The sequence below is a fragment of the Fundulus heteroclitus genome, chromosome 2 (genome assembly GCF_011125445.2).
Source record: "Fundulus heteroclitus isolate FHET01 chromosome 2, MU-UCD_Fhet_4.1, whole genome shotgun sequence".
NCBI classification, from domain to species: domain Eukaryota; kingdom Metazoa; phylum Chordata; class Actinopteri; order Cyprinodontiformes; family Fundulidae; genus Fundulus; species Fundulus heteroclitus.
In genome coordinates, this window is record NC_046362.1 from 34,420,839 (window position 1) to 34,492,927 (window position 72,089).

Consider the following 72,089-nt stretch of genomic DNA (forward strand, 5'->3'; position numbering starts at 1 on the left):
GCAATCATTTCGACACTTATCCAGGAGTCTTTGGAAATTCTGGTGGCTTGCACTTGACGTTAATTATTTATTTATTTTCTCCCACACATGCCCTTACAATTGGCTGATGTGTAAAAATGATGTTTCGTCCATTTACTGCAGTTGCCTCTATAGGCTTATAAGTCAGTTAACGAGAGAACGATTCGGGTCATATTCCCTGGGTGTGTGTATGTGGGTGTGATGCAAGGTGTTCACCTGGCTACTTTGTTGAGTCTCCGCCATTATCGGTGCATTAGCCAGAGAACACGGGCTAATTTCAATATTTACCACTTTCTTACCCAGAAGACATCACAACTCTAAACAAAAGACCTGTGTAGTCGAAGCGGCTGATGCTTTTCCTCTTCTCCCATGCACGTGCACTGCACTGGTGTCATTACAAGTTGTTGCCAGAGGGGGCAGACATCTGCAGAAATCCTGTAATAGTAATATCTTTATTGTCATTGAAACATACATTGCAACGAAATTTGTTCTCTGCTTTTAACCCATCACCCTTGAGGAGCAGTGGGCTGCCATGTGCTGCGCCCGGGGAGCAATCTGGGGTTAAGGGTCTTGCTCAGGGACCCAGAGTGCAGGCACTGGGGATCGAACCAGGTACTTGCATCCTTCTCTGAGTGCAAGCGCGCTGCTCTAACCACTCCCCCCCCCTTTTTTTAACTTACACTATGCTCCTTTAAACAGCCAACTGCTACAACCACCGACCCAGATAAATAAAAGTAATTTTCAAACTTAGTAACCTGAGGAAATAAATAAGAAAAATCATCCCAACTGGCGCTTTGAAAAAAGTCACTGCAGTTCAAAATTATTTAACATAAAAAAAGACAACTGGACTTCTATTCTGAAGCTAAAGAGTTTTTTTTTCTTTTTCTTTTGATCGATCATGACCTGGATGACTGAGAATCTTCACCAACAAGACGGCAATGCCTCCAGTTGGCAAGGACAAAACCAGAATCCCCAATTTCCTCATGTTATATTTGGGTTGTCTGTTGTTAAAATGTTTTTAATAGTTTTTCACAGCATGATAGATGGATAGACTTTTATTTTTATCACTGCATTATTTTGGTTTTGTATTATTGTATAAGTAAGCACATGGTGAGCATTGTACAATCCAGAGTCAAATTCCATATGTGTATACACCTGGTAAAAAAAGCTGATTCTGAGATAGATAGATAGATAGATAGATAGATAGATAGATAGATAGATAGATAGATAGATAGATAGATAGATAGATAGATAGATAGATAGATAGATAGATAGATAGATAGATAGATAGATAGAACTGGGAGTGAGGGATTTAAAGGGGGGTGAAGGGCGTGAAAATGGGCGGTCGGCACGCGGTGATTGGAAAATCTTGCAGACACGCACGCGCCAATCATGTGATGAGTGTCGGTTACCGCGGGGAAGGAGGGGTCTCCTCCTCGCGAGCCTTTTGTGTTTCCAACTCTCACATCTCGCGTATCAATAATTGAGGCGCGCGCCAGAGAGCAGACGGAGCTTCCCCTCCCGCGCGCTGCTATGAGTGCTGCTGTCCGCTCGCTCGGCGCGCGACTCTCCCTCTGTGCGTTGTGGACCAGGAGCCGCTGACAGGTGAGACAGGAGGTGGAGACCAGGTGAGACTGGGACTGGACCGCAGCGTGCACAGACAATCTGTCCGGGTCGGAGTTTACTGTTACACCCAGAAGAACGGAGCGGCTCCTGCAGGTTTAAACTTCTGTTGCTGTTGTGTGTTTTTTTTTTTTTAATTAAAGAGGAACTATTCGGTTCTGTTTCTGGTTCGGCATGTTGGCGCTGTGCCTGCTTAGTGCCGTCTGGCTCGCGGCTGGCCCGGTTCGAGCTCAAAATGAGACCGAGCCCATCGTGCTGGAAGGGAAGTGTCTGGTGGTGTGCGACTCCAACCCGACCTCGGACCCAACGGGAACCGCGCTCGGCATCTCGGTGCGCTCCGGCAGCGCGAAAGTGGCTTTCTCCGCGGTCCGGAACACCAACCACGAACCTTCCGAGATGAGCAACCGGACCATGGTCATCTACTTTGACCGGGTGGGTGTAGAACATCTCCTGTGTTGGGTTTTAAAAGTCCAGGGAGTTGGTGTGAGTTGGTTCTATTCATCTCACAGGTGAATTCTGTATTTAAACAGAAGTTAATGTTTAGTTTTGCTGAAATAACCGTTAAGAACTATTATGATGATGACTATCATGATTATTATTATTACTTCATTTTTTTTGTGGTACATCGATCCGTAAAGCTTTTCCAAAAAATTTGTTTAACTCTAATATTATAGTGCAAGAAGCATTTATTAGTACAACACTGTTCATGCTAAAAAATGCATTATAAATAGGAAATATATAAAAAAATATATTTGATTTGTTTTCACTCTAGCAAAAAACAAAGATTTTGTTCAAATTGAATTAAATCAGACCAGTACTTTCATATAAAGTCTTATTCCCTTAGAGGTTTTGTTAACTTTTCCAGCGGCATGAATTTGGATATTACCATTTAAAATAATCAGCTAACTGCTGAGTTCCCAGGGCGGATCTCTGTGCCATAACAGCTGAAAAACTCCCAACAACAATTTAATTTAATTCCCTTAAAAGCCACTCTGTTACACATCATTCATAAAACCAGACAACCAGCTGCAGAAATCAAGGACATCATATGATTTGTTCTCTCTGAATTTCCCGTTAAATTTAAGGAAAAAAACTAAATGTGAGAATGTGGGGCGTTAAAGTTCTCAGCACACTGTTTTGGGAGTAATTATGGGGAAAATAAATGAAAAATAACACGTTGGGACGTCAGATTATTAAATAAAAAGGTTAATTTCCAAGGATAACTCAACTGTGCCATGATGGGAAATCATTAATGAAGACATTTTGAATTAAAAACACCTGAGTTAATCTAAATTTTGAGATTTTAAGCTAATTGTTTGTAGGATAAAAAAATTGCTTTTTTTCCTTTAATATTTTTATGTATTATTTTATTAAAAAATGTCATTATGATCTCAAAGAAACATTTAGATTTTCATGGAAAGCCAAATAAATCAATTTTATAATGAAATTCTCTTTCTTCTCTTCCAGGTTTTAGTAAACGTTGGGAGGAATTTCGACGAGGAACGAAGTAATTTCATCGCGCCGCGGAAAGGGATTTACAGTTTTAACTTCCACGTAGTCAAAGTCTACAACCGCCAAACCATACAGGTAGCTCTTTAATAAGCCTGTGTTAGTGTGTGTGCTGATGTGTGCGTGCATGCACCTGTTTGCTTTTTAGTCAAAGCGAAGTTTCACTCTGATCTGCAGCCGTTCTGTAGACGCTTTTCCCCGGAGATGAGGTCTGAGGCAGGTGTTAGCAGATGTGGGCCGATCGCCCGTCTCCCGCTGACCCAATCAGGATTGATCAATACATGCACCGAGGGCAAATGAAGCATGTGTTCCCAGCGGGAGGCCGAGGTGGGAATCTAGAAGAAGAACTGTGATGGTTTTTCTTAACAGGCACAAAAGGAAATGCTGTTTTTCCAAATTTCATTTAGTATTTTTCAGTTGAAAACAGAGGATAAACAGACCCAAACAGGAACTTTTATGTCAAAATAACATTTTGGACCACTTAAGGACCACGTTCACAACACCATAACTCTCTCCACTCTTTTGATGTGTCGACTGATTCAAAGCTCAGAAACCCATTTTTACCCTTTTCACGTGCTGGCGATGCTGCGCTACAAGCAAGCAGCAGTAATTACCACGTATCTCTTGCAAATTACACTGTTGTGTAATTATTATTGCCCCCCACCCCTCGAGGGTTTGGCGTCACAATGTTGCTGCTTTTACTTTATTATCGGGGGTCTAAATTAATGAGCCGAGCAGCAGCAGCAATAACTGGAGGAGCGGGCGATAATCAGCTGGAAGTCCACCGGTCATGGCTGCTTGACTCATGACACTGAGGTAATTAAGCCAGTCAGATCATGCAGAAAACGATGATTTCTGTCCTGATGTGTCGGCCATTAGCGCAGATTTGTTCCGAATCTGCAGCTTAAATTCATTTAACACGACTAAAACATCCAATCAGTTTAATTTTTACTCAATCTCCTGCCTGGAGGGCATCTTTTACTCAGGTTTTCTGCTCCTTTGAATATTTAAATGAGCAGAAACAGTTCAGTTCTGGCTTGAGACGGGCACGGGCTCTGCTCTGCTCCCAGCATCCAGCCGACGCGGCTCTCGCCCTGAAACCTGCGCCGCTCGTCCTCATCCGTCCTGCACATCTGCTGCGCTGAAAACTCCCACTGTTTAATTGCCTGAGAGGAGGCCACCGTGGCGCGCTCAGGAGATGAGAGGCAGCGGGAGGAGGAGGGTGAGTGTGGAGAAGCGAGCGGAAAGCAAGGAGAGCAAACCGGGATTGGAAAAGTTGGGGTGGATTTCAGGGATGGGTGGGGGGTGGGAGCAAAGATATTGGATAAACAAATAATTGTAGAAGATGGAAGGAGGAGGAGGAGAAGGTTCAGAGAGCGAAGAAGAAGGCCAGACATCTGTGGAAACGATTGATTAGCGGTTCTTGGATGTGGAGGAGAGAATGAAGAGTTTGCTTTCTTTCCTTACCTGGATATTTGGATATGGATATGTTAGAGGTGGTAGATGCAATCCTTTTTTCCTTCCAATTATACAAAAGTGTTGCAAACGGCAGATATTTGATCTGCCTGCGATGTGACCCCTCAGCTCTGCCTGTCTCCACTGACGGAGAACTAATTTACTGTGTTTCTGCATATCAAACCCACATCTTACTTCAGATACACTGTTTTTATCTCCCTTGCTTACAGCAGCCCCTTAACAAACATGAATGAATAAATTCACTGATTTTGGAGCTTCTTCTGCCCATTCTGCTGGTTGGTCGTCAAAACTCAAGAAAATCTCAGGTTTTTTCTTCTTGCTTGACTTGGAAGATCGGAAGATAAAAGCACTTTCTAAATGCGGATTCCTTTTTGTTGCTGATACTGATTTCCTTTTAAGATCATAACTCGTTCCTAGTCATTAAAAATGCCTGTAAAGTTTCCAAGAAATTCTTACTTTTGAAATATTGGAGATCCAGCAATCCAGCTTTGTTTGAAATTTCTTTTGAGGTCTGATCTGCCGATTCAGATTTTACAGATTAATTTTTGTTTTATTCCAAGGGGTGTCACACATGAAAAAACGAGCATACCATTTATTATTATTGTTATAGGTATTAATTTAAAATCCTGCAGGAAAAGAATAAATTGCAAGAATGACCCTGTTTGTGTATTAAAGCCTTCCTAACCTTTATCTGATTTTTCATGAAACTCAAAACAAGGAAAATCAAAGAGCTTGCTGCTGCTTGATGCATTTATAGACGGAAAATAGTTAAAGTTGGTAGTTTATTTGATTGAATAAGAATTGTCTTTTCTGCATTTGACCCGATAATCACCAAACAACTGACTGCTTGGTGCGTTAGCATTACACTCTACACCGTTCAGCCATTTTTATAGTATGCTGGGGGACGGTGTAATGAACAACCAATGACTGATCCACTTGTAGCTTCAGAATTCTTTAGCTCGGACTACAAAATCGCAGCAAGAAAATAAAAATGGCGGATTTACGAAATTAATAAGCGGGAAGTCCATGACCTTGTTTAGCAGCTCCATAGCAAGAACTATGACGAAATTGTTATAAAAAGAAAAGAAAACGTAATAGAGAATTCAGAAAGATGAACGGCTTGAAAAACTTGACCCAGAAAGAATATAAAAATATCTACAAATCACCTGAATACTTTTAGATTTTCTGCATTCCTATAGACTCCTCACCCTGCCTGCAGGCAGAATTCTCGCAGTATTTGTAGATTCACAAACAGATGAGAATCCGTCTTGTTCTGCTACCACCTCAACAGTTCGAGGAACGACCTGGCACGAGTCAGCCAATCACGTTGCAGTATAATGGTTTAAGGCGGGACAAACAGCTGTGACGAAAGCAAGAGGTGCCGAGCTCACAGCCCAACCAAAATGAAAATGGCAGCACAGTAGGACACACACATAGCTGCTGCTATCACATCTGTTTTTTTTTTTCAGAATCCACAATGTCTTCTTTAAGAGAAGAACAGCTAGAAGCACTTTGCGCATTTTTGAATGGCAGAGACGTTTGTGCCTGCTAATGACATTTTTGATTTGAGACCGTAACTGGCTTAAACCCAACTTTAGTAGGCGGGCTCGGAAAGTGCTGCTGAATGTCCCTCTTGTGCCCGAACGGATTCAATCGGACCAGGCCCAGGCTGGTAATTTGTAGAACTAAACCAAGCGTGCCACACATTATCGATCTGGCTTGCCAGGTTAAGAGGCCCCAAGTACACAACAAAATATGGATTGTGTATGATGCACCTGCTTCCATTGATTGCCTCGTCAAGCGTCTGTGCACCAGCCAATCTGCATCAGCACCTCATCCTTCCATCCCACAACACTTTGCTTCTAAGGCGCTCCCCACTCATGAATGCTCCTGCTCTTCAGCTGAGCTTCGACCCTCCTCCACCACATCTCCTCCTTCACGCCCTCAAGCTTCACCTGATTACTTTACCTCTACGGCTTCCACCACCAGTGTCCGGACCCGGGGGAAGATTTCTCTAATCCTAATCCTAAAATGAAAATCCAAGCTCATAGACATTCGGAGCTTTCATATCTGCAGAATCAAACCAGCAGAAGCTTCTTTCTTGGTTGGCACCCTCAGAGATGCTTCACCGTGGTCAGAGTCACATGTTCCAGCAGCTTCCAGTTCATGTGAGGCTTGACGTTTGGTGGTTACTTGATTGTCTGTCAACATAACCCAATTTTCTTACATCTAGAGCAGTTTGGTTGTTTGGTTGTTTTTCCAGACCTTGATGGAATGGCAAAAATCCAACAAGCTAGTTGGATTGTATGTCTGACTTAATGTTGTTGGTATTGGTGATTGTTTAGAAACCGCCCAAAAATACTTTCCCAGTTTGTGTAAAGCTACAAATCTCCTTACATCTCCACAGAGTTCTTTGGGCTTTTTCATTGTTCTCAGTGTTGCTTGATCCACAAAGTGCTGTCTTGTAAATCCTTTTTATGCTGCAATGAGAAGCCACCTGCCGCCCAGCTTCTTGTGACTTTTAAACACTTTAACCGAGTCTCTGTCACAGGGATCAAGAAAGCACTTTTGGGATTCACCAGTTGAGTCGGTCTAGCTGAAAACTGTCCGGCTAGCTGATTTATTGCGGAACTTACCACATTTATTATTTAGAAAAACCTGACAAAGCTAACTAAACACCAACCAGCAGTGTCCAATACTCAGCATGATAGATTAGAGAGGGTGATCTGAAATGATCTCTCCTAAAATCACATTTAGCATTTTGCTAGCAGTTGAGAAGCAGAAGGTTTTGTGGTGAGAATTGGGGATATTTTTGCAGATGTATTGTGAATGTTGGAACACTCAGCTCAATATTCATAAAGGCCTTGTGTCAAAGCAGGCTTGGACTGGTGGGAGTTGCACAAAGAGCTCCTCTAAAATGCCCTCGCACTGCGTGTGTCATGAGCCTTTGTGTCGCCAGGATTTTCCTAAAGGGGCTGCTTAAGATTGCTGGTCACACACTGCCTTCATTATACGATGTTTACCTTTGAGGTAACACTGCCAGTGACTTGAAACTCATTTTCACTGTGTTGTCCAGATTACACATGCTACTTTATTCTAATGTGGTATCTCAATCCTCGGGCAAAAATAAACATGCTCCATTTCTGAAAAATGTGGAATATTGAGAAATGGATTCTGGTGTTTAAGGTTGTTGAAATGTGTAGTCTAAAAGAAGATTAGGGTGGTCATTGATAAGTGAGATGTCTAAATAAAAATGTTCCTTTAATTTGTTGAGCATTGTATATGAAGCAGGTGAGAAAACACTTGTATGGCTCTGATTTCAATTCAGAGCCATTCAAGTCTTTTGTAAATGACTATAAATCGATTTAAACAATCAATTTGAATTTACAGATTTAATTTTTGGAAAAAAGGTATTTTATTTTGCCAAATGTACTCATTGGGCTTCCATGAGGAGAATAGCATGCAATGCTGAATATATATTTAGGAAAATAAAAAAGTGTCAAGATTTTGTAAAAAGGAAACTTTTTTTTTTACCATAATATGAAACACTTTAGAACGCTGGAGATAGGCACCAGCAACCCCCGCGACCCCATGAGGGACTAAGCGGTTTAGAAAATGGATGGATGGATGAAACACTTTAATTAACTTTTTTAAAGTTAGTTTGAAGTTACAGAAGTGAAATGAAGTCTGTTCTTTGCTCATTGTGTAAAACCACTAGCAGCAAACATTTTGTCATATTTTCATTGTTTACAGTGGCAGGGCCGCCATCTTGTTTTATAAGCATGTTTCACTGCTTGTATTTAAATGCACTTTAAGGTCAACTCCCAGACGAAATGCTAGACATAAAAGCAAGTTTTAAAATAATTGATTTAACTTATTTTTGTGAAAGTAAAAGGAGAAAAAACTCAAGTAATTGGAGTTGGTATAATAAAACCAGGATTAAGCCCAATGAGTGCATTTGTAAAATAAAATCCTGATTTTCCAAAAATAAATCTTAAAAAATTGTAAATTCGAATTAATCGATTAAATAGATTTGTCATCCAGCCCTAATGCTTTAGAGATTCGACCAGCCGAAAATCCGGCTCCTCCTGGGCATTGCTTTAGCAACCCCAAATTTTGTTATTGGGAACTTGCTGTGAAAGCACCAATAGGTCTGTAGTTATTGTCAGGAGGGAGTGGTAAAAGATATTGTCATTTTTAAATCTATATAATTGCAAGTGTCATTACAAAAGTAGAGTGACAGACTAAAATAACATTTTAGATGCAGCTCACTGGGGGGCTGTGCTAGTTTTAAAACGGGCTTGAGGGCACCACATGTGGCCCTAGGGGGCTACCTGGTGCCCGTGGGCACCGTGTTGTTGACCCCTGCTCTAAAGTTACTTTCGAGGGTTTCCTCTTAAAGGCTCAAGTGGATCAGCCCAGTCATCTATGTGCTGTAGTTTGAGAGCTCTATCAAAGTACTCCTCATATCTCAACTAAAACCTAGTGTCACAACTCTGCAACCCCACCACTACCAGACATTAACATTGACAGCAGTCCAACCTTCCATGTAAGACTGATCCTGGGTCTCTGCCATTGAGCCCATCAGCTCCACCACCTTCAATTGGAAAAGGTTACACTAATGAGGATCGCTCTTAGATACCAGCTTACTATATCCTAGACCAGGGGTCGGGAACCTTTTTGACTCAGAGAGCCATGAAAGCAAAAAATCTGGAAATTCATTTCAGTGAGAGCCAATAGGGTAGTTCACGCGTGACGTCACATGTGACGTCACGCGTCACGACGTCCGCGCTACTTCCGGGTCCCGCTTGTAGGCAAACACAGGACTGTTCTCGCATTCTATCATTACAAAACGGGTGAATTAGAGCGTGCTTTTAGTTAGTTTATTTTCTAAATGTAAACAGTGCCTACGACTTGTTGTGCTCCCGGTTGCACACAGAGGCATTCCAATTCGTTGGATGTACGTTTCTTTCGTTTACCGAAGGACAAAGAAAGACAAAAGAAATGGATATTTTCAATGAAGAAAGACCCAGGCACACGATCCCAGTCGACTGGGGGAGCCATCACACCCCGACAGAATGTGCAGTCTACACTTCATCTCCGGTAAATACAACTTAATTTTGCACTGGTCATTGTTCTACTGAAATAGCGGCGGAGGGGAGTTGGCGATCGCTAGACGGGACCGGAAGAAGCAGAGCCGCAGACTGCAGCAGCAGCTGCTGCAGTCTGCGGCTCTGCTTCTTCCGGCGGCTGCATTACGCCCTGGTTTACGCGCGCTAGTACTTCTGTGTTTCCGCTGCAACGTTGCCGACACCTTCACCCATTTTAATAAGACAAAAACACCTAAATAATCATTTGTGAACAATTTTTTTTAACCTACCGGGCGGGTCTTCCTCTCTGCTGATGAGCGGTCTGTGTCCGTGAACATCCATCCATTTTCTGACCCGCTTAATCCCTCATGGGGTTGCGGGGGTTTCTGGTGCCTATGTCGCGATATCAACCATCAACTTACTCTTAAAACGATCTTGTGATACGTTATCTAAAGAAGAAAAATACGTCGAGAACTTGTCGTTTCCTTTGTTTGCGCCCGCCTTCTGTTTTCCAGTCCGGCGCGCATGCGCGAAAAACCCGGATGAAAACAATAGCGGTGATATTTTGTTTTATCTGCGAGCCAGATGAAATTATCAAAAGAGCCATAACTGGCTCGCGAGCCATACGTTCCCGACCCCTGTCCTAGACAGTAACTCATGGCATGTGAGGGGTTGACTGATGGCAAGCAGTGCATCAATCTTAGCAAGTAGATATATAGCACAACCATTCCAAATTAGCTAGCACAGAGACATCATTTGTGGCGCTTCCTAGTGACAGTATCTTAGCTAACACTTATGACTTATGATTGGCTAAAAGTCGCTGACCATTTTCAGTTACTTTGCCATCTGGTGACAAAGACATTTCTAGCCCATCAGTCTTGTTAAATATGGCATTGGGGACAGCAAAAAAGAGATAATACCCCCTTCATTGTTTTTTTATGTTACTTTAGATGGAAGACTGGGGTTTTGTGTAGCACAATGTCAAATTTAGAACTTAATAATGTCATGGCCAAATTAGCATCTTTATAGTTAAGTGATCTGATTTTTGAGACAACACTAGTTCCAATCTCTGCTCAAGGAGACTGGACCAATCTGTCTTCATCCTGATTAACTGGGCCGTTAGATGGCTTTGGTGTGGAAATGTTCTGGAATGATTTGTGGATTGTTTCGATGCGGTAAGAACCTTCCTGGCACAAAAGGAGCAAAACTATCTCAAACTCAAAGACGAGAAGTGGGTTGTGAAACTTTTGTTTCTCACTATGACTGTCCAGATAAGACTGGGCATCTCAACAAGCTTAATCTGCAGCTGCAGGGAGCAGGACAAACTATTTTATACATAGGGATGGGTACCTTTCATGTTTGAACCGATATGGTACAAATACCCAGTACCTGGGAATCAGCATCGGTACTTAATGGTACCTATTTTTGGTACGTTTGTGTGTTTATGTGGGAATAAATGTTATTTTAATAATGAAATCCTAAAATGATTGAATTTAACATATTTATTTCTCAATATATAAAGTTGCTTGGATCTAGAAATGAACTTTATGAAATTATTTATTAATTTTTATATATGGCCTGAATCCACAGCACATAAAATAAATGTTTACCAAAACGACAGTTGTCGAAGGCACACAGAGTGAACGAGGTGATGAGGGATTGAAGCTGTAAACAAATCCAGGGAATATTTTAATGCAGTTTCAGAGAAACAAAAAGACTATATTAAAAATATACTTTATCCCTCTTTGTAATTCAGGGCGGGATACATTTGCAATGTGGAAACAGAGTGGGTCTCCTCTCGGCTCTCTTTGCTCCGACTGCAGGCGGGTTTCAGGACAAAGCAGCAGCTGTCTACCTGTGAGACGGGGCTTGGAGAAGTGGGAAGGAGCTCACCACTCCCTCCTAACAATAACTACAGAACTATTGGTGCTTTCACAGCAAGTCCCCAATAACACTGAAGAAAGTCGCTAAATTTTTCGCTATTCGCTTTAAAAAAAAAGGTTGCTTTTTTTTCGTAATGGGTTTGAAATGTTGCTAAATTGGCAGCCGTGACTAGGTGCTTCTTCAGATTAGAAGTATTCCCCACACTAGTCTTGTTCTTCACGTCACAACCATTGCAGCAAGTTGAGTCTGGAGCGCATGTTGACAATTGGAGCCATACTTTCGAGTGCTTTCTGTCAGCTGTGCTTGCTTTGTTTACTGGACCAGCGGCCTACTGATGTCATCAATCTCTTGGGCGTGCAATGCTGTGTTCATGTCCGGCAATATCGCTCACTCTTGATGCGATGTGCTTAGGTACCAAAATATGGTACCGTTTGATTTTCACCAAATTCGATACCATCCCTATTTTGTCCAAATGCTGAATGAATGCTGGCTGTTTTCTCCAAGCGATGTTGAAGCTTCCACCTTCTGTCATTTCAAACACCTCAGGGAGATCGTCTGCTCAGTGCAGCATCAGCACCAAGGAAATAAGCAGATACATCCGAACACTTGAGACAGAACTCACATTGTATGTTTTAGGACTTTAAGGTGTAGGCCTATAGACTTTTTTTCTATTCTGATCAAACCAGAAAGCTTCATGGACTAGTTGTCTCCCTTTAACATGCAGGACACCGGGGATTGATATCAAATGTATTGTTAATGCTACGGTTGGTATGGCACACCAACCTCGGGGGGGATTTTAGATGGCCTCCCTGTCAGAAAGGTTGCCAACCGCTGTCCTAGATTCATCTCGTACCAAGAATAGGCATCAGAAACACTGTCTTCCAACACGTCAGGCTCTTTACATTTGGGTCAATACCAAACGCTACAAGGTCTCCATTTTTCTGTATTTATCCAAGTGTCATACACGCCTGACACGCATTGATGGAAAACAGCAAACAACAGTTTCTTTCTCCTTTTGAATGGGCCTGTTGGCCTTTAGTTCTGCCTTTTGAAGAAGAAATTCTGCTGTTTTGCCAGTGAGTGCATTTCTTGGTCTGGAGAATTAACTTATGAAACATTTGCTTTTCACTTTTACACCATCAAGCCATATTTTCTCTATAGTTAATATTATTTGTTTTATGCCCAGCAATGCTTCTATGTTTCTCTTTGAGATTCTTGAAAAAAATCAAACCATTTAGATCCAGATTACTGTGTCACAACCATTAGAAATAATTTTAACAAATTATTTTGCCTTTCAAAATCTATGAAATGGATCTATAAATCCATTTTGGGATGGATTTATAGATCTAACATGTTGCCTTTTACCTGTTTGATGCCAAACATAATGTGAAGCCATGCTTTCTGATCTTTGCAGAAAAGGTCATGGTGATCATACATAACATGTAAATTGATATTCATTGATGGCAACACTAATAAGAATCCAGGAGGGCAGAACAGCGCTTCAAAAATTATCCCAAAAGGTCAAATATAAACTCTCACCTTTTGGTCACATTCATTATCTTTTTCTTTTTTTTTTTAATAAATCTATTTGTAAGTAAAACATGGCAGCCGAGTTGTCTGAAATTATCTTGTGATGGGAGATAAAGATTCAAAATGCATAAATGTAAAAGAAGCAGCCTTTTAAATCATGTGTAGCAATTACAGACAAATAACTATGATAATTATCTTATAAAGAAGGATTTCTCTGCACGGTTTGGGATGAGCGATAACAGAGAAGAAGCTCTTTAATTTCCTTTCATCCCATTACTGGAGACAAGCTGTGAACCCAACTCACTGCTGCTTGTCTAAATGGATCCTCTGTCGAACTTTAAACCAGAATCTCTTTTCAGAATTGATTTATTTTCCTTACAGGGACTAGATTTTTGCTGCCAAAAGGGAGACGGGTTCCCACAATGTGGCTAAATAAACAGATTTATGTGAATTATGAGTAATGTAGGCTCACAAACAAAGAGCGTAGAAGCCAGATGCTTAGTTTGATTTTTATCCAATAGATGCGTGTTTAGTCAGAGTTTGGCAGAACATTATAGACGGTGGATTTTTGCTCATATGTGAAAAAAAATTGATGATGATGGGAATGTTTCTGTTTTATATTTAATGTTTAATCATATTAAGTATTATTTTCAAGCATTATTCGACCATTGCCTCAGTCTAAGGTCCATAATTTTGGTTATTTTATAATGGATGGAAGCACATTTATTACTATTTGGTGCATTCTTTAATTATTCTTTCCTTTCCTTCAGGATTCCTGGTTCAGTACTCCCACTGCATTGAAAAAAATCCCTATAAAAAACATGTTTCAACATGCACAGCTCAAACCAGAGCAGTGTGACTTTATGTTGGTATAGATACATGTTGGAGTATACACCCCAGTGGCAAGAAAGTCCCCAAATCTCCCTTTAGATTAATTTTTTTTTGGTGAAAGGACTGAGAAAGGGGCGTCTCTGTCAGTCTGCCCCAGGGCAGCTGTGGCTACTAACACAGCTGACCACACCAGGGTCTGAATGAGTGAATGACTGATTCTAGTGTAAAGTGGACCAGTTAAAGCGCTGTACAAGTACAAGTACAAGCTATTTACCATTTTCTGCAAAGTCTTAAGTAGTACGTTATTTTTAGATTTTGGCCGGAGTTTATGTGAGGATTTTTGATTTGAAGTAGAGAGATGGTTTTGTTCGACTAAAATAAAACATTCAGTGGATATGCTGTGTTTTATTGAATCACACGGTGCGTATTTGAATTATATGGTGCGTTAATTAACGTGTCGGTGGGGGCTGGAGTGACAGAGACAGACTAACGGGAGGTAATGCTCAGAAGTTCAGAGGGAGCAGGATTAAAAATAGTCTCAGACGGGGCTCTAATAGCAGGGGTGTCACAGTCCAGTCCTTGAGGGCTGGTGTCCTGCAACTTTTAGATGATTTTTCTTGTCCCTGGTCCAACACGTCTGCATAAAAAGACTAAATTGCCTCCTCAGCATGCAGTCGAGCTCTAAAGCCCTGCTAGTGACCCAATCATTTGATTCAGGTGTGTTGAAGCAAAGACTTATCTAAACGTTGAAGGACATTTGCCCCCGAGGACTGAGGCAACGTTGAAGCTGTGTACAAGAAGGGACAGAGTAGATGGTATTTGTTAATGAAGCTCAGGTTCTTCACTGTTTAAAGCAAGAAGCTGCATATCTTCTACAAGTCTGTTCTTTTCTGGCATCATCTGTTGGCGTAGCAGCATCAGAGCCAGGGACATATCGCTCCTTTTCTTACCTTTTAGCCTGTTAAATGTTTTGTTATATGTTGTAGTTTACTGTTCTGTCTGTTTGTTTTACGACAAGTGTTGGAAACCAAAGTCAAATTCTGTATTGGTACCCACAAACTTGGTGAAGAAAGTTGACGTTTCATTTCCCTTCAGGATTAAGAAAGTATTTTTAATTGAATTGATTTTCAAGTTTGATGCCTGTTGTTCTGTTGAGATGCACAGGATCTTTTTTTGATTTAACATACAGCTAAACAGTTAAATTAATAATTCAATAGGACTAGACGGTATGGCCAAGACTTATATCACAATATATTTCTTAATTTCTGTTGATACGATATAATTATGATATCAATATAAATAAAATAATAGTCTCAGAAACACTGCAAAAAATGCCCTCAACAGATGCCTGTACAAACTTGTGACAATTATTTGCCATGTTTATAAATCTCGTCCAAGGTAACATTTTAGAAATATTTGCTTTAAAACAATACAACACAAACTTACGTAAAAACCAGAATGTCAGTCAGTGACAAACACTGTAATCATAGACTGTGGTGTATATTGAAATATAGGAAATGTCATATCACCTTTATTGACAAAGGTATAGCACAATATATATTGACATTGAATTATTGTACACCCCTATAATTAAATTTTGATCAGTTTTATCATGAAAAACTATTATTTTCTTAATACTATTGGGGCATTTTCTGCTTTCCAAATACGTATTTATTTTGTAATGTGTTCTGACTGATGCGCACTTCCATCTCTTTCTGAGGCTGAACCCACATGAGGGTGGCTGTGTTGCGAAGAGTCGGAGTAATTACATATGGTAGACTGTGGTGAGGAGGAGTGGTTACATGTTCCCACAGTGGGTAATTAATTGACCTTCTGTCGATACGAAAAGTACCCAGTACATGTTGCTGGAATAAGATTGACATCAGATAACCAAGGAGTGAAATGACCACCGTCAATTTTAGTTCGTTTTTGGCAAAATTGTTGAAAATTCAAAGACGCATCATGTTCAATTTTAAATAAATCTGCAACCACCGCCGGGGCGGTACCCGGAAATCTATATAATTTATATTATGTGTTATTGTAAGACATAAAGGGCTGCACAGTGGCACAGTAGGTAGCACTGTTGCCTTGCAGGAAGAAGGTCCTGGTTTGACCTGGGTTCTTTCTGCATGGAGTTTGCATGTTCTCTCTGTGCATGTGTGGGTTCTCTCCAAGTTCCCACAGTCCAAAAACATGACAATTAGGTTAATTGGTTACTCTAAATTGTCCTTAGGTGTGAATGTGTGTGTGCATGGTTACTTGTCCTGTACTGTATATCTTTGTGTTGATAGACTTCTGACCTGTTAGAGTGGACCCTGCCAATCGCCCTGTCACTGCTGGAGATGCAACCCCCCCCTTCCCCCCCGCCCCTACATGAATAATGGATGAGGTAGAAATAATAGCATAGAAAATGGATGGATGTCTCTTGCAAAAAAAGAACACTTGAAATACTATTTTACTAACAGTTTAGTGTTTACTATTACTAATGGATGGATGGATAAAAACATGCCTATTGTTGTTGGTCTAGTAGAGCTAAAAAATATCTGCAATATTTAGGGTTATCTAAACATTTCAGGTTATATCTGCTAGCTTTACTTTGCTATGATGGATGTAGTTACGATTACTTTAAATTTTCTTATAAAATTCACATTTTAGCATCTTAGCAACTAAAGATAAACCACTGAGGGCAATAAGAGTTAATACAAGTCGCCAAATAAATTTGTGACATGCAGGGTATCAATGCTTTATAACATCCAACCAACTATTGCATCAAAGCAGTCCTCTGACACTGATATTGCAAGATGACTATGATTTGATATAAAATATTGCCTAAAAGTGCAATATATTTCGCCAGTCATTTAAGAAAGTTAAATTCAGAGGTGGGTAGAGTAGCCAAAAATTGTACTCAAGTAAGAGTAGCACTACTTCAACATGTTTTTACTCAAGTAAAAGTAAAAAAGTATTCAGTAAGAAGGCTCCTCAAGTACTGAGTAACTAATCATAACAGTTGATGGTGTAATATTTAAAAACTATGTAATCGGACACACAAAAATATAAGGTTATGTGCAAAATATGGTATTTTAGAGACAAAAAATACACTAAATACAAAATAAAAACACATTTCTAAATCATTGTTTCAACTTTAAACTTGAAAGCAATACTTACAGCAGATAATGTATATACAGTGTGTTAGAATAGTACAAAGTACTTCCAATAACGACATCTGCTGTTTACTGTACATTCATCTGACCTCCAAATGGCTCAATGAGCTCAACAGATAAAAAATAACATTTAAATAACAAAGCTTGTGTACAAATAAGAAGTCTCACTTTAACATAAACTTTAAGTGTTTGTCTCTCTGGTGCATTTTTGGTTAATACTTGTTTGTTCTTTATTTATGAAGTAGGTAGAGAAGCCAGACATTTTACTTAAGTAAGAGCAGGAACACTTAAGTAATATGACTTAAGTGAAACTAAACAAGTACAGTGCAGGAAAACTACTCCTAAAAGTACATATTGCTGAAAAAGTTACTCTAGTAAATGTAACTAGTTACTACCCACCCTTGGGGAAATGTTAATTTTATAGTGATTGATTGCACATAGAGTAAAATATTTTAAGCTTTTATTCCTTGTAATTTAAATGATTATGGCTTAAAAGGTGAAGAAAACCAAAAATTCAGTGTTAGCTCCATTAGCAAGTCTTTAGGAAATGTTGTCACTACTTATTCTAATTTCAAGAGCTGCACCTTTCTTGCTCATCCTGAATGTTGTGGATCGGCAGTGAAGTGTTTCATCAAGGCGTGCAAGAGGGACGAAGAAATGAAAAGCATTAGATAACCAAGAGGTCAAATCTGTGCTCTGCAGCTCTGGACCATTAGATCGTGAGTCACTCTGCCGACAGAGTTGAATATATCCCAGCAGATCCTGCAGCACTCAGATGGTTGAAACGTTTTTGCACATTTATTGTATATTTGCAACAACTGTTTAAACCCATAAATATGCTAAATGTTTATGTTTTAGGATCTGTTCCAAACAGGGGAGTCAAACTGTGCCCCTCGTCCAACATATCTGAATCAAATAACTTAATTACCTCCTCAGCATACAGCCAAAATGTATAGAGCTCTGCTAATGACCTAGTTATGTGATTCTGGTGGTTTAAGCAGAGATGCATTTCAAATATGCAGGACATCAGCTCTCATGGAAACCTGCACATTAGTAGGTGAATTAGAAAATCTGTTGTGGTGGAACCAAATTAAAGTTTACACTGCTGGATAATAAATGCAGATATTGCTCAGTTTAAGAAAATAATAGTTTTCTTTCAGTTTAAATGAAGGAGTCTTGGACATTTATTCTGGACAAAGCAGTGTCATTTAGAGAGCCTGAAACAAACCTTATCCAGTAGGTTGTTCTGTCAGACTGATTCGAAATGAGAATGACTTCTTTACGTCCTGCAGGGAGCGGAGAGGCTTACTGCAGAGGGACATTATTATGAACAATGAAAGCTTCCATCATGTGGAGTACAGTCTAAAAGTCGGGTAAAGACCGTCTTCACTGTGTAGAAGACTTAGAGGAAAATTCCCTAAATTCTGAATCTATTTTGTTCCTTTTTAAAAGTGTCAATCCAGAAGTCTACTTTGAAAGTCATGATTTTACTGCAGACATTTCTACAGAGGTCAGACTTTGGTTATAAAATCTGCAAAAACCACCAATTTTAAGATGGATAAACTGATGGTGGGATGGTTAGGTGTTGGATAGATGATGCATGAACAGATGGATGTATGAAAGGAGAGAAACTACATTTAGACATTTGCACAGAGAAAATCAATAGAAAAACAAATATATTTTCCAATATATATATATATATATATATATATATATATATATTTTCCAATATATATATATATATATATATATATATATATATATATATATATATATATATATATATATACATAATGAATTGAATTGAATTGAAAATGCTTTCTTTTTCTCTTTTCATCTAACCAGAGAAAACTTTTTTTAATCACACTTCTGATTAACTACGTAGGAACTCTGAAAATAGAACATGCTAGATATTGATGTATTTCGCTTGTTGAATTGTTGTACGGTACACGAGTTGCACAAGTAGGACACGGCCATACACTAATGAAAAGAGTACTGTGATAAGTAAACATGGCAATATTACATTTCCATATGTTTTTTAAATTTGTGAATAGCTAACAGGCCTTTATTAAACAAAATTAAAATGTATTGTTGATTCTTCTACTAAAAGTGAAACGTGCATTAAAGTGGACATAATTCTTTTTAGTTCTTCCTTTTCAAATTGAAATTATTCAGCTGTGGTCTGTACTAAGTAGAACTGCCATGCTTTGGTCTCAACTCCTCGTTTTTGTTGCCCCACAGCCCCTCTGTCACCCCTGAGCAACTCGTTTTGGTGCTGTCTCTTTAAATTTCAAGGAGGCACTTCACATCCTGCCCCCCTCCAGGTCGCAGAGCGTTCCACTCCATCTCGTTCGGCCATTTTTGTTGTACGCTGGGGGACGTTGTAATGAATTTTAATGCTTAATAGACCCAACAACCAAATATTTTTGTCTTGTAGCTTTGGCATCCTTGAGCTTGGACTACAAAATCCAAAAACAAATTAACAAAGTTCATAAACCAGAAGTCAGTGACCTTGTTTAGCGGTCCTGCAGCAAATACTGTGATTAAAAAAAGTCAAAGAGAACAGCGAGAACTGAACAGCTTGCCAAATATGACACATACATAAAATGTAATGGTTTAGTAAGTGAATAACCTGATAATCAACAGTTTATGTTCTTAAAATGTATTGTTGGTAGTGAAGATGGTGGCCGACAGGACAGGTAACGGCTGGAGATGGTAGGAGGAGAATGAGACTACTGACCAGGTGATGGGTGCAGGGACAGACATGACCAGAAGCTGTTAATCCACACAGGGAATAGTGGCCTAGTGGTTAGAAATGAGGGAAAAAAAAAGAGACATGACCAGAAGCTGCTGATGAGAACCCCAGGAATAACTTAAACCAGGCGGTGCACACAAACATTAGTAAAGCACACCAATGTGGGCAGGCTAGAACAGGTCCATGGGATCAGCAGGCTGAGCGACACAATCAATGGGGAAAAGCACATGCAGGCAGCGAGAAGAGACGTTCTGGCAGGGAGTGGTGAGTGAGACAGGTATATAAAGGCAGAGCAACAGGTGAAATGACTTGATGGTAGTTAGAGGAAGCAGCAGGTGGAGCTGATTATGGTGCTGAGTGGCGGCTGGGAGGTGACTGTGATGAGTGGAGCATGGAGTGACAATGAACAGTCCAAAACAAAAACAAAACCCCAAAATTCCTGACAGAATATGAAGATTTCTGCAGCTCCTGGACAGACAAAATTCAAATTCTCTGCACTCCTACAGACCTTTTTCAATTGTTTTAATGTTAATATTCAGATACGCGCATTTTAGATATCAAAAATAGGATTTCACTGCAAAACAGAACTTCAAAAAAACATATTTCACAGGACCCAAGCTAGAGTTAATTTATTTTTCCCTGAGGCAGATGAGCCAAAAATTCACCATATTTTCAAATTTTCGATATTTTTATTTTTCTCGTCCATAAAGGAACGAGACATTTGACGTAAGAAATAAAATAAAATTGTATATATATATATATATATATATATATATATATATATATATATATATATATATATATATATATATATATACATATACATTTTAATCACGATTAATCGCATAATTTACCTTTTTATTTCTGAAAGTGTAAAAGCCTATTTTGGGCTAGACACTAGTAAAAACAAATTTTTATTTTTTATTTTTCAAGCACTATTTAGAGCTATTTATATCACTAATTATAACACCCTGATGTTTACACAATGTGTAAACAAATGTGTAAATAAATAATTATTTCATGCCGAAATATTTTTTTACCTCTTAAACAAAGATAGACATGGTATTAAGCATTTACATATAAAGTAATACTGATTTTACATTTTAATAAAGTCACAAGTTTTATTGTAATTTTTTTCACTCTCTCTCACACAATATAATCCTGAGCTTTCACACCAACAACAATAATTTCTTTGTATATTTTTAGATGCTGTTTATATCCACATTCATACACACTTTTTTTTCAAAGCCTGGAAAAAAGTTTAAAATTTCCAGAGTCTTACACTTTGCTTACAACTGGGGCAGGAGCTTGATACCCTTGAACTGTTTAGCACAACTTCATGTGCTGACACTGTAACTCCAAGCATACTTCATTTGGCAACGTGATTCAGCCTTAGTTTGTCAAATACAGAGACAACAAATTAATAAGCAGAAAATACTGCAGAAAATAGGGGCAGAGTTGCTCTCTCTGCCTTTACTCCCTCGGCTTCTATGTCAGTCTAGAGGAGATGCGCTCCAACGCGTTATGAGGCGGAGGAATATTTCAGCTGGTTATACTCAGTGTCTGTAGTGCAAGCTGGTCTCTTTATAACTCCTGTTTATCGTCACTTATTTTAGAGCCCAAATAAGCAACTTCACTTTCAGAAACAAGCCCATAAAAACCACAACTCGCGACTCATGAAATTTACAAGCGACTTTAGAAAAAAGCTCAAAGTCGCATAAAATAAGTGGACTTGGCAACAGTGAGCGCGGGTCTGTTTTGCTACAGTCTCAAGAATTCTTGGAACTACGGAAAGCGGCGAGGGTAAAAAAAACACAGTCCGGAGAGCGCTGCGGGGAAAAACACATCAGGGAACGGTGTGTGTGTTTTCTGACTCGCTTATCCCTTGTGGGGTCACACTCGCACCTAAGGAGAATTTGGAGAGACCAATTAAGAAAATTATTTTTGGATGAGGAAAAAGGACAGCCCTAAGAAGCTTTTTCTTTCTAATTTTTTTTCATTTATTTGTAAAGCAAATAAATGAACGTAGGGTTAGAGTTAGGGTAAATGATAGTGATCTTGATAGTGATGGATCTAAAATGTGTATTGGTTTACTGGATCTCAGTGCTGGATCTCAGTGCTGCATGTACCACTGTTAATAATAACAAATAGTCTGGAAAAGTGGATTGGTTGTTTGGTCCTGTTTGACCAGACTATATGGTGTTATTTGGTATTAATTAATTTTAATTGTAAGCTTAAAAAGATCAGACATTGGGTTCCTCCAGGCTCCTCTCAATGACCACCTTTTTTTCCAACATCTATAAACTTCTCCTGACACAGATCAATGTATTACAACAACATACAACTTTGTGTCTCTTCACCAACTGACTTGAGTTCTGACTTGAAAATATCCATGAGTGCATGGGGGAGAAATTCCTCCCTGTAATATTTCAGTAATAATTAAATTTTAGTGTTACTGTATTATGTTTTGCTTATCTTTAATTCAAATTTTTCTGTGAAGCGCTTTTTGTATGAATGTGCTATACAAATAAACCAGAATTGCCTTTTCCAGAACCACTGCTGTAGTTTTCGGGTCTTAAACTTTTGTATTTATTTATTCTGAGAAGCTTTTTCTTTTTCTTTCTCTTTTTTTTTTTTTTTTTTTTTTTTTACATTTATTTGTAAAGCACAATTCGCTTTGAAGGTCTTTGATCCTGCATGTATTGACATAATTTTTTTTCTAAGTGAACAGGGTCAGAAAGGAAACAAGAAAATCTAAAGGAGAGAAATGCGGATGTGAAAGGAAATGATTAGGAAATAAAGACGTGAAGACAGGTGGAAGACATAAAATGGCTAACCAGGAGAGCATTATTGTCATGTCAAAATCTGGACAGGAAGTCATGGTTCAACAGGATGTCATTAAGCATTAAGTGCTGTACTGAGATGTCAGAATTTTTTCTTTTTTTGTACATGTTGAATTTCTTTTCCCTTTTCTTCACCATCATCTTCCTTTGAACCCCCTTTTTTAATGCTCTCCTTACACCCCCCATCCTCATTCTGTCACTCCTTGTCTCTTTCTCAGTTACTCAGCCTGTTAATTGGTGCTTATCCAATAATGAATGAAAATCAATTGCAATCTAATGCTTTGCAAAATCCTAAAATCATCCTTTTTTGTATTTATTGGAATTGTTCAGTGTTGTAGATTATCTGTGCTTATGTGTGTGTTGGAGAGGAGGTAAACAACCACAGCATGGATTGATTCATACAGGCGATGACCACAATCTCATCCTCCACTGTCACAGTTTTATTACTGCTATACATCACTGCCATAACTTCACACACCCACCTGAGCTGCTGTGTGTGTGCAGAGAAAACACCATGGAATCAGAACACTGTCGCCGTCGGAGTATGCTATTTTAGTCAGATGTACACCGCCTGTTATAGCTAACTTTAGCAATTTGAAAAGCCTCAAACCGAAAAGGTCAGCAGGATACGACGCTTCGATAATTAACAGCCGGCAATTTCACAACAGGTCGTTGTTGTGTTTAGTGTTGGTTTTTATTCAAACGACATTGTTCTTATGTGAGATTACGCTGGTTGTACGACTTGTCAGTTTGCTCTAAATCCACCGAGAACGGACTAAACGTTTGGACTGCGTGTCGGCTGGGCAGCAGCGTTGAAGATGGTATGTTCCTGTTCTTTCCGGCTCTTAGAAGTTGTTCAGAAATTTAGATTAAACTCATCCTGGCAGACTTACGATCAGCTGAGCCACCTAGACAGCTGGTTACTGTCTGCAAATACACTGTTTAGTTAAATTTATAAGTTGCTCAAATTTAGTCCCTGCAAATATGGAGCAACTTTCTTTAATTTTATTTGATTATTGTAGTTTTCACCATCCTGTTTTCTTGTGATACTCACAAGAAAAGAGACATGTTGCAGCTTTTAACATGTTTAAAGTATGATAAATGTGAGTAAAACGACCAAAGTACTACAACATTTACATATGAATTTAAACTAACTACACAATTGAATTGCTCTTATCTCAAACAGCAAATGATTATTTCCATTGCTTCCAAAATATTGATTATTACAGGTATATTAATGTATATTATAAAATATTATACCGGTAATAAAAAAGTTTCAGTCTAATAGCCTGATTGTTTTAAATTAATAGGCTGAATCAAACGTTAGCTGGTAATGGCAAGACAGTTGATGCGTCTCAACAAGAGATATTAATTAGTTCTCTCAGTTGCTTCTTTTTTAACTGTATTATAAATTATTAAGTATTAATAATTTATTTAATATTTATTTCTCTCGTAAGTGACCGTGATAAAATTGGGATAACGCCCGACGAGGTTTCCATTGTCAGAAATTAATGGACACCTTGTGGAAGCAACCGTTCACACCTCCACGTCGTCCATTAATCTCTGATGATGGGCACGTCGTCGAGCATTATCCCTTATTTACATTATTTGGATTTTACATTTTTTAATTAAAGAATGTTAAACAAGCCCTCAACTTATTAGCTTTCGTGTGCTTATTCAACAGAATACAAAACATTTGTGAGATTTTACTCGTCATAGAACAACACAAGTAATACATACTAATATTAGCTGGTTAATTATTGTGTCTACCGTATTTTCGGACCATAAGGCACACTGTGAATTAACGTGTCTAGATGTATCTTTGTTCAAACATAAACCCCACCGGATTATAAGGCGCATTAAATATTCTTCCCAAGTTTGTTATATCCTTCTGCCCTTTCACATACACCTTTCTCTCCTGAAAAGGAGAGCTATCCATCTCTGTGGGGAGGACAGAGTAGCTGGACTAAACTGCACTGTTTCTAACATAAGCCAACATGAACTTAACTTTTATATTGAATTAACTTACTTGGTTTATTGTTGGGTGCGGGCTGCCTTACATGAATGCACTTCTAGTTTAGACATTACAGTCAGGCAGTGTTGTAGACAGCTTAGGGGTCCTATCAGGTCGTGACACAGTTTACCGTAATGCTCCTAATATCCATTGAGTGGAGGGTTTCGTTGCTTATCAAAGTCATACTTACACATTTTAACAGATTTTTGAGTGCATTGTACAACATAAAATCAATCAGCACAACAGTGATCATATATAAGGTGTACCATAAATTTTTATTTTAAGTGTGCCTTATAGTCCAAAATATACGGTATATGTGGCTTAATCACCGTAGTTTGAAAGAAAGTAAATGTTACCTTAGTGAGAGTAATGGGTGAAGAGCATTTAGATTCTACAGTAAGGATCTCCATGTTTTCTTTTAGTAAAATCTTTTTCCCAAACGTAAAATAAAATTTCACTTTCTTGTAAGTGAGTGAAAAGTAATGGAGCTTTCTTTCAGCCACCTGACCAGCTGTGTGCAGCAACAGGTGAGGTAGAAGCAGTTCTGTTTTACGCTACACTCCCAGAACCACACTGTTTGTGACAGTAATTACTTAAAATGTACTGAGAGACTAATAACAAGCCAATGCAGTCATGTTTTTTTTTTCATTTCCTTTACATAATGAAGTCAACATCAGATTTCCGGAATAAAGTCAAAATATTGAGAAAAAGTCAAAATTCTGTTTTGTGATAAAAGTCAAAATATTGATAATAAAGTGGAATATCTTTAAGAAAAGGAAAATGGTAAAACTGCTGCATTCTTCATAAACACTAATATAGAAAGAATTTCTACTGTGGGAAGATTTGTCTGAAGGTTGTTGGTTCGATTCCAGCTTCCTCTTTCAGTCCCATGTTGCCCTCTGATCCGCGTATCGATGTATAAATGTTTTGTAAGTAGTATGGGTTGAATATGGATAGAGTAAAGAGCTTTGAGTTGGCAGAATAACTAGAAAAGCGCTGTATGAATTCAGTCTGTTGAAATTTTAAGCTCATTTGCTTAATGCAATTTGATTTTATTATTAATATACTTGTTTCCATTTTTTTCTCATTACTTTGACTTTTTTCCTCGTTATTTTCACTTTATCATTAATTTTATTTCCAGTTTTTCTTCATCGTTCGCATCAAATTTTCGCATCATTTTCATGTCTTCTCCAATTTTTTCTTTCGTTTCCAGGTAAGCAACAAAAAAATACTTCTTCCATATCTTTATTCTCCAAGTGACCCTAAAACTAGTAGCCAATAAGTTATTTATTTACACTTATTTACCTATATCAGGAGAAGCCAGACCGAGATGTACAGAGGAGGGATAGTGAGAGCGTCGGTAAAAGGATGCTGGGGCTGGATCTGTCTTGCAGGAGGCCTGAGGAAGACCAAAGAGGAGATTTATGGATGGAGTAAAAGAGGACATGTTTTGAATATTTAACGTCTGAACAGGAAGCACAGGAGACAGGTTGAAATGTTTTACCTAAACAAATAGATGGTGTCTGAGGTTTGTTTTCCACCTGAGTGACTTGGAAGGAGGTGTAGCTGAGCGTTGAGGGGAATCAGGGTGATGATGCAGGGATGCTTATCGTTGTCTGCCATCTCTTTTTGGCAGCACTTCATGCACTTTGGCCAGAAACCACATCTCCATCTCCCTGAGCCTGCTTATTTAATTGCTGAATTCTTTTCTTACCCACGTCAGTATCATCTATTTCTGCAGTTCATAGAAAAAGTAAAATGTTAGTATTCATTTAATTTTAAATCTCATGGTATAATTATGTACTTTTACTGTAAAAGTCTGCAATTACCATAAAAAAGAGTCACAGATCAAGTTAGTGCTTCGTGAAGATGGTGGAGTAAAACTGTCTTTCTCTGTGTTGCGTATTTTGTAAACCAGATTTCAACTAAACGTCAAATAAAAACTTGCTTTTTACAACTTTGATTGTCAGTAAATTGCACACTAATTCAACCTTCTTCTGCAATGACAGCCCATTCAACCTCTAAGGGACAATGCAGATCAGCTTTCTCTAGGGTAGCCAAGTAAAAGCCAAAAGATGGAATAGTAACTAGGGATGGGTAAATATCGCACGGTTTATCGTTATCATAGAGATGTTTGCATGATAAGAATTCCCATTTATAAGGACTCTCATCAATGATGTTTACAAAACCTTTAAATTGAAGCTATGGCACAGATTGCTGCCATGAAATTTTAATCACATATCGGCCATCCATAATAGTAAGATGTAGTCGGGTTTGGAATGGCGAACTGCATCAATGAGCAACACAGCGTAGCCAAGAATAAAAGTAGCGCTAGCAAGGATCTACAGTCCAACATGAGGTCAATAAAGTGTAACTCACCCCAAAATCGACTTTTCTTTGCAGGTAAATCGTAAATAAACTGGGCTTAAGGGTGGCGCTTTATTGTTACTGTGCAATTTTTTAAACATTTTCATGTGAAATTGTTTAGTTCTGTAATATTTGTCTTAAAACCAGCTTAGTGCTGCTCACTTAGAGTTGAATGGTGGAAATTGCAGTTTAATTTTCCTATTGGTTAAAATGGTACATGCTTTCCTCAACATAAACCTGCATATGGGCACAAAATAACCTGTCAGGCACAAATCCTCACAGTGAGTCAGACTCAGAAGTTGGAATCGTGAGCATTGAGAGCATTGGTAGGTAGTGTTTATTTACTGCTTACAACGTTAGGCCATGTCAGTAATGATGCTGCTAACATCACTTCACCACTCAGAAACTGCACCATCCTGCTTCCATAGCACCAGCTTTGGTTCTTGCTGAGGCAGCACTTTGAGCTAGAGGCTCTAACTTATAAGGCTCAGACCCGCTGGGCTCCTTCAACTTACTGTAACGAGGGGGATGAAAAAGACAGATCCATGGAAAAACCACCAGATGTCGTTCTTGTCCCTCCATGTTTCAACATGTCACTTTCCCTCGTCCTGACCGCAGCCCTGAGCCCCCGCTTAACCCCCAACACTCATGTGACTCTTGGAACTGCCCACTTTGGTGGCATTTTTCAAAAAGTGTCCATTTTATGCCTTTAGGTCGTGATGAGTTACACTTTAAGTAAACATTTATATGGTAATTTGTGCAGTGAGAAGGAGGAAGTGTGAAGAAACGTCTGCTGAGTTGCATTAACTTCCATACCTAACAAACCAGCACCCTGTGGAGAGATTTAAACGTTCTCTGTGGTAAGATCATGCTGACTGTTATTAGAAATGCTCCAATTCTGGCAGCATTCACATAGATACTGTCATTCCGATGTGCACAAACATGTCTTTCCTCTCAACAAATGTATGACCTGAATTTTATTTTTTAGAATAGAATAGAATAGAAATACCTTTATTGTCCCCCAGTGGGGAAATTCGGGCATGGCAGTGGCAAAAACACGTAGACAGGATATGGCAGATTTTTACTAGCGAGACATGCATCCATGGTGAAAGTTTCAGTTTTCTGCATCAGACAAAGAGATGTTTTTAGTCAACCAACGTCCTAATTTTTTTGGACTGGGATGTGACCAGATTTAGTGTCACTGGCGTCTTGTCAGTGTCACTGGCACAAGGTGATACCTGGACCCTAAAGAGGTCGGTTTGAGGTGAAAAAGAACAGAACCAAAAAAAGGTCTTCATACCTGTAGGTATCTGAAATGGGTTTTTGTCAAGGGGAGCGAGGAAATTCAGAAAACAGACAACTGAAAAGACGAAGGACAAGAACAAACACAAAAAATATTGTCATACTGAGCAGTGTGCAGTTCAGTGCAGTCAGGAATTTTCAGATCTCCATATTGGAGAAACCAAACAACCTCGCCGCAGATGCATGGCTCAACACAGGAGATCTACCTCATTAGGACAAGACTGTGCACCTACCGTAATGTTTGGACTATAAGGCAAACTTAAAATCCCTAAACTTTCTCAAACATTAACAGTGCGCCTTATATATGATTACAGTACTTGTTGTGCTTACTGACCGATTTTATTTGGTACAATGTGCTCAAAATTCTTTGGCAAGCAACAAAGCTATTTGATATTCGAAGCATTACGGTACACTGTGTCACTACCTGATCGGACTCGTAACAGGAAACCTGAGCTGTCTACAAGACTGCCTGACTGCGCTAGCAACAATAAACCTAGTAAGTTAATTCAATATAAAAGTTATGATTATTTTAGCCTTATGTTAGAAACAGGACAGTGTAGTCCAGTTACTCTGTCCTCCTGAGAGAGACAGATAGCTCTCCATCTCAGGTTGTATGTGTGTGCGTGGAGGGGCAGAGTGATATTACACAGTTGAGAAGAATATTTAATGCACCGAATTCACAGTGTGCCTTATGGTCCGAAAAACATGGTACACCTCTAGGATAAAGGACACTCTTTTGAGGACCAAAATCTTCATATTTTGGACAAAGATAGATGGTTTGAAAGACGGGGTGAAGGAAGCCATTCACGTCAGAAGAGAAAACCCATCACCAAACAGAGGAGGAGGCCTCAGATTTCAGCTTTCAACAACATCCAGTCCAGGATTAAACCTGATGCCCAGTCAGTTTCAGAACATCTCACACCTCCTGGCATCTAAGTGAGCATGTTTTTACCGACTGTCAGAGGAGGCCAGTCTGCATGTGAGATTAAATATGCCGAACAGCAGCTTTAAAAGCCGGTAACTTCTCCCTCACTAGCTTTGAATATAGAAAGCTCTTCAGATGAAACATTTTCAACTACAAGAACTGAAGCCCCGTTTTTGTTTTTTAACCTCTTTTTTATTTGTTAATTCTTTGCACCCTGTGGCATAGTCTGTTGGTGGACACAACCAGCTGTATGACATCACGTGCAAATCATCTATTATTATACGTGGAGCGCTGTAATTGAATATTCAATGTTATTTGGCAGAATTAGATGCTGAATATTTTTCAGGCTTAACCGAATATGTTTTCAAGATTTTGAAGTGATCTATTTTGGCCCTGACCTTTTCCGTGTTTCTGTCCTGACAATTGAAAAAAATAATAATTTAAGTGTAGGCTGAGTGTTTTCATCAGATTCATGCAAAAGCTGTTTAAAGTAACACACACACACACACACACACACACACACACACACACACACACACACACACACATACTCTCATCCAGCCAAAGCGAGTCGCCAAGTTCAGTTTTCTATTAAGAGGAGTGCCAGGCCAAGAGAGCTTTTGACTCTGACAGGCTCTCCATCTCCAGCTCCTGCCCACACACACAGTCCTGACCATCAGGCCAAATGAGCTGGTTAAGTGTATAATTATGGGATGTTTATGACTTCGCTCCATCAGTTAGTGACAAGTTTACAATTACATACTTTCAGGGTGAGTGGACATTTTCTTTTACTAATTTGGCGCTCAGTTGTGAATTTGAGATAAATTAGCTTTTCTGTTGTAAAAACCATCATGGATTCATTGATACAAAGGAGCACAGTTAGCTATCTGAGAAAGCATCCTTTCCAATCCCATCATTTATCACCAGCCAGGGATCAAACAACGCCATCTTTTAACAAGGAACTTCAAATTCAATCTTTTTAATGCTGTAACACATAAGTGGACTTAAAAGAAGGCAGCCAATCAGCTTATTGAGTTTTCAATACAATTTATACAAATAACAATGTTTTATTACAGTCATGCACACAATCAATGGGGCGGTGAAGCTATCTGAGCTGCCGTAGAACCAAACCCAAATGTATTGTCATCCAAACATTAAGACCACATTAAAAATTCTTCATTTCTACTTTACAAACTCTAAATTTTCCAATAAATTTCTGTAAAACCAGCATATTTTCAAGGCAGTTTGTTGAACACTCATTAAACATGGTCTACTGCTTTGTAGCTGTTTTTCACAAGGATATTAGTAGGTTTTATAATAAAGACGCAACAAAACCATAATAGGTTTATTAATTTTTAAATAAAAACCAATCCAAAGTTTATTTAATTGTATTGCTCAGCTCTCTGAAGGTTCCCCCACGGCATTTTAATGAAGCTGAGACCTAGATTTTGACAAAGCCATTGCAACATCCTGATTTTTTTCCCCTTCACTTCGTAGCTGTTTTTGGTCATTAACCTGTTGATTACCCAGTTTGCACCAAACCTCAGACACATGGCCTCGCTTTTTACTCCAGAATACTTTGATGAGCAGAGGAGTCCAGGAGTTGTTTTTAGTTGTTGTGGAGTGCTTTGATGCAACATTTGTTGTGAAGCTGCCGTATAAATCGATGACTGCCTGGTGCTCAGGCTCACGTTCTCGGCCAAACGTTGACCCTTCACCAACGTGCCGCATAGTGGATGTGTCTTGTTGCTGATATTCTGGGTCGACTACAAGATTACGTCTTTCTCTTGATTAAGATGCAGCTTTGTGATAATAAGTCTTCCAAAAAATTAAATACTTCTTCAGTCTTTGTCTGATTGTTCTGCAGCAACATTTAACATTTAATGTGCTAACTGATGCCTATGAAGTCTGAGATTGAGCTGAACTCAGTGGGGAAATTGCTGGGATGTCCACTGCCGGGAAGATGAGTAGCTGTGTTTAATGTTTTCTATTTGTGGATAATCTTTCTCTCTGTAGAATGATACTCTTTAGCTTGGACACTACTGAACCCTTCCTAGATTAATAACCAGCAACAGTTGCTTCTCTAAGGTCATTGCTGATGTCCTTCTGCCTTGGCATTGTGTTAAAATACTCCTTTAAGCTCCAGATCAGCAATCTTCCTAAACATCTGCTTTTAAATAGGAGCTCAGACTAAAGCGGCTCCAGCTTTCCCTCTTTGGACTTTGTTTGGTCTCAGTTTTTTCACATATCTTTAATAAATTTGCTCATCCTTCCTTTTACTATACCCGCTCATCCTTGCAGGGTCACTGGGAGACACAGCAGAAACAGCCATGCATGCACAAACCGAACGCCAAAGGCACTTTAGAATAACAGACATGTGTTTGGACTGTGGGAGGAAGCTGGAGTACCCAGACAGGGTCCATGCATTCACAGGGAGAACATGCACCCTCCATGCAGAAAGACGGCAGGACCTTCTATGAGTTCAGTTTTTATTCAATAACGACATGGTGAATTATTTAATGTGGTGTTTCTCCTTTAACGTTATACTTGACTAATTTTAGAATTTACCTTTTATTTTATTGTCTTTTAGGCAAATCATAAAATAAAAGAGGAATTACTTTTTTTATTCCTGTACCTCTATGAAAATATATGACAGAATATGTTCTGTCCATTAAAACTAATGTATTTTTTTTTCATACCCACTTGATGTAAAAATAATCCCTTTTATTTCTTGGTCATCGAGAAAAAAAATGAAAAAAATGGCTTAAAATCTGAGCTGGAGAATAAAAACACAGCAGCTTCCTCTATGTTTGCATATCCTTGCAGAAACATGATTTATACAAACGGTTCTAGAAATTAAATACAAGAGAAACCGTGTTGCTTCTCTTTTCCCGTCAGGAGGCTCTGCGTCTTCTCGCAAGACGGCCCGTAATCCCACACGGCTTATAAAATGTAGTCCCGCATAAAAACAGACGTTTCCCCGGCATTCGCCTCAGTTTGTTTTACTACTGCGCTGTTACCAAAGCCAGCGCAAAACAATGTTGTTATTTAAAGTGAGGCATAAGAAGGGAAGCAAATCCCAGGAGTGCTCGTGTTTCTGTTGTAGCTCCAAAGAGAAGTGATGAAAGCTGCTGTCTGCTGTGTGTGCTGAAGAAGAGATGGGAAACATCTCTGACACACTCCTCTTTCAGTAAGAAGATGTTATTCCCTATTGAAATATTTGTTGAGTCAGACACACTGTAAGTCTTTCCCCTTTTCTCTGTCGCTGCCTCTGTGGGGTTTTGTTAAATTCTCGTCAAGAGGAAGAAAGAGACGCTACATCTTGGCAAATCTTTTGATAATGTGCTGACTGTAGAAAACTGCAGATATTAAAGCCACGCTGGATGCGATGCAGATAGGGAAAGTTCATTTTTGTGATCCTGATGCCACAGTTTACACCCTGAAAATCAGGTTGTTTACGGACCAATCACACGTCTGCATGTGGACAGAATTACTCCCGAATCCGACCATTTTTACTGCGTGTTTTTAATTAGACGCTGTTTTCCTGTTTTAGTGCTACATTACAGCCCATCTCAGCGTTTACACGGTTTTATTCCCAGTTTCCCAGTTTTTATTTAGCGCTAACTCACAACAGATTTAATCACAAAGCACTTTATTAAGCTAATTCAGTGAAATCATCCAGACAAGTTGGTTACAAGTTTTTTTTGTCTGAGGAAACCCAGCAGATTGCATCCAGTCACTGACTTGCAGCAGTTGTTTGCATTATGCTGCTGACTTTGCAGCAATCCCTCATACCAAGCATGCACGTAGCGACAGTGGGGAGGAAACCTCCCCTTTAACAGGAAGAAATCTCCAGCAGAACCAGAACCAGGCTCAGTGTGAACGTTCATCTGCCTCGACCCACTGGGGGTTAGAGAAGACAGAGCAGAGACACAGAAAGAAGCACGTAAACACTGATCCAGAAGTAGTTTCTCTGTGTAACCTGCTTCTCCTTTTCTATCATCATTTCCTGCAAGCCTTAAGCATATTGTTGAAATCTATAAATAATTACAGTGGAAACTGTTGCGTGTGTTCTAAGAGACTTAAAGTAGGTCTTCTTGAATCATGTTAAAAATAAATACTAAATCTGCTCTGAGACATAAAACCCTAGAATTAAGAAAAGTTGTCTTTCTTTTAATGACTGTAAACTCAAACAGAGTAGATCACTCTGATCACATGATGTCACTATAATGGAAATAGGTTGCATCTGGACCCAGTGCACCTTTCATGTTCATGCTGACAGCTCTATAAATCCAGAACTGCTTCTTTAACACATTTTTAAAGCCTGAGTTTAATTCTGTTAACTGACCCGGCTTGTCTTCTCCCTAAACCAGGTGAGCCTGATGCACAACGGTTGGCCAGTGATTTCGGCATTCGCCGGTGACCAGGATGTGACGCGCGAGGCTGCCAGCAACGGCGTTCTGATCCAGATGGAGAAGGGGGACCGGGCCTACCTCAAACTGGACAGGGGAAACCTGATGGGAGGATGGAAATACTCCACCTTCTCCGGCTTCCTGGTGTTCCCATTGTAGAGAGGAAGGAGATCAGGAGGAGAGGGAGCTGGGGATGGAGACCAAAGAGGAGGCGCCGTTGGAAGATGGAAAGTTCAGAAGAAAAAAAAAAGCGGACACATATGAGTTGGAGGAAGAGAAGAAGAAGAGGAAGAAAAGACAAGGCGTGATATCAGACTTCTGTTTGCAGCGGGAGGAAGGATGAGAGATGTTAGGATGATTTATGATGAAGTTTGATTACAGGAATAAGAAAAGCGGGTACATGAGAGTACGGCCACCCTCTTCCTTTCAGTCCCTCCTTTCATCCATCCCTTCATCCATCCTTTTCCTCTCTTTTTTTGTGGCTTGACTGCAGCTTTGGACAGCCAAAACTTTTTTAATTCTCTGCTGAAAAATGCAGCTGATCATTTTAATGTGTCAGAGTGGTCTGAAGTGTAAGAATCCCTCCTTTCCTCCTCAGTCCTTCACCCGGCCATCCGTTTATTAAACCCCTTCATCGATCACCTTAAACATCAACTCTGATGAATGTTTATCTAGGAATTGCTCCTACAGTGTTGCCATATTTGTTGTCTTTTTTTAATTTACAACAAGCTTTGCTTTTGGGTTCTGATCCCTTTTTTAGTTCTAAAACCGAACTAAGATTTCATTTAAAACAGGAAACAGATACTGCTGGTAACATGATTACACCCTGAGGATGTTATCCCTCCTTGCAGATGCTGGGTAATAATTTTTCTACATGAAATATCACAATATAAAGTTAAAGTGACGTTAAAAACACAAGCTCAGTTTTAGTCTATTTCTGCAGTCAAAGTGGTGCATATTTCATTGCATATCACAAAAATAAGCATTTACAATAGTTACAACAGCGTGGATCGCTTCTGTTCTTGCTTCTTTGTCACTTGTTTCAGATCATCAGACAAATTTTTAAATCACTCAGATAGCCGGAAAAATAAATAAATAAATACCAAAAGCAGTTTTCAAATGTTGATTTTTTTTTGTTAAGGAGAAGTTAAATATCCAAAGCAACCTGAACCTTTATGTAAAAATATATCATCATTTGTTAAATCATGAATTAACAGTGATTATACAATGGTCTGGGTGAATACTTGATTGTGATTGGCTGCAGGTTGTCCGTTGAGAAGTGTTATAGGAGACCTATAAAAAAAAAAATTAGGTCAATTAGCCTGTTTTAAATGATTGCGCTGATGTTACCTGCTAACGGCAAGACAGTTGATATTAAATAGTTATCTCAGCCGCTTCTTGTAAAAAACTTTAACGTATTAATAATTGAGTTAATATTTCTTTCTTTCGTAGGTGACCATGGTATAAGTGGGATAATGTCCTTCAAGGTGTCCATTAGCAGAAATGAATTAACTTTGCGGAAGCAACTTTCCTCAGCTTCACGTCACTCCGTGTCGCCATTCATTTCTAATTATGGAGATTAAGTTGAATCCAGTTTCACCATCAACCCGTCACACTAAAACCACATCAAACGGGTTAAGATATGTTGTGTTCCCCTCCCCGCATAATTAATGAAATTATTATTTCGAAGCAAATTTGTACTCATGGTATTTTTGATGATCTGAAACATTTATGTTTGATAAAAAAAGGACAAAAACAGAAGAAATCTATAAATCAATTGTTTATCCCTTGTAATTTTGATTATTATAGTTTACAGGTAATGAAAACCCAAAATTATTTTTTTTTTGAAAGTTTGAATACCAAATAAAAGCGTTCTTGCTAATGTAGGCTTAATATAAATGACCATTCTGATTTTAGGCATCGACTAAACTTAGACTTTCACTTCAAATTTAGTCTGATGTTGTCTGAAACGTCTTTGGACATCTTAGGCTTTGACTAGGACGTTATTTGCTTCCAAAAATGCTCAGCAACAAGATTTTAAGTTGGTAGTTTAAAAACAAATTAGTAAAATTTTTGTTTTCCCCACACATTTATTTACTAGCAGTTATGAACATAAAACAAAATGTAATTTAATACATTTTGTCATATGAACTTGCCAGTATACAGGGGTGTTTGTGCAAGCTTTAGTACGTAAAATTTTATTATTAAAGCTCAAATAATGAAATATTGATACAAAAAGAAAAATATGTTAGTTTTACTTGATAGCTTTATAAATAAAAAAATGCATTTTATTTAAAGGCACCTTTCATGTCACTCAAGGTCACTAAACAAGGAAAAATACAAGAGCAATAAAAGAGATAAACAATAAAACAGTATGTAATCATTTAATAAAATCCCAAACAATTATTGGTGTAATTAATAACGAGATTAGATACAATCAGAAATTTTTAAAGAAGTGAGTTTTAGGATGAGATCTAAATGAGGACAGAGAATCGGATGGTGGGGTTGTACGGGGACAAAATTTGTTTAACTCCAAGATGACAAATTAATTTTAAAGCAAATTAAACCAAAAAAAATAAGAATTGTAATTATGGTTTTAAACAACATTAGGTTTAAAATACACTGATGAACAGGTGAGCCAAATGTTAAGTAATTATTTGGTTAAGATGTTATTTAAAAAAAATAATTAAAGAATTCCCGAGGACAACTGCTTTTACCTATCTAGCTCTTTTGTGACAAATGAACCAATTTGTTTTCTTCTATTTTTCAACCTAAGAAAACAGTATAGTAATACTTTTCTGAATTTATTGTTTCTGTTGAGGTCATGTAGATTTTTATCCATTCTCAGTAACCTCATTCCCATAGAAGTTTCTTCTCCTTCAGACCCTGCTGCTCCTTTACTCTATGCTGCTTTCCCTTGAGTGCAGATGTTCATTTTCCTCTCCTTTGGTTTATTTTGCAAATCTTAATTTCTCACCTCACATTCCCCTCCTCCTCCTGTCCCTAAAAGGCCACCATCGTTTGCTCCACCCATCACCGCTCGGTAATTGTTTGCCTCCGAGCACGGACCGTCCCTCGCTTTTCTTCATATTGGACTGTGGACTTTGAACCCTGCTACCATGGACTCAAACTATATATATATATATATATATATATATATATATATATATATATATATATATATATAAATGTACACACACAAGTATAAATATATTAAACTAAGCCACTGTTTTTATTCTCCTGGTATTATGATGATAATAATGGTAATACTAGTTAATGAATTTGACTGATGACTATATTATCTGTATTTATGTACTTGAGTGTTATATAAAAGAGAAACAGAAACCTAATATTGATTGTGTGGAAAATCTGAAGCTGCCATTCTGCTGAGTGAAAACATGCTTCTTGTTTTTGTTTTGTGTCGAACAAATTGTGGCTAAAAAGCTAAAACTACTACTTCTATAGAAAATTATAGCTTCAAAGGACTATTATTATTATTTGACTGTAAAAAGATGAAAATATTTAGACTTTGCCATTATTATTTATTAATTGAATCAATTTATCAACAGTTTTTAAATTTATTTGCTTTGAAGTAATCAATAAAATGAAATTGTACTTTTATTTTTCTTAAACCAAACACATGTCTCACCTGGTAGTTTGTTGAAACTGACGCATGTTGTGAGAAACGCCCAGAAATCAGGATCTAGACGGGCGTTTTCTGTCACATTGTTCCTGTAAATCCAGTCAGTTTAGCTCCTCTCTTCCAAGTACCTCCAACCTCTTTTTAGCTTTTCCATAGTCCTCAGCTCCTTGTCTCACTCCTTTTCTGTTTATTTCTTTAATTTCTGTGTTTGGATGCTCACACGCCCACCTGCTCCGCATTCCTCTCTTACCGTCTCCACTCTGTTGGTTTTTAAGGTTTTGTGGATCGTTTCTCACCAGACTTTAATGAGCTCCGGAGGGAAAATTATTGCTGGAATAACAAGCAAACATTAGCTCCCACTCCACTTCTTGCTCGTCGTCTTCTGCTTTTTTGGTTGGATTTTATTTTTTCTCAGTCTCATTTTCCTGTCACTCTTTTTGTACTTCCTGTTTGAGACGTCTGACCTCCTTATTTTACAGGTCTTGACTTGCTGGCCTGTTCCCAGTTTTTCTGCTCAGTATAAAAAAGATTGAAGAAAAATGTGTTTTTCCAGACTTTATTTGTTAACTTGTTCACTGAGAGATTTCCTTCCTTCCTTCCTTCCCCTTGTGTCATTCCATTCGTTCTTCATCCATTCCTTCCTCTCCTTGTGTCCTTTCTCCATTTTCCTTGACTGTGTCCTTCTGTTCTTTCATGTGACCTTTCTTTTTTGCTTCTTTGTGTCCTACTTCCCTTCCCTGAGTTTATTTATGTAGTTTGAATTCATAACAAATGCTGTTTTAAGGCGTTTTACCAAAAAGATAAAAGAAATTACACCCAGAAATATCCAGTTCATTCAAATCAATCCTGCAGACCGATTCAAAGTTTAGGTTCACTATTCTGATTGGTTGAAAAGTTTTCTTTCAAATGAAACCTAACAGGTTATCAAGTGATTGACTTGCAGCATTCTGTCCTGAATGAGAACGGAGCCACGGTGGACAGTCTCTTGCATAGCTCAGCCTCTCTTGCATTGTGTCATTGACTTTGCAGCAATCCCTCATACCAAGCATGCATATAGTGACAGTGGAGAGGAAAATTCCCTTTTAGCCGAAAGAAACTTCCAGTATAGGGGCATTCACCCTGGTTCCCAGAACCCACTGTCCTGCGTGTTTTAGCTGTGTCTCCCTCACCACATCAGAATCAAATCATTGCCTCACCTCCACAGCAGCCATCAAAGGCTGCAGAGGCCTGATAATCACCCATTTATTTCAGACAGGTGTGTGGAGGCAGAGAAACACCTAAAACATGCAGCGCAGTGAGTCCTGAGGACCAGGGTTGACAACCCGCTGAACAAGAACCAGACTCAGTTTTAGCGGCCATCTGCCATGACCGACGGGGTTTCATAAGACAGAGCAAAGAATACAGACGCAATGATCCTAATTTCTGTTTAAAAAGATTTAATGGTGGCAGCAGCTCCTTTAGTGGCTTCTTTTAGGAGAGAAACAACGAAACATAAAAGCTCTGAGCCAGGAGTAAAATATATGCCATGAAAAAAACCAGTACATGACATTGTTAGTTGCAGCAATAGCTAATTCAATTTCTCCGTCTAGGACAGAGACATCTAAACCCAGAAAAACAGAGACAAGGTTAACATCCATATAAGCAGTACAAAGAGGTAATGGGAGTAATAACTCAGCCCATGGACCTCTCTGGGAAGGTGTCACAGCTTAACAGAACACCAGCTCAGATGTAACTTCTCGTCTTTTCTCCCTTCCTTGTTTCATCCTTTCTTTCTTCCTTTTCTTCCATATGTCTTTAATTTCTCCCTTAATTTATTACTGTTTTATTTTCATATTTTTTAATTCTCAAAGCCTGGCCACTCTAGAATTACATCCCATAACTTCAGAATGAACTTCAGTATGTCATGTTATAAAATTAACATAAAGGGCAGAGCTGTTGAAAGTTAAGTCTAGAAATGTTCGACTTTTTTTAATGGAATATCTGGGGAAACTCTTTATCCTTACTCTGTTCTGTTCCCTCTCGAGCAACAGTTTTTATTTTCCTATATTTATTTCCATTGTAATGTCTGATCGTACCTTTGGGTGAGAAGGCCTTAGGTTAAGTTTGGAGTATATTTGTAAGCTAGATGCTTTCCACTGGGAGCAACCAAAAAAGGCAAGGTATGCACCCCCAGCTGCTCCTAGGATACAATCTTTTGCTATAACTATAATTAGATCTTCGAAGGGAATGGTTAATCAAAGTAAGGAGCACACATACATGGTCTTCTACAATAAACATAACTTCCTGAGAGTTCAATAAAATTGTATTTATATAGTGCTAATTCATGATACATGTCATCTCAAAGCTCGTTACAAAGTCAGATTCCATCAGACCCTCCTGGTTGGTCAGAAAGTTTCCTCTCTAAGGAAACCCAGCAGGTTGCATCAAGTCTCTCCAAGCAGCATTCACTCCTCCTGAAAGAGCGTAGAGCCACAGTGGACAGTCGTCTGTATTGTTGATGGCTTTGCAGCAATCCCTCATACTGAGCATGCATGAAGCGACAGTGGAGAGGAAAACTCCCCTTTAACAGGGAGGAAAACCTCCAGCAGAACCAGAACCAGGCTCAGTGTGAACGCTCATCTGCCTCGACCCACTGGGGCTTAGAGAAGACAGAGCAGAGACACAGAAAGCACAGAAGCTCACATTCATCCAGGAATCCTTTGTATGTTATAGGGTAATAGTGGATGATCTGTCTCCCCTGGATGATGTCACAGCTAACAGAATGCCAGACTAGGTGTACCTACAATGAAGAGAAAAATGACAGAGACCTAAAAGATAAAAGTTGAAACAACAACAAACAATGCAAAATTGGAGAACAGTAGAAGAACTTAGCAGAGTGACAGAAATAGATCTAGTCCTCCAGCTGCCTAAGCCTATAGCAGCATAACTACAGAGGTAGCTCAGGGTAACATGAGCCACTCTGACTAGAAGCTTTGTCAAAAAGGAAAGTTTTAAGATTAGTCTTAAAAGTAGACAGGGTGTCTGCCTCATGGACCAAAACTGGGAGTTGGTTCCACAGGAGAGGAGCCTGATAGCTAAAGGATCTGCCTCCCATTCTACTTTTAGAGACTCTAGGAACCACCAGCAGACCTGCAGTCTGAGAGCGAAGTGCTCTGTTAGGAACATACGGGGTAATCAGAGCTCTGATATATGATGGAGCTTGATTATTAAGGGTTTTACACATGAGAAGGAAAATTTTAAATTCTATTGTTGATTTAATATAACGTAAATGCATGGACTAGTTTCTTTAGCATTACTCTTGGACAAAATATCTTTTCCTGGACAAAAATAACACCAAGGTTTTTTACTTTTTTGCCAGATGCCAATTTAATGTCGTCCAGATTACGTGATTGATTAAGAAGTTTATTTTTTGAGGACTCTGGTCCAAATATTACTACTTCTGTCTTGTCAGAATTTAAAATCAGGAAATTTAAAGTCACCCAGCTTCTGATGTCATCAAGACATTAATGCAGGCGAAGTAATTGATTGGATTCATCAGGATTTATGGATCAATATAGCTGAGTGTCATCATCATAACGGTGGAAATTAATCCCATGCTGTCTGATAATTTTGCCAATCGGAAGCATATATATAGTAAAGAGAACTGGTCCTAGGACTGAACCCTGTGGTACTCCACAAGTGACCCTAGAGTTTGAAGAAGATTATTTTTTAACATGAACAAACTGGAATCTGTCAGACAGATAAGATTTAAACCAGCCTAATGCTTTCCCATTAATCCCTACAGTATGTTCAAGTCTTTCTAGGAGAATATTGTGATCAACTGTATCAAATGCAGCACTGAGATCTAACAGGACAGGTACAGACACAAGTCCATTATCTGAGGCCATTAGAATATCATTAGTGACCTTCACCAGAGCTGTTTCAGTGCTATGATGAGTTTCAAAGCCTGACTAAAACTCCTCAAGTAGGTCATTAGTTTGTAAATGTTCACGTAGTTGATTAGAAACTACTTTCTCAAGAATTTTAGATAGGAAAAGAAAATTAGATATAGGTCTATAATTTATTAAGTCATCCTAATCAAGAGAGTGTTTTAAGTAAAGGTTTAATAACAGCTACTGTGGTACATATCCATACATGCACATTAAACATTTCAAACACCAATCAGGTTCTAAAGATTCCTCCAACGCTGCCTCACTTACTGAGGACGAGGTAATCGTGTTTGGGAGGGTGCCAATTATATCATTTTTAATGGAATCAATTTTATTTATGAAGAATCCTATAAAGTCATTACTGCTGATATCTAAGGTAATGGATCAATGGAGCTGTGATTCTGGGTAAGTTTGGCAACTGTACTGTAAGAGAAATCTGGGATTATTTTTATTCTCCTCTCTTAATGATGAAAAATATGCTGCTCTAACTCTGCCAAATGTATTTCTATACAACAGTAGACTGTTTTTTAGGATTAGGTAGGATTCCTCTACATCTGTAGAGCACCATTTTCTCTCCAATTTCCTAACATTGTGCTTCAAAGAACACAGCTCTGAATTAAGCCAGGGAGCCAGTTTCCTGTGAATAATCACCTTTTTTTCAAGAGAGCTACATTGTCTAATGCAAAACGCAACGAGGAAGCGACACCGTCAACAAAAGCATGAATTTGTGAATGGGACGAAACAGCATTGCTGTCATCTGCTGGGCATTTCTGTGATACTGAGGACATTAAAAGGGGGACAGATGCTTTAAAGTTTGACACAGCATTATCTGATAAAGATCTACTATAATGAAACCTTCTTTTAAATTGAACTCAAAGGTTATTAGAAATGGTCAGATAGGACTGGGTTGTGAGGAAATACTGTTCATTTTTCACAATCAATGGCAGCACAAGGTCCAAAGTATGAAGGCAAGAGTGTGTCAGTTTATGCACATTTTGAGCAAAACCAATTGAAACTAGGATAGTTTTAAAGGCTACACTAAGGTTATCACATTCTGTGTCAACATGAATGTTGAAATCCCCCACTATAATAACCTTGTCAGTGTTTAACACCAAATCAGATAAGAAGTCTGAGAACTGCTCTAAAAACTGCGAGTAAAGGTGTGGTGGACGATACAAAACAACAAAGAGAAGACGTTTTATTGCTTTGCAGTTTGGATGAGGGAAACTGAGGGTTAAATGTTCAAAAGAATTGTAGTTATTAATTGGCCTGGGACTAATTAATAAATCAGACTGAAAGAAGGTTGCTACTCCTCCTCTTCCTGTAGTTATGGGACTGTGGAAAATTAAATAATTGGAAGGAGTTGACTCATTTATACTAATGTAGTCCTCTTGTAGCCAGGTTTCTCTAAGACAAAATAAATCAATCTGATTATCAGAAACCAATTCATTAACAAAGTATTTGGAGGGAGAGTCCTTATATTTAATAGACCACCTTTAATTGTTTTATTTTTTGGTTCAAGTTGACTCATATTGATTTTTATTAGATTTTTATGATTTGCTCCTTTTAGATCCGTTTTTGATCTGTTCAGTTTTGGCCGTGGGAAAGACACCATCTCAATAGGGTAATGGGTGGGTAACAGTACAGAAGCTGCAGAGAGGTGTGTTAAACTACGGCTCTGCTTCCTGGTCTGAACCCTGGGTTGTCTGCATTTTGGATAACTAATAAATCCAGCCAGATTCCTAGAAAGAAGAGCTGCACCATCCAAAGTGGTATGGATGCCATCTCTCCGGATCAGACCAGGTTTTCCCCAGAAAGTTCGCCAGTTATCAATGTAGCCCATGTCGTTTTCAGGACACCACCTAGACAACCAGCGGTTGAATGATGACATGCGGCTAAACATGTCATCACTGGTCAGATCAGACAGGGGACCAGAGAAAATTACGGAGTCCGACATTGCTTTAGCAAACTTACACACTGAAGCAATAACACTAACTTTAGTGACCTCCAATTGGCGTAACCAGGTGTCATTACATCCAGCGTGAATAACAATCTTACCATATTTAAGCTTCCTGTCAGCTTGTAGTGAGATCGTAGCTGAAGGAACACTGCAGTGACAATGAAAACATCTCTTATTGAATAAAAGCTGCAGCATTAAATGAGAATATCATAAGTTTTTACTTTCTAACAATGTTTGACTTTTCAATGTCTAATCGTTCAATGCCAAATCTCTTTTTCAATGTCACTGCAAGTGATTTTTCAATGTTTATTTTTTCAATGTTTGATTTTACAATGCCAAATCTCTTTTCAAGGTCGCTGCAAACTGTAACTGTTTTAGTTCCATATTTTTCTTGCTGCCATTTACTGGAGTGAAGGTGTATTGCAGTTTTCCTTAAAAGTTCCCCATATGTCATTGGTCTGATTTATGTAAATGGTCTCTAGCAAATGGAAACGTCTCAAACTTAAAAGCCTCAGGCTTTGGTTTATCCTAGGAAACCAAAATATAAATTTATATTTACTTATACATTTGATTTACAACCATTTATATCCATAAATAATAAAAATATTTCACTACAATAAAAAAGTGAACAGACATGGTTTGAGTGTATAAATGCAAAAGAACTTGTCTACATGTAGCATAAGTAGAAATAGACCAAATGTCAATGTGTTGGTATGAAATGGCGGTTGAAAGGGTCAAAGTGACCCAGAACTGAACCCTTGTCATATCCCAGCCTGAATCGGTTCTAGTCAGAGTTTCTTTTACATTTTTTACCACAGATTAAATGACTCAATAGCTGAGCAACACAAAATATATTCACATAGTACTTTTCTACAATTTGTGTTCTTTTCTGAATATATTTAAACTTTACTGTGCTGGACAGCTCCATACTTTACTGTTTGTTGTGACTGGCATCTATTAGCAATCCTCTGACAGTTACCAGGTAGAAGGTTAGTTGTGTGCAATAATTGAAATCAAACAAGAGTTGGGGGTTCGTGGAAAGTCCCCCGAATCCAGAAAATTGTTAAATCATTAGAGGAACCTATATTTCTAACCAGTACAAAAATAAAAACGTAAAAAGAGAACTCTGACATTTAACTAGGGAAAAAAAATAAATAATTATACCTTGTCCTTCACTATTGGTGGTTTGGCCCATTGGACCAACAGACCCAGCAGTGCCACCTTAGGAGCAGAGGAGTTCTGTTTATAAAGCACAAAATCTGACCTTCAGTAAGTAGCTTAAAACAAAAAACACAGTTTAACAGGCTTGAAATTGTATTTTTCTGAGACCATTTTAAAACCTGAGACCAAACTCCTAAATTCTTGTTTACGTAAAATAATAGCTCAGTGGTTGCAGTTTTACTTGCATTGGAACGTGTGTGGAGTCTTTTCCAAGCTGCTGCATTGGTGCTGGTGTAGATGTGTATTATTTCCATGTCCTCCAACAGTAATTTGATCAGGGCTGAGTTAGGGGGGTGTAAATGTCTGCTGAGGGTCGCAGCGTGCCAAGCAAAGTGTGTACAGATGTGTGGATGTTTGTATTCAGTGTTTGTTTCATCCTCGTCTCCTCTCAATGTCAGGAGGAAGCTGACAGTTGGACCTGATGCAGCATTATATTTTCTGCTCTATGGAAATCCACTGACTGCTATTCACAGTTTCCAGCAGCACACATTTCTAACCCCCGTGCCCTCTCACTGCAGCCAGATGGGTGTGTAGACACGTAAACAGTGGAAAACAGAGACAGTGAACTCAGACTGAGGAGGAAAAGAATAAATCAGCAGATTTTTTTGTCGATTCTACTGACAGATGACCTTTGACTTCGACTCAAATTCACCCCTTACTCAGGACACACAGCCACAGGAGCATATTCTCTACCCTTTTCACATCACATGACATCTGTTCCCAAAGGCACTCACTTATATCCAACAGTTTGTCAGTCAAAAAAAAACATATATTCATGCAAAAAGTAAATCCATCACCTTTCAAATCTAGGCTTTTGGAGATTATAACATAACAACTGACCATCCTTACTGCTTCAACAATATTTTAGAGGGAAAGGAGGGGCCAGGTACTTCTGCTGTATTGATTACATGATGTTCATCAGTATAACACATCTATAAAAGCCGGTGTTTTAGCAGATTGGAAAGGTTAAAAGGTATTTTCCTCACTATTTAACGTTCATTATTCTACAGAAAGAAAGATTATTAAAACGTAGAAAACATTTTAAACAACTGTGGTTGTTTCCATGTATGGAGGGACTAGCAAAAGCTCTCTGTCAGAGCGTACAATGCTCAAAGAAATGACTAAAAAAGCATCCATCCATCCATTGGTGACATTGGTGCAAAAGTTAGGGAGTTCGTCCTGTAACCGGCGGGTTGCTAGTTGGATTCCCGCTTTAACCGTCTTCGGACGAGTTAAAGTGCTATACAAGTACAACTATTTACCATTTTCCATCCATCCATCCATCCATCCATCCATCCATCCATCCATCCATCCATCCATCCACTTCTTCTCCGCATCCCATTTTCTAGTTAAAGTCTTCAGCTCTTCCTTGGGAATCACAAAGCATAACAAGACTATAGATATAAATATTCTTTCCAAGGAGTTCTGGTCCCCTGATAGATTTCTGCTCAGTGGGACAGGCCCATAAAACCTCAAAAGGAAGAGGTTCAGCATTCATACTAATCTCTACTTCTGATGTTCCTCCAAAAGAGCGGGCTTCTTGCTTCATCTCTGCCATTTAGAATATTGTGCAGGACTTGCACATGTCGAACTGTGGGAGCGCAACATGATAGTAACTCCGGTCACTCTGCACAAAGGAAGATGTAAGACTGACAACTTGTGTCTGCAGCGCAATCCTGTCAGAAGAGGCAGACAAACATATCAGTCTATAAGTAAGTGGACAGAAAGTTACAGGTAATAATGCTTTTATTATTAGAGAGAGATACGAAGAGGAAGAAAGGGTGGCAACGGTAGATGCTGTCATGATTGTCCAAAAGAGGAAAAAAACTCGACATCCAGTCCAGAAGCACAGCATGATTCTCTCAGAAGATTAGAGAAACTAGTTGATATTTGTCAGAGGTTCTCTTTGCTCAGGAGAGAGGACTGAATTGGTGGTCAGTAAGGAGAATTTTAAATTCTATTCCTGATTTAACAGGAAGCTAATGAAGGGAAGCTAAAATAGGAGAAATATCCCTCTTGTTGATTTTCATCAGAACTCTTGCTGTAGAATTTTGGATCAGCTGAAGGCTTTGAACTGCATTTTGTGGACTTCCTGATAGTAAAGAATTACAATAGTCCAGCCTTTAAGTAACAAATGCATGGACTAGTTTTTCAGCATCATCCCTGGACAGAATGTTTCTAATTTTGGCGATATTCCAGAGGTGAAAAAGGAAACCTGTTTAACTTGGTCAAGAATAACAGTTTTTTTTTTTTTTTACTTTATTACTAGAGGTCAATTTAATTCTGTCATGATTTGTCTTAGATGAACCCAGACAGGGCACGCACACAGAGAGCTGGTTTTGAGAGTTTATTGTAAACAGTGGTTAGTGGATGATGAGAACCAGAGTCTGTTACCGGACGGGAGTTGAAGGGTGCAGGAGCTGGCTGACAGGAACGGAGCAGAGAGAAATCCGGAGGAGCTGGGCTGCTGCAGGACCAGGACTGTAGACCAGAGGATAATGAAGATGAAGGACTCTGGTCCAAAGATTAAAACTTTTTTCTTGTCAATTTTAATGCTGAAAATTTAAAGTCATCCAACTTTTAATGTCATCTTTTGTGGTTCTTCTTATATTTATGTTTTAACGCTTGTATACATCTGTTAACCACTTTGGTGTCAGTAGTGCTGTTTTTAAAGCGCTTATAAGTAAAGCTGAGTTGATTTGGGCATGTTATAGAAAATTTAACCTTCAGTTTACATCAAAATGACTCAAGCAGGATTGACTTAGTGTGTTAATCTAGTGGCCTATTGAAAATTGCTGTGGTTTCAATCAGTACACTGTATTACCTAAATAAGTTTATCTAAGCTTTAAACTAAATCAAGTCTCTTTGTGAAATCACAGAAAAAGAGATGAAGCGACTTTATGGTGCATTTGTCAACGTATCTTATTGTGCTTTATGAAATTACTCGTAGGCTGCATTCAAAAGCCAGACAGACCTCTGAGATTGGACGGATGTGATAAATATGACTTCTTTGAAGCACAATGTAGGTGCAATGTCACTAGCAGATCCTGACTTTGTTGATTCTGTGTTATGAGCCGAGTTGATGGGGGAGTGAAGGACCAGAACACGGAGTTACAACCGCACAAAACACAGAGGAGAATATAATGAAAGCTCTCGGCATATATTCAGCTGTGATGTTCAGAGGGGAACATGTTCTGAATGTACTTTATATTCTGTAAAACTAGTGGAAATACAGTATGTACTTTGACAGCATGAGTTACCTTCAGATTTAGTTTGAGTTTTTCTGTAACTTTAAGTTGTTTGAAAGACCAAAATGCAATTAGTTAGGAAGCCGTATACAATCTCCAATTAACCTAACAGATGTTTTTGGACTAATACAGAAAGCACAATGAGCACAAATATGTTTTGCAGATGGAGGGTTCTACTATTAGAAAGCAAAGGTCAGCGTAGAATCAATTAAAACACTTTTGCTGACTGAAGGCTGGATCTTTGCCCTCACAAATTCTCATAGTGTTTGGTTGTCCCGTTTACATGCTTATAAAATTCAAAATGGAGGCACGATTATGGGGAATGTGGTGTTGGTTTTGCAGCATCTTGGTGATCATAGAATACAAATCATCACCACATTGTTCTTGGACTAACAGTCCAAGAACAATGAGTTGCTGAGTTGCTCAGGGTTGGGGTGCGCTGGTGGCGCGACCCAAGTACGGAGGCCTTAGTCTCAGCAGGATCTGGAAAAACTAATCCATGCGTTTATTTTTAGTAGAACTGATTACTGCAACGGTGTTTATACAGGACTGCCTAAAAAGTGGATCAGACAGCTGCAGCTGATCCAGAACGCTGCCGCCCGCGTTCTCACTAAGACTAAGAAAGTAGAGCACATAACCCCAGTTCTAAAGTCCTTCCACTGGCTCCCTGTATCTCAGAGAATAGACTTTAAAACCCTTCTGTTAGTCTATAAATCCCTAAAAGGCTTAGCACCTAAATACATCACAGACTTGTTATCAGTGTATAAACCCTCCAGACCACTCAGGTCTTCTGGCTCCAGCCTTCTCTGCATACCTAGAACCAGAACTAAACAAGGAGAAGCAGCATTTAGTTCCTATTATCCACTTATCTGGAACAAACTTCCAGAAAATTGTAAAGTTGCGGAAAGCCTGAGTTCCTTTAAATCAAGATTAAAAACACATTTGTTTAAGATTGCCTTCAACTGTTCTAGTTAACTGAATCACCACTTTTTTGTTCTTTTTTTTTCTATCTACATTTTATTCCTACTTGCTTTTTTTCTGTTTTATTTTGCTATATTTTAATCATGTAAAGCACTTTGCATTGTCTTTGTACTGAATTGTGCTATACAAATAAATTTGCCTTGCCTTGCCTTAGTCTTTGACGCAGTCGACCCGGGTTCGACTCTGACCCGCGATCCTTTACCACGTCTCTCCCCCTCTTCCACCACCCCTTCCTGTCAGCCTACTGTTAGTAAAAGCGCGCCACTTGAGCCACGAAAAATCTCAAAAAGAAAAAAAAGAAGACGCTCAAGGATACAAGGTAATCCATTCCCTTGGATGAAAAGCATCACCACATGTGGATTGTATTGGGATCCTGACTAGAGTTAGCTAGTAGGTGTCAAGCAGTCAGAAGGAGGATTCATCAGGGAAAATAACTTCTCAACAGTCTTCTGTTGTCTTTCCTCCTACTTCTCGCAGAATTTCAGTCTGTCCTTGATGTTTTTCTTCTCTGCCCTTCCTCTCACATATAATGCAGATCCACTTCTACTAAACAGCTGCTAGTACTAAAACCAAGCTCACCAATGGTGGCAATATGGCTCTGTAGCAACTTCTCCAGGACATGGTTCTAGAACGTGAATGACCTTCTCTGAGGTCCTGAAGCTTTCCTCTCAGCAGATTGAAGTTCTTGGTAATCCTGAATCCCTCATATCAAGCACACATGTGGCAACAGTGGAGGAAAATTCACCTTTAACAGGATGAAACATCCAACACAACCAGCCTCAGATTCGGGAGTACTTTCTATGCGGGACGAAAAGGAAAGATTTAATGACAAAAGAAGTACTTTACTGTTATCATCTAGGAGAGAAACACAGCTAAGCAAATAAGCTCTGAGCCAGTTTTCTTTGGAGGTCACCAATGATGAGAACGGTTCGGACACAGGATACTTTGACAGAATGCATCCCGCTGCATGATAAACGTCAGCTCCATGTCCTTATGCAGATAAAATGACAATAACTGTGTGTGTGCATAGAAGCACCAGTCTGTAGACTGAAATTTGTTGGAAAAAAAACTGCTGATCCATGAATAGCTCCGCGAGATGCTTCACCACATGTTCTGTCATTGAGTGCCTAATTGGCAAAAACACACACAGGGAGATGAATAAGTATGCTTTGAATGTGCATATACACTTTTTTTTTTATTTTCTAACATGGTACAGCCAAGCACACAAACTAACAGAAGGAAAAACACACCACCAATCCAAGGCAGATTCAGGAGAAAAACACAATTAGAGGAAATAAAATGTCAGATCTGCTCCAGCGGAGTGGACTTCTTGAGTGAACCCTTATTGTGCTGAGATGGGAATTAACGGGGACTTTTCTCCCAGGAAAGGTGCATTCTGGTCATCAAGCTTCCTAATGGGGATGCTTTCAATCAGAAAAGCCTGTCCGCACCTCAAAACTATATATTTATGTTGTAGAAGCTGCAAAAGTCCATACTGCTGCATTTATTTGTGACTCTGTTCTTATTAAAGGTGAAATTAGGTGGTATCCTTCAGGTATCAATCACCGTCACTGTAGAATGACCATCTGAACTTATTTTCAAAGAGCTTTTCAGTGGCATTATAACACACTGCTAAACAAGATTACAAACAAGTTATACAAATCTAAAAGACAAGGCAATAAATAGACAAATACGCCGAAGATATAAAATAAATCTATCCAGTTTTTTTAGATCAGGTTTTAGGGGTGACAAATCCAGTCGGTTCAGCCAGACCAACCCCCCTCTCCCCGTCAGCCACTGAGGCTTTCCAATTCGATCGGCAGGTTCTCAAGGTGTTCCCAGGCCAAAAAGAACATAAATTCCCTGTAGTGAGCTCTGGGTTTGCCTGGAAATCTCCTCCAAGTGGAATGTAGCTGGAAAACCCTCTTAGAGAGGCACCTGATGAGCGTCGGGACTTAAGATACCACCCCAACAATCTGCTCTGGAGCTGTTTGCTGCCAAAGGTGCAGCAGACACGGTGATAGGCAGCTCATCTAGATGGGAGGACATGCTTCTCAACCACCAACAGGGGATTGCTTCCTTTGGGTTGGCGGTTCAGAAAGCTTTGTCAGCTTTGTCAAAAAGCTCTCAACTGACCGCTCCTGTGGACATTTCAACCCTCACCTGTGACCGCGACATTTAGATGGTGACTGAAACAAGGCCCTGGATAAAAGCAGCTGAAATGACCCTCCTGTGCCACTTTAACTCTTCATGTGCTACTTTAACTTAACCGTAGAGATAAGGCGAAGAACATTATCTAGTGAGACCTTGGAGCAGCGCTGCAGCTCTTTGGCATTATAAGGAGTTGATCTAGGTGGTTTTGACATTTAAACAAGATGCTTCTTGGGTGACTCAGTTTGGATAGAGACCCTCTAGTTGGACTTTATAAATGTCTTCTGGTCTTTGAACAACTTGGGAATCACCAGAATAAGCTGGAGACCCAATCCGTACAAACAGGAGGCAACAAGTTACTGAATGTTTTCAGTGGATCAAGGTGGAACTGCTGCTGTTTAAAAGACTCAACATTGTCTGTGTGAAATGAGTAAGAAATTTAATTTAAAGACTAAAAATACCAGCTTTGGGAAGTTCATTAAATAAAAATAATTGGAAAAAGTATTGAGTCTTGGGGAACCCTGGAGGTTAAAGAAGCTTTTAAAGGAGAGTGGTCACCAGATTTTACAGAGCAGCTTCTGTTTCCAATGCAGTCCCAGAAATACCAATAAGATGTTGAAGACCATTGAACAAATTAACTGTGGCCCACTGTATCTAATGTGGCACTGGGAATTTCCAGCATGGCTGGCTATCCAAAGATTGATATATACCTTTATACCCAGTAAATGACGTCAGATTCAAGAGGATCAGACATCTGCAGCCTAACAAACGCAGATTTGAACTGCCCTCTCACCACTTTTTCAGAATTCAGCTAATTTTGCTGCAAATTAATGATTAATTGCCTGAAACCGCCGCTTTGACATCAATTGAATTAGCAGAGAGAAAGCATTTGGAATCAATTGTGCAAGCAAAGATGATTAAATAATCTGTTCCCAGTGTTTATGTTCTGTAATCTTTCTCAGATGATTTGCTAGCGAGTGTAAGACACTGATGAAGTCAGTTTCATTTTTATTAAGCTGCTTTAGATAATTTGGTGATAATGAGGGTAATGCCTACTGATGCTGCGACAGAAACGTTCCTCCACATAAGGAGGAGGAACCGTAACAGAGGCAGTTGCTGCATCTCGGTCCCCTCTCTGTGTGTGAGTGACTATCATAGCCAATTTTACAGTAAATTACACCCTAAACAAGCTGAAGAGAGACGAGCCCAACAGCCTGGGACCCGGCGCTCGCATGTAAACATGATTATATCGAGGAAGCGGCTTCACATTTTCAAACACACAGTGACAGCCAATTAGGGCCAACGTTAGCGCCGATTACTCTTCAAATGCAGCACAGTGAGGAGAGACAGGAGGAGACGGAGGGAGGAGGAGGAGAATGAGCAGCAATTAAAAGAAAAAACAGCCGGAGCGCCACAGATTGGGTTGCAATTATAGTGTGTGACTCCATATTAGAGCTGTTTGCTTTGACTGTTGCATTCAGGTGTACCTGCCATCGGATTATACCGGCTGTCTGCGGAGCAATGAAGAGGAGGAGAAAGGAAAAGTGATATCATTTTTCCACTGACATGAGACAGGAGGATTTGTGACACTGTTCCGTCTTTGAAGGAATCTGCCGGGAACAATTATGTAAAGACCCATCCATGCGACAGCGCCGAGGTGGAAAAGCACCTATAATTACTGACAGGTAGTGTTTCTCTGCTGAGGTGGCTCAACGGAGAGCAGGTCAGGAGGCTAGCAGGGTAATAATTATGGGAACTCAATTAGTTTGTCCTCTCTCCTCCTTTTTTCCCTCCATCTTCATAAACAAAAAGCGCATTATGCATTGATCCCTGGGAGTTGCTCAGGTAACAAAGCGGTGACGTGTCTTTAATGAACTGTCTGCTGCCGGCAGCTTGAAACGGCTCCTCCTCAGGTTCTGATAATTAACTTAGTCCAAATCAGATTGAGGGGAGTGAGGTTTCTGTAGCTGTTTTCACCAGCCATTTCATTTAGCTGCTCCTCGATGAGCGCTGAAGGAGAACCCAGAGGGAACATGGTGCAGACCTTACAGCATGGTGTTACCAGAACTTCCGCTTTTTACTCAGTGGACATCTAGGGTTCTGTCCTTAGCCAGCAATCTACAGGGTTACCATTTTCTGTTTGCTCAAAACGAATTCATTCTTGTTTTGACACCACTTAAACTGGCTCAGTAAAGTTTCTAAATGTTTCTAGAGAACATAAACCTCAGGCATTTATGGGTAACATGTATTGTATCTTTGGACCCAGCTATACGATTGTGGATATTTTCCCCCCTGCCTGTAAGGAGATCTCTGTAAAAATGTAAATTAAAGCAAAATGACGGAAATGCTCAAACTGAGCCAGTAGCTGGTGCCAATTTCAATCTAAAAAAAACATCACAACTCATCCATACATCAATATATTTCTACCTATCAGGTCACATGGAGCAACAGATTCAACAGGTCCTCTGCCTTTCTTGCAGCACATCTGGCACATCTGGTGCTCCCAACCCAAATGTGAGATATAATCTCTCTAGTGAGTCCTGGATCTGCCCCATGGTGTCCTCCTGGTGGGAAAAGTCCCAAAGATTCCCCAAGAAAGGCATTAAGAAGACATTGATTGGTTCAAAAAGCGACTTTCACCCTGTTTCACAGACAGCTCCAATGAAGTTCTGTCCCTTGTGTAACCCTGGGTATCCCTGGAGCTGATGGTACTTGAGTAGGAGGAGATGTTCCCCAGCCTCACCTATCACTGCCTTTCAGTCAGGAAGCTGGTGATCGCTAACAGATGGAGGCTGGTACTGGGAGCTGGATGAGCTTCTGTTGGGGGGATGTCTGGGTTGATGGTCCACAAACAGGATCCTGGCGTACATCACTGGGTAGTTGAGGTGGTGCAGGGTAATGCCGGGCATACACTGTACAATGTTTTCCATCATTGTACTCATATACAGGTCAAACTGTACAACAAATCCTCAGGGTTTAAAAGTTCACAGCTCACAATATCTGTTCTTACTGTGCAGCCCGACGCTCTGATGCGACCTGACTGCTTACACAGCGCGTTTAAAAACCACACGCCGGACTCAGCCCCGTAGAGAGATGGTGCTACTCGGACTCGTCTACCCGGAAGCCAAATGTCAACAGTAGAAGAAGAAAAAGGCGGAAGTGTCGATGCTCACTGTTAGATATGAGGCTCACTAGGAAGAAACGTGCTGCCTTGGCAGTTCTACGAGTTGCTCCTCCGTAGTTTGACTCCAGTTTGTCACACGTACCGCCGCCATGCTTCTCTCCGCTCTTATGTTTTCGTTTGAGAAGACGAAGAAGAATCTACTCGTTTGCAGGGGCGCAGAGCGCGATGTCGGGGGAAATCGGCTCATAAACGGTCGTAACTCCGCTTCAACAGCAGGACGTGCTCACAATCGCTCATGATCACTCACGAGGGCCGACTGAATTTCAAACATGTTTGATTTTCAACCGACCGTCTGATTCCTGATCGGGAGGAGGTCGTGAAAGGCGAATCGTTACCGTCTGTATACGACACGACGCAGGACGCACGATCAAGCTGAAACTTGGCCCAATCCAAAAAAAATTCTCGCACGACTGAATAATCGTCCCAAAAAGGGTAAAAACCCGTTCAGTGTACGTCCTTAAAGTGTAATCCTGGTTGACTGATCATCTGCTGACCTTTCTACTCAGTAAGAAAACTTTAGGGAGTCCAGCAGGTGGCCTGGGATCTCCTTCAGATGCTGGTTCATGCGGAAAGGAAACACATCAGGTTCTTCCTTGGTGATCTTTAGTGCAGGTAGGGGGTCAGACGGAGGAGGGGAGGGGGTTGTTGGTTAGGGTACAGGTTGTCCTTTTGTGGGAGAAATGAGAGTAGCTGGTTTTCAAAACTGCAGTAGAAGCTGTTGAGGTCGTCAACCAGTTGGAGGGTCATTACAGAGGTGTGGGGGGGGGGGGGGGGGGGGGGGGGGGGGGTGAGGTCCTAGAATGACCAGAATGAAGAAGAACCTTTAGATGAGAAGCTGCATTTAAAGTCTCACTGTATCTTCTCTTGACTGTTCCGACCCTGTTGACATCGTTCCAGAGCTGCTTCTACAGCTGGAAGCTTCTTCCTTGGCCTGAAACAGCTTCCTCAGATGTGTAGAAGTCTGTGGTTTATTGTTGTTGTATGTGCAAAAAAAGGTCTTAGTCTGATGTCACATTGACAGTTAATGTATTCAGAGAGGTGGATGAAGCTTTAAAAAACACTCCAGTCTGTGAAGTTGACCACCGAGCTTGTTTTCCCTTCTGTCTCAGATTAAAACCACAAATATAAGAATAAGAGGAATAAGAATTCCTTTATTGTCCTGGAAATTCGGGTGTGACAGTGGCAAACCAACAGTTACACACAATTATTAGAGATAAAAAGACGAAAAAATAAGTAGTCTAATCTGAAATTAGCTCTAAAGAAACACTAACAGTAGAAGATAAAGAAGTAAATATCAAAGTAAATAAACATTACACTGTGGAAAATAATGTTAACAGTGGAAAAGACTCCAGTCTATTTACATAACACATTATAGTATGATATGCAATGTGCATGATAGTGCAGCAGCATCCTGAAGTAGCTAAGGCGTGTGCAGGTTTAACTTAGCATCTGGGAACAGCATAAACAGTTATTTATCGGATCAGAACCTGTGCAATCATTAGCATGATGTAAATAGTTATTGAGTCTGTTGGGAACAGCAGAGAATATAAAGACTAACATCAGCCGGGAGAAACAACCTGCGAAAGTGCTCCTTAGAGTATCTGGGATTTAACGGTTTGTCACTGCAAGAGCTCCATGGATGGAGTGGGAGACGTTGTGCACCAGTGATGTTATTTTTCTTACAGTCCTTCTGTCTCCCACCACCTGCACTGGGTCCAGGGGGCATCCCAGGACAGAGCTGGCCCTCCTAATGAGCTTTTCCAGCTGCTTCCTCTCTGCTACAGATAGGCTGCTGCTCTGACAGACCGTAGAAGATGGCTGATGCCACCTCAGAGGTAAAGAAGGTCTTCAGGAGCACCTCATGCACTCCAGTAGACCTCAGTCTCCTCAGCAGGTAGAGTCTGCTCTGACCCTACCAGTCCAGACCATATCTGCTGCATCTCCTACTGGCATTTCCAAAAAACTCTCCTGATTGGTGACACTGAAGAAAACCCGTTTAGAGAGGACTGCCGGATGTTTATATGTGGCTCTCTGGTGAAAAGTGACTATTATAGCAGCAAATTTCAGTGGAAACATGCATGAAAATACAAATCATGAACGAGTGTTGTGACGAGGGAGTCATCCACGGCTCCATCATAGCTATTAAAATCTGCATCATGCTAAGAATGTGGTAAATCTTTACTTTCTTCTAGGTGTATTGATGAGATGCTACTGACCGTATGTCCAAAACGAGGCAAATTTGGTTCATCTCCGTTTTCATAATCTGAGAAATATTACTAAACTAAGCTCCATTGACTCATATCTTGAACTGGGAATAAATATTTATGCTTTTATTTCATCAAGTTTGGATTATTGCAATACTTCCCTTGAACAGTTGCAAAACTGATTGGTGGACTCTGTGGTCTCTTTTAAAAAGGCAGTTAATATATGTATATATGTCTTTTTCTCTAGTTTTTATTTATTGTTGGCTCTTGTGAAACACTTGGTGATTTTATATACTGAAAGGTGCCACGCAAATAAAACTTTACTTGCGTATAAATGCCTTTGTGAGTCAATGAACGTGTACAGAATGACAGTAAATTCAGCATATTGCAGTTCTTTCACAGGCTCAGGATGTTTAACAGGTGCAAACAGGTGGCCATTAGGCTTTGGCATCCTGTCAGGGCAAAATATCTCCTCCAAACAGAAGACTTGAGGCAAAGTGTTTGGAGAATAAACCTCAGAACAGCCAGCAGTTATCTTCTGGCATTTAGAGCTGTCGTCATGAAATGCAGGGTTGTTGTTTTTAAGTCTTTAAAACGCTTCAAGGCAGATATTATTCAAACTGTAAAGCCTTATACCTGTCCCTTCACTCTCTGCGTCTACCTTTCTCTCTCCTCCAGGTCTCCTTTGTCTTTTTTTTCCATCCAGTGACGGTGTTTTTAATCTTCTGGAGGACGCTGCTGCTTCTGCTACTCCACACTTATGTGTGTAATTCCTATAATTCCCATGTTAAATGGAACATAATCACAGTAGCACTAAAAGGCAATTCTGTTCGACCTTAGAAAATGAAAGAAAGAATGGGGGGAGGGAGGTGGGATGACCCTGCACAGGTTATTGCTTTCTGTTGAGCGTGCGTCAACAACTCTTGAATTTAATGCGTTCCCGCAGCGCAGCGAGGCTCCCCAGCTCTCAGGGGAAATAAGAGCATGCAGACATTAGGGGATTATAGACAAGTGGAGTAAGAAAAGGGTTTAGGACACCTCCACTGTAAGACAAGAGGACATAATCAATGGTGTTGGAATGGCGGTCTTAATGATTCTAGTCATGATTTATCAAGCTTTACCATGACAGAACTGATCCACTCCCCACTGTAAAACCAAACTGTCATCTGGGCTCTGACAAGCTGTTATAACGAAATACAGCTTCTCTCTCTACCAAAAAAAGAGACACGTCCAGTTTAATCAAGCTGTCAGATCTAATTATAGCCTGTCCAATTATATTAAGTTATAACACATCAAAATCAGATTCGGCTGATAGTTAAAAGCCATTTAGTTAAAAAAAAATTGTCTAAGGAAACATCCGATTTAGTTGAGTGTTCACTTTACAGCTAACCATCATCCTTAGCCATCACAGGGCGACAGTGGGAAGCAACAACTCACTTTTAAGAAGATGAAACCTGCAACAGAATCAGAACACAGCTCAGGATGAACAAACGACAAAACACCAAAAGCGCTTGCTTCGAAGTAAGTAGCATTTGTATTTATCAAAAGGTTTTTGGGGTGTACTACGCTTTTCACAAAGGCGTCCATTTGGCTTAATCTTCCTTTCCTAAATAATGCAAGTTTGGAAGAGTGTTTTGTAGAAAAATGGTTGTTGTGCGTGCAATTTAGAAAACTAGTCGAGGTTGCGGACTGATTTATTGATCAGTCAAAAGTTAAATTGTCATTGCTGTATCCAACCACAGCTGGCCAGTTTAATTTTTGCTGGTGATCTATTGTTACTGTTCCTGAATCTTTGACTGTTGTGGCATGTATGCTTGTTTCTTTGCTGAGCATTCTGCAGCAGCCTATATGATGGACTAAGACAAAGTAAAATGGTAAATGGGTTGTACTTGTATATTGCTTTAACTAGTCTGACGGCCCCAAAGCGCTTCACACTACAATCAGTCATTCAGTCATTCACACCCTGACGGTGGTGAGCTATGTTTGTAGCCACAGCTGCCCTGGGGCACACTGACAGAGACGAGGCTGCCATGCATTTAGACTTTATAAATCATAAATAGTTCTCACTCCTTGGGGGTTATCTGTGATATTTCATTATAACTGTAAAGTAATTTTAAATGTGGACGTGTGTTTCTCAAAGCTTATTATGTTGTTTCATACAGAGCTTTAAGCAGGTTACTAATGTTAGCCTAGCCAACTGAGGGTAGCTAACAAAGTGAATGGAGTTCCTTTGTGCAAATTCCCTGCTTCAAAAATAAATTATCCGATAAGGTCCTAAAATTTCCAACATAAATGCAGACTGGATGCCAGGCTTAAAATAATTTTGAACAAATTTGTCTGGCAGACACTGGAGTGAAGGAGGATCACTGTGAGGTGAAGCTGTGTTGTTTATGCAACTCTGAAATTACGAATATTTTGAAGATCCTGCTTTGTCCATGAACATTTCTTAATTATTTTTTTATCAAACTAACGCCATTGATGAGATGGTACACAGGCTCAGCTTAGTTAAGTTCAGTAGCAGTTCATGTAAATCCTCTGTCCATATAATGCCCATATGGAGCAATTCCAAGGATCCTAGATATTTTTTTCAAGACAACGGACGGTCAGACCAGGGTCTAACTTGTCTCAGTACAGTCCGTCGCTTATCTCTTTAGTATGGTCCCGTTTTCAAGCACTTTGTGTCTCTATCTTTCACAGTACGACATCCAAATTTAGCAATGTAAACAAAAGCTGTTGCTCTGAAAAATGGCAACCACATCCCACAATCATGTGCCCTTTCAAGCCCCATATCTGAATCAGCTTTGTTGGTTTAGTTAGTGGAAACAAAAAAGGCATTTGACTTTAGTTCCACTTTGCTCTCAATGTAACTGTTTTAAATACAAATAATTTATATAATTCATCTGAAAGGCAAATAGGTGTATATATAGTGTTTTTACATAATATGTAGAAATGTTTTCACCATAAGCCAAATGGTTTTAATTTGGTCTTATGATTGTTTGTGCGTTTTCCTCCTATGGCTTTGGGTAAAGTCGTATACACGAGGGAGGGTCTTTAGGCTTAGTCACAGGGTCATACATCCGAAGCAAAAAGCTGAGGGCAAGGAGGTGGAGGTATAAACCTTTCCTACCGTCTGTCGGTGTGTAAACACATTCCTCAGCAAGCGCGATAAACTGTTTGTGAGGAATCGCAGTCTCAGTGTTTTGTGTTTTACGGTCATGGCTGACTGACACTGTGCCTGACTCATGTGTGAACTACGCAGCTTCTTGACTGAATGCAAACCCGTACACCAGGGAGACCAGCTAAAGCAGCAGTGAGGGACTGATCCTGTTTGTGAACACTACATGGTGTCACCCAGGACATAATACTATGAAAGAATGATGGGGTGTCATAATATTGAAGTTTTGCAACCCGGTGTTTGACTGTATTTTCTGCCAGACATCGTTGCCATTGTTGTTTACATTCAGCAGAGAAGGCGGCACCTGACCTCAACTTGAAAAATGTTTCTGGGATTCAGACCCAGCACTCTAACGTCTTTATTTGTATGAAGGGGGACTTTAATAACACCACCTCCTCCTCCCATCTGACTGGGTCTTCAGTGTGTGGACTGTCCTACGAGATGAAACAAAACCTTTGGTCTTTAAATAAAAACGCCAAGGAGGCCTGCATTTATACTGAGACTGAATTACTCACATGTGGACCAGTGGCGTTTTGTCAGTAAGGTGAACTCGGGTGCAGCCCCAATAAAAATTGCAGGAAAAAGTTGTAGACATAGTAAGCATTATGAAATTATGAAATAAAAGGTAATTATCACATCTGTTTTTCTGATCAACTGTGATTTTTCTGCATCCCCATTCCATTTTGTGTTCATTTGGGGGTCCGTATCTTTTGACAGCGAGGGACACCGGCCAGATGAGTGTGCATGCATGTTCATAAACCTTTGGCTTCCATGTGACTTCATGCTGGTCTTTCAATGGTGACCCAAAGATTGTCCATGGGGTGCAGCTCTCTGAGCCCCTGGCCAGTCAACACTTTTTGTGTCATTCTACATCCAGTCAGATCAATTCATCCTACCTGTCAATCAAAGTCACACCCCTGGCACGTTCAGCGGCAGTGAATGTCATTCAAATATACAAATGCAAACAGGGGAGTCAGACAACAACGATGGTAAGCCCCAAGAGAATCATGCAGGAAAATACAATTTGTCCATTTATTTAAGAAAATAATGACTTCATGAGGTAAAATAGATGGTGAGGGAAAGTAGAAAAGATCTTTAATAAATAAACCAGCAGCAGACAAGCACCTGTGGCCAGTTTTATTTTCAAGAAGAGTTTAACGTTGTGTTGAAATTCCCAGATTTTGTGAGCTCATGTTAGAGGAACTACACCGTGATGTTAGTTTTCTCTGGTTAAGAAAATTCAATTCAATTCAATTCAGTTTTATTTATATAGCGCCAATTCATTAAACATGTCATCTCAAGGTTCTTTCCAAGGTCAAATTCCATCAGATCCTCCAGGTTGGTCAGAAAGTTTCCTCTCTAAGGAAACCCAGCAGGTTGCATCAAGTCTCTCCAAGCAGCATTCACTCCTCCTGAAAGAGCGTAGAGCCACAGTGGACAGTCGTCTGCATTGTTGATGGCTTTGCAGCAATCCCTCATACTGAGCATGCATGAAGCGACAGTGGAGAGGAAAACTCCCCTTTAAAATACAGTGCTTTAAAATAGCTTTTTAGGCAAAGTATTATGAGTTAAAAGACATAATTTGATGCTAACAATTGACCAATTGATTGTGCAATTGAGCAAGCCCATGCTTGTTTTTAGTAGAAATAAGCAGTGAACTGGGGACAACCCGGGACAACTTTTCTTTGCCAATGGCATGGGAGTTGTGTTTAAACAGAACAGTACAGTAAATGTTGACCATTCACATAAGAAAATACAAGTTAACTGAACCATTTATGGCAAAGAAAAATAAGGAAAGTCCATTAAAGCCTTGTTTTCTCTAGACGATTGTGCACTAGGTGCATTTAGTCTTGTGCATGTCAATGGTTTGGGAAAAAACTGTTGGGGGCGGGGCTTACGCTTAAAAACTAAATCAGGTACAGTTTCTTTAAGAGGAAGAAACATGAATGTGTGCCAAACTTTTGAAAATGTTATGTTTTTGAAAGCAATGTGTCATGTTCCTTCCACTTCCTAATTATACATTACCAAACACTATGTTGGTGTATCACCTAAAATCCAAACAAACGTAATGGTGTTTGTGGGTGGAAGGCAACAACTTTACGGGAGTTGACGGCGCTCTGAAAACTGTTTTATTTAAAACTTTATTCTAACAAAACCAATCAGTTGTTTCTTTCAGTATATAGACCACAAGTTTGTCAGTTTACTCTGCTCGTGTTTGTCTTCCTCTGATTCGCTTTCGATGCTAAAGCACTTCAATAATAGGTTGAGAGGAGCAATACTTAATATCTCCTGAATATCCACTCTTGCACACACAGCATTACAATAACAGGCGGCATTAGAATATTGGGTTTACAGCCCCGTCGTTTGTCAAGGGGCTCTTTAGGGGGTGTAAAACTGTCTGAGTGTGGGGATTTGTCATCGCCACTAAGGCCTGCTCCTTCTATTAGTCATAAAATATACAGCAGGGGCAAATAAAGGCTGTGATGAAGACGCAGCAGCGAGATGTAGTGAAATAAAATGACTGAGTATGTTGGAAAAGTCACAGTCGGCTGCGCTGAAGCTAAGTGTTTCACTGAAGTTTTGCTGCTTCTTTATACAAAGTGACAAATGAAAAGAGAGAGGAGCAAATTCTCCGCTCTGCTTTTCTGAGTGTTGCAAAGCAGCCAGTTCCCATTTTGCACATCCAGCCCTATTTCATGTTGCTGTGTCCTCGCCCCTCCAACTCCTCTTCTTTCACACACGGCTGCAGAGATGGACAGTGTTTCTATGAAGAAATATGACGCCATTGAAGATGATGACAACTCCCATCTGACATTTACTAACCTTTTGAGCAGAGAGATGGGGATGGAGGAGGGAAAAGAAAAGAAGAATGGACAGATGAGAGGGTCTGGGAGATGAAGGGGAGCGGGTTTGCATCCTGTTTTTTTTTTCACCACCACATTGTGTTCGCCTCCCTGAGAAAGCTTTTGTTGCCGTCTTTTTTTTTTTCTGCAGGTCAGCTGCATACACATTGTTGTTTTTCTAATATTTTCAAACCTACGTTTTGGTTCTTGTGAATACATACATGTGACTGATTATTATGCAGAGTTCACCTTCAGGTTTACCTTTACTGATCCATCCTGTGACAGAGATAAACTACATTTGCTGAATTAGGATTCATAAATCAGTCTCATTACCTGTTATGTTGGCGTTTTTATTTTCTGGCTCAGACACAGAAACCAGACAGGAAAGAGTTCTTGAAAAGAAAGCAATTTCTCTACCCAGGTTTTACATGTTTAGCAGCCACTTGTTGCAGGTTGTTTCTGGGAAAGTAAAGAAAAAAAGTAGAAAGTTATCTTAATGGGATTGACCAGACGGTAGAACTGATGTATCTGGAGGTGAGTGGTTGGGTGTGTCGCAGGTAGAAGTAGGCTGTGGCTTGAGTTTCCTCAGAGAGCTATACCTTCCAGGTGCATCTGCAGAAAAGTGTGGCAGAGTGGGTGGGTTGGTTACTGAAGGTGGACAGAGGAGGAGGAAAGATGACTGAGGATCCAGGTGAAAAGGAGACATTGACTCCTTCTGAATACCCTTAATAATAATTCAATTCAATTTTGTCTATATAGCGCTAATTCATGAAACATGTCATCGCGAGGCATTTTACAAAGTCAGAATCAATCATATTATACAGATTGGTGAAAAATGTCCTATATAAGGAAACCAGTTGATTGCTTCAAAGTCCCGACAAGCAGCATTCATTACTGGAGAAGCGTAGAGCTACAGGGAGAGTCGTCTGCATTGTACATGGCTTTGCAGCAATCCCTCATACTGAGCAAGCATGAAGCGACAGTGGAAAGAAAAACCACCCATTAGTGGGAAGGACAAACCTCCACCAGAACCGGGTTCAGTATGAACGGTCATCTGTCTCGACTGACTGAGGGTTACAGAAGACAGAGCAGAGACACAACAAGAGAGACAAAAAAAGCACAGAAGCACACATTGATCCAGCAATCTGTTCTACATTAGATGATAATAGCGAGTGATCTGTCTTCCTTGGATGATATACAATAGCTCCTAGCTCCTGTTCCTTGATCTTTCCTGTGGTCAACAGTAAGAAGTCTATTGTTGACAGGAAAGGAGCTTTGGACTGCTGTGCCAATTTCGGACAGCCTTTAACTCCGACGTCACTATATGACAGAAACGCAGGTGGATGATGGGAGACAAATCCGGGCTTACAGCCTTCCAAAAATGAACTACACGGTAAGCGCTCTTTTCTCCCCGGACATTTTCATTGATACTGGTGAGGGGGCTGTGCTGATACATCATGTTACGCAAATGATTGTAGGATACCTTAAGGCTTGTTAGCGCCGGTAAGGAACATCTCAAGGTTGCTAGGCTAAGCTAGCCACAAGAGGAAGCTTCAAGGCTCCTTTTCCTACCTCCTTCCTTACTGACTGAACTATTGCCACATCACTTATCATGGTGACTGCTTATGCACTTCCTCTTTGTCTAAAGCGTTCTCGCTAAATAAGGGTAATAGGAACATAGACTCCTCCACAGATTGCCCTGATTGGAAAAAAACCCTCTCTACTGCGTTTCTGACCCAATGTGACCTCGTTCATTTGTCAACAAACTGAGTGGAGAAGAAATCAAGCCACATATTCTTGGTTTGTAGCTCTTAGGTCAGTATTTGGTAACCCTTACACAACTTATGGGATGTGCTGTTTGCTCTAAATAATTTATGCAAAGCCAAGCCCTTCAGCTACATCTCTATTATCAAAAGATGGGTGACCTTATCTTTGCTTTTGCTCAAGATCATTCCTGTCCACATCAAATTATAGGAAACTATTCAGTCTACAACCACAATAAAAGGTCCGTGCATTATCCGAATCCTGAAACTCCAGGTAAGAGTCAATATTTAGAGAATTTGTTGCATTAGAAAAACCGTCTCCAGCTAGATTACCATGATTGCTGCTATTTTCCAGCAATGATTGATTAGTCTTTTACCATATTAAATGCCCAACAGGAAAGACAATGTGCCACTGCAGCTACTGGAGGAGTGACAACTTCTGAGTGATGTCTTCTGTCTGCTTACAGCGATATTTCATTATGGTAATTAAATATTAAAGATTAATGGCTCAATTACATTTTAGACCAATCCACAGCTCCCTGAAAAAAAAAGAATAACTTTTAAAATATGTGGAATGACAAATGGGTCCCACTTTTTGCAACTCCGTATGGTGTCTAAGTAATCCTGCTAAATTAGCCACCAGGTGCTCAAACAGCGCCATGTCAAGTTTGTGGTGAGTGGTAAACATTTTGTCAGACTTACCTATAATCACCATGTTGTCTCAAAATAAAATAAAAACATTTCTTAAAAACATATCTGAAAGATGAATGTGTTTCTTTTTCATTTAAGGATCTGAAATCCAAAATAAAAGAAGAACCAATATACCTGTGCATAATTTTCAAGAATTAAAATGGATTTGACTCAACGAAGACATTTTAGTACAAATATGCAAAAAAGTTAAATATTTTCTTGTAAATATGTATTGAATTCAATTAAATTTTATTTATATAGCGCCAATTGATGATACATGTCATCTCAAGGCACTTTCCAAAGTCAAATTCAAGCAGATTATAAAGATTGGGTCACATTACACAAATTGGCCAAAACGTTTTTCTATCTGAGGGAACCAGTTGATTATATCAACGTCTCTCCAAGCAGCATTCACTCCTCCTGAAAGAGCGTAGAGCCACAGTGGACAGTCGTCTGCATTGTTGATGGCTTTGCAGCAATGCCTCATACTGAGCATGCATGAAGCGACAGTGGAGAGGAAAACTCCCCTTTAACTGGGAGGAGAACCTCCAGCAGAACCAGAACCAGGCTCAGTGTGAACGCTCATCTGCCTCGACCCACTGGGGCTTAGAGAAGACAGAGCAGAGACACAGAAAGCACAGAAGCTCACATTGATCCAGGAGTACTTTCTATGTTAGATGGTAATAGTGGATGATCTGCCTCCTGGATGATGTCACAGCCAGTGTCCGAAATTAACTTCCTGATTCACTGGCCAAGTTGGCTGGTAGATGTAAAAATCAACCGCCCAGGCATATTTTTTACCAGCCAAAATATTAATCCTCACCAGACCTCTCAATTTTTACCAAAAATTAAGAGTGATAATTTATTTTCTTTTTTTGGGGGGGGAGGGGGGGGGGCATGGTTGGGGGCGTGGCTGACTGGATTCTGGAAGAGAAATCTTTGTTTCCTACCTTCAATAGGAAAATACTAAGTTTATTATAAAAGGCACAATATGAATTATCAGATTCACATCCAGAAAATAAGGAAACACTACAGATTATCGATTTCTATCAATGTTGGTCTCATTTGTCCGAGAGCTGCGTCTTTACGCTGATCCAGCTGCTGGATGAACAGTGGGGAAAATGCATAAATGAAGACTGTAAAGTGCTCCTTTAGAGGGGAGAGAAGGAAAAATGGGTCTGAGCTAAAGCCCCTGATGTTACAAGTTCCTTAAAATGACCCTTAAAAGTAACATAATTTTGCGCACCTGAATTCAAGCGCAAGGAACCACGCCCACCGAAGCACCGCTGGTTCTGTGTCGTTAAAAACAAGAGATCATGAAACACAGCTAGTGGCTCTACTATTGATTTCAATTGGGACATTTTGGTACGAGTGGAAGGACATTAAATCTGATCCAGCGTGCAGCCATGACTGGTAGCCGCTCTCCCCCATGCCTCCTGGTCCGCAGAAGGAGGAGTTTAGACTGAGTTCTGGATGGACAGAGCTGTGAACGGGTCATCCGCAGCCCAGATGGGTTTTGTTATTTTTACGTTATTTTTTATTTATTTGGTACAAACATTTACTCGCCATGTGGCAGCTAGCCCTCTGAAATTCACTCGCCAAACGGGAAATTTACTCGCATTTGGCGACTGGCGAGTGTTCATTTCGGACCCTGGTCACAGCTAACAGAACGCCAGACCAGGTGTACCTTCTATGAAGAACTAAAAGTTAATATTTAAAATAACAAAACAGAAATTGGAGAACAGTAGGAGAACTCAGCAGAGTGAGAGAAATAGACCCTGATGTCCTCCAGCAGCCTAAGCCTATAGCAGCATAACTATAGAGGTAGCTCAGGGTAACATGAACCACTCTGACTAGAAGCTTTGTCAAAAAGGAAAGTTTTAAGATTAGTCTTAAAAGTAGACAGGGTGTCTGCCTCAAGGACCAAAACTGGGAGTTGGTTCCACAGGAGAGGAGCCTGATAGCTAAAGGATCTGCCTCCCATTCTACTTTCACAGCAGCATTTTGGATCAGCTGAAGACTTTGAACTGCATTTTGTGGACAGTCCTGATAGTAAAGAATTACAATAGTCCAGCCTTGAAGTAACAAATGCATGGACTAGTTTTTCAGCATCACCTCTGGAGAGAATATTTCTAATATTGGCGATATTCTGGAGGTGAAAAAAGGAAACTTTGGAAACCTGTTTAAAATGGGATTTAAATGACGTGTCTTGGTCAAAAATAACACCAAGATTTTTAACTTTTTTTACCAGAGGCCATTTTAATGCCATCCAGATTAAGCAATTGATTAAGAAGTTTATTTTTTAAGGACCTGGTCCAAGGTGACAACTTTTGTCTTGTGAGAATTTAAAAGCAGAACATTTAAAGTCATCCAGGTTTTGATGTCATCAAGCCATGCCTGTAGTCGAAATAATTGATTGGATTCGTCAGGATTTATGGATAAATATAGCTGAGTGTCATCAGAATAACAGTGGAAATTAATCTCATGCAGTCTGATAATTCCTTTCTCTGTTGTAATGAAGACTGCTTTGGGACCTTTCACATTTTAAACATGTTACATAGTTTAGAGAAAAGGTAAAAGCTGTCTTTTATGATTATCTTCTTAAACAAGACACTGTGGGTCATGGTGGGAAAGTGATTTGCCAAAACAGAGTTCAGCAATTTTTCCACACAGACAAATCACCTGCTTTGTCCTAAAATGGTCTTTTATTGCCTGTAAAACCAATTTAGCTAATATACGGATAACATTTCTCATTCACAGAAATCAATGTAGAATTAAAGTGGATGAATGTTTAAATCTTGCAAAGCTTTTTTAACTAATTTTTACTCTGCCAGTGTCATAGTGCAGCAGCAGCTGCTATCTGGTTATAGTCATAGCAAAAGTACAACAACTCCTGGGATGCTTTGGCCACGCCTGGATGCTTCTCTTTAGTGTTACTGCTTTAATAATCCTTTTTAATGAGCATCAATAGCTTTTATTCCCTCCAGCATGAGACTCTCTCTCTCTGAATCTGTCTGCTTTCTTTCACACTCACTGGGAGCATCAGACTAAGATGCTTTACCTTTGTTAGGTCAAACACCATTTTGTGTGCATTCCTGTGTTAGTTTGTACATTTTGATTGTTGCTCTCACGCATTATGTAAATATTAATTAAAGCAATGTCAGACATGCATTTTCATATTTTTGTAATATCTCCAAAAAGATTTTGCCCTTTTGCAAATTTGCACACTTATTTTGTCCATTTGATTCCTTCCTGTTTCCATTTTTTTGTCCATGAATATGAGCTTCTATGAGGCAAGGTTGTCAGGTTTGGAAACCTTTAGTCTCACGGTTGCTTTTTGCAGATCATGTGACTCTGTTGATTTGTACAATCAATGAACATCACTGTGTTCAGGAGCAGTTTACCAAGATGAAACTCAGCTCTTTAGGCTTGAGTCCATGGTCCTAAACTGGGAAATATGATACACTCCTTCTGGGTTGGAGTGTTTCTCTGTGTTAAGCAGAAGAGTGTGGGGGTATCTTGGTGTCTTGCTCATGGGTGAGGCAATACAGATGAAAAACAGTTGGCAAGACAGATGTTGATTTGATAGATTGGATGTATTTGTCCAGCACATTACCCAAATCTTAGATTGCATTCACATCAGGGGAATCAAACAATTCCTGAATTGTTTTCAAGCATTATGAAAAGACGAACTGGGTCTGCAATGATGCTAAAGTACATGCTAAGAGTCAACGTAAACTCCACATGGATGGCCGTACCCAAGGTTTCCTTAGCCAGCATGACTTCCTCCCATGGTGCATCCTGCTGCATCCGTACGTCCTCCAGGTAAGCTATCCCATCCAGCTATCCACATGGTGTAAAAGAAATCATGATTCATCAAACCTGACTGCCGTCTTTCATTGCTGCAAGGTCCGTTCTGAATGTAACATGCCATTTGTTCATTCTTTCACTGGGGAATGGGGTTGCACCGTCTATTCCGACACCTTTCTGTCAGAGTCGGCGTTCACTTGAAAAGTTCAAACTCCAGAAACCCAATAAGACTCTTTCACCAGTCCATCACTGTTCCTTTCTTCAACCCCGTTTGGTCGAAACCTTGGCACTCCACAAGAGCTTCTGGTGCTCTGACTTAGGCATCCAGCCATCACAATCCGGTCCTTGCTTTTATCCCCCAAATGTGTGTATTTCCTATTTTTTCCAACTTCTAACACATCAACTTTGAGGACAAAATGTTCTGGGATCTAATTGCTTTTTGCCAATTAGATCCCAGTAACTAACAAGGGCCTTAAGGTAGAGATAATTAGTGTTGATGAGTGGTCTTAATGTTATGACTGATATTTGTACATTCCCTTTGACTCAAGGATGACCTGGAAAGATTAATGTCCCTCCTGAAAATCAAGAAAGAGATGGATGGATGGATGGATGGATGGATGGATGGATGGATGGATGGATGGATATAAAACTGGGAATAAGAACTTAATTATTTGCTTTGTATGACTGTCTAAGAGAATGATGTGCTGAAGAGCATCTGTTATTTTTCATTGTCTGTTGAGTTTGCTGCATGGCGCTAACCTCAGGGAAATATAATACATTGTATAAATTATGCAGCATTATCTGATTTTTAATTGTTTGTCTACATCCAGGTAACGTGGCTGACCTTTTTAAGGTGGTAGTGATTTATGAGCTTGCAGCAGATAATTACTGCTGAGATGAAGTGAATAATTCATCTGGTTTTTGGAGACCGAAGGTGAAGCGAAGGAGTAGATACATTTATGTCATCTTTATTTGTGCAGATCTTAATCACTGTTAAGACTCTGAAGGAGCGTCACAAACCTCACATGTTAAACCTACACTCTAAAGCCGGCAGGGAAATCTCATTTGTAGACCTCAAACAAATTTAATTTTAATGAATACATTTAAATGAAACATGTGCTGTTAGAGGCCTAGATAAACATTTGACAGGGATGGTCTGATATTCCTGATAAGATCAGGTCATGCTTATCGTTATGAATATAAATCTTTAAATGATAGAACTTTATTTTACAGTTGGCCGGTTGAAAAAAATCGAATTTCTTTAATCTGACACTGAAATTCAGACTAACAGTTTACATTTATCCAGGATTTGCATCGGTGCACAGAATCAAGCATCAAAAGCTGCACTCAAAATTTTAACATGTTTGCTGACTCATCAAGCAGGAGCAAGCTTATCTGGCAAAAATATACTTAAAGGGTAACTCACCCTGATGTAAACCCACGGCGAGACAGATACAAACGATTCCATGCCCTGTGTGCGAGAAAAGGTAAACACTAAAAAATATATCTTTATAAAGTCTGAGTCTGGCACACACCCGCTGCCTTCTACCTTATGAGGTGCATGGATGAAAACTTCAGAGATAAACATATGACAGCTTTCAGTGTGTGTAAAATGAGAGTAAGCCTCAATAAATCCACGGACCTCATGCAATGGGTCTTGGTAAGAAAGCTGAAGTGTCCTTTTTTTCCCCCCCTCAGGCGTGGTTCATGGTGACAAAGTGGTTCAGTTTGTGTTCACCACTTATTCTTATTTCTGATGCATTTACTTTCTGTAGCTGGTCATAATGCTTAAATTTAAACACTAGTTTGCAACTTTGCTTCACTTACTATCCCGGGTTTGATTGTGTTAGCATCATGTTGCTGTTTCCATCTATTTATATGTTTAGGTTAAAGCTACTACTGGATTATTGGTTGAACTTGTTTATTTGGTTTCAAAGTATATTCATGGTGTTTTTGTTCCTTTTTACTCACCATTGTTTGTCCATTGTAGATCTGCAGCAGGCCAGGAGTATGGGAGGGGCCGGCCCAGTACTTCCTGCTTAAGTGTCTGGATGATGTCATTGATTGCCTTGCTGGGTTCTACCAATTAGAGGGTTTTCTTTTGAGTATAGCTTTGTTTGTTTTTCTTTAAAGTAACTTTTTTTTTTTTACTTTTTGAGTTATCTTGTATTACATGGTTTATTTTGCAGACCATTTCATTATGTAGATGAGTTTGTAAATTAGATTAATAATTTGATTCTTGTTTTTCTGTTCAAAGCTCATGTTAGCTTTTTTTTTTTCCTGTTTAATTGTGGCTTGGTCGACTCAAGTGGAGGTGTGTTACCATTTGGCTATAAAAACATTGAGTTCTTGGAAGCTTGGGGTCCGTTCTTCGTACGTTGCTTAAAACATCCGAGATCAAATGACACATCCAAGATGATTTCATCCGGCTAATCATGATCCGGCTAATTGGGTTCTTCGAACACACCTGTTGTTTACGATTAGTATGGCTGGATTGATTTATCTGAGACAACTGCGCGTTCATGCGTTTGTTTAAAAGGGGAAATGTATCGATAGTAGAAACAATGATCAGCATCACTGCTATTGGCTGTTCAGCATGGCCAAATAACGCCCACAGTTTTTCTCCCAAGCAGAACACGAGCTTTTAATGGAAGGTTATGCCGAATTTGAGTCATTAATTAAAACACCTCAAAATCTGTTAAAGCCAGGAGAGAGGGCTGGCAAAAAGCAGCAGACAAATTAATGCGTAAATACTGTCCATGGTAGATGTTTCTATCACATTCTACAGCATGAATTTTTGCATTTTAATAATTTTATATTATTTGTTCTTTTATATCAGAGCCTCCACGAGACCCACTAGAACATGGGGACAAGTAAAAGTGAAATACAAGAATATTCTACAAAATGGTAGCCTTTAATTATTATACTTTATTTTAAAAAGGCACTTGTTATGTCAAGAGATCCAAATTTCAGTGTCATTCCTTAGACACTGGAAGTAAAGGACACGTGCAAACTGGGAATTTTAACAAAAAACAATAAAATCTTTATCCATAAAAAATGAAAATCTTCCTTTTCCAAGTCATACACAGTTTACACGGTAAAACTGTATTGCTCCGTGTCTAGATAATCCATCCATAGTTTTTTCTAATACAATATACGGCTCGACAGGAAGCAAGCCTTTCAAAGTAAAACTAAACTTCACAATAAAATGGCCCGAACAAATCTTCTTACTGAATATGATAAAAATAAAAAGCAAACCATCATACAAATAACTTAAATATTTTAGATTTATGGCTCCAACACCACTTTTTCCTCTTTAAAAGCCACTGTTAAATGATGTGTTTGTCTGTTTATAGCAGCCACCAAGAAAATCTCTCTACAATTACACTGTCGCGCTGCGCTAAAGGATCATGTCTATTGCGCAATACGCGATTAATTTGAAAAACTCTGCAAATTATTCTTGCACCTTCCGCAACAGGTTGCAGTCGTGAGAATGGACATGGCTACGGCAGACTTCCCTATCTCCTCCGCGTATACAGCTGTGATC

General features: G+C 39.6%; 1 protein-coding gene across 1 annotated transcript; it reads left to right on the top strand.

Moving 5' to 3' along the window:
* Positions 1-1,471: 1,471 nt before the first annotated feature.
* Positions 1,472-36,423, top strand: cbln1 (cerebellin 1 precursor). Its single transcript, XM_036126133.1, has 4 exons — positions 1,472-1,623; positions 1,785-2,073; positions 3,109-3,228; positions 33,702-36,423. The coding sequence occupies exons 2-4, from the start codon at positions 1,816-1,818 to the stop codon at positions 33,897-33,899; spliced, it is 576 nt and encodes a 191-aa protein (XP_035982026.1). The 5' UTR covers positions 1,472-1,623; positions 1,785-1,815; the 3' UTR covers positions 33,900-36,423.
* Positions 36,424-72,089: the final 35,666 nt, after the last annotated feature.

Excerpts from the sequence above, each read along its gene's own strand:
- cbln1 (XM_036126133.1), top strand. The coding sequence starts at position 1,816 with ATGTTGGCGCTGTGCCTGCTTAGTGCCGTCTGGCTCGCGGCTGGCCCG. Across the intron at positions 2,074-3,108 it reads TGGTCATCTACTTTGACCGG|GTTTTAGTAAACGTTGGGAG; the intron begins GTGGGTGTAGAA and ends CTTCTCTTCCAG. Across the intron at positions 3,229-33,701 it reads ACAACCGCCAAACCATACAG|GTGAGCCTGATGCACAACGG; the intron begins GTAGCTCTTTAA and ends TCCCTAAACCAG.